We start from the raw sequence: 72,089 nt of genomic DNA on the forward strand, positions 1-72,089 counted from the left end.
GGACAAAAGTCAAAAAGACTAATAAGTAAAGCTAAAGGAAGGAAAAAGCAGCATTTCATTGGCTAGCAGGTTTTGAGAATAAATTTGTATTCAGCACAGTCCCGCGTGGCTTGCTGAATACTAAACATACGGAGAATGATATTAACACAGATCCCACTTCCCCCTATATGTTAACCAAATAACCTAAAAAATGGAAAGTTATAACTGAAATACTAAAGCCATAACAATGTGTGAAGCAAACAAGCATCCCATTTTTAAAAGAAACTTGTGATTTTTAGGAAGGATGAAAGCTGTCCTAACACTGCAATCTGAAGGGGCTGGAACCTGCCCCAGGTGTGGCTTACTCCTTTCCATGTTAAACAAAACCTGAAAAAAATTGCTTAAAATAAATAGATCATCTTTTCTCCTCACACTTATTTTATCTACCCTGTTTCACTATGTTTGCAAATGGGTTCACTTTTATTCAAAGATAAGATGCATTTCATGTCGGTTCCAGACATTATGAACAAAGCAAGAAGCATTTCTTAGCAATCCTATATTTTCTGTTCACCAAATAAATGTTTTCCTATTCTTTTATTTGTCAAAGAGGAAGTGTTTTCAGGAAAACTGGGTGTAAACTTGGATGGTCCAATTGACATCGATCTAAGACTTTGGTCTGGAAGACTGCACTGAGAATTTGGAAAGATTCATACAATTCAAACCCAAACAAGGGGATTCTGACTCCTCACAAATCTGTTCCACTAGAGGACATTTGTCATTTGTTATTCAGATACAATTTGAAACCATGTCTTTGTGTTCACTGAGTTGTCTAAGATAAGGTGAATGGTTTATTTGTTGTGGCTTTATAATGAATATTGTTGCCACAATAATCATGAGGAATCCATTACTGGGTAATACTTTTCTATTAGTAGTAAGGCACTTCAAATTAATTTTTTAAAAATAAATTTCTTAGCAAATAATGCAAATATTTGTTCCACCTTTTCATTCCCTATAAATAAAAAAGCAATTTGATTGGTAAGTCAAATATCAGTGCTAGGATATGAGACTTTTCTCGTTGGGGAAAAGAATAGTAACTTGGATAATTAGACTTGAATTTTACCCTGGCCTGGTCCCTTATTAGCTGTGTGAACTGGACCATCACACTTCCCTTCTATGTGCCTCAGTTTCCTTTTCTGTACAGCACCCGCCTCTTAGGGCATTTGTGAGGAGTGAATAAAATCACACTTGTATAAGGCTCCAGTTGTTAATGTGCGAGGTGAATCCTGCCCATCAATATGGTTTGCCTCTCTTATACAAAGTTTAAAGTTTTTTAAATTTGTTGATAATAGTTAAAAATTAGATAATTCAGATTTTTGCCAGTTTGTTTTTAAATCTAAGCACTGCAAAAGTTACAACTGGCTGGAACTGAGTGTTGGCTTAGACACATTCATACCACCATCTTTTGTGTTCACCCATAGTGCCTAATAGATGTTTCCCCATTATTATATATATATATATATATTATATATCATACAATATTATAATAATATAATTATATTTTATATATATATATATATATATATATATATATATATATATATATATACACATGCATACACACACACATACACACACATATATTTATTGGCTACCCTAGTGACATCCTATTAAAGAAAAATTTTTCAGACAAGGAGATCTCGAGCACAACAGGAAAGCAGTGACTATTCCAAAACAGGAGAGGAAAGAGATGTGTACCCAGATGACAGAATGTTCATACAAGTCACTGGACAGTGAAACACAGATACTGGTTTATTTCATAGAGCTGTAAAACCATCTCTTTTACAATTGGTGTGGAGTACATTTTTAGGACATGTGTGATTTGAACCATTCACAGACATGAATTAGCTGTTCATCAGAAAAAAAATAAGTAATCTGTGTCAGACATAATAAGTAAATTGATCTGTGGCTAGTAATTAGTAATAGCAAGCAACAAGGATTTATTCCTTATACAGTGAGTGAGCATGTATGCTGCAAACAGTGTTAAGTACAATTCAGCTAACAAAAACATGGGATCCTGATTCTTCTCAACCAGCTATGAAAACTTTCTCCACATTGTGAATTAAATATGTAAGCATAGTTTGATTACTTCTCAATTCAGACATAAATGCATTTTTCAACATCTTCTATCACCCCAGAGATCTATATTTCTTTTTTTTTCATATTTTCATTAAAGTATAAAATTATACAGAAAAGTGCACAGGTAAGTGTCCAATTCATTGAATTTTCACAAACTGAACACACCTATGATCAAAAGCCAGGAGAGTTGTCCTGAATGTCTGCTACCTCTGTGTTCCCTCTGGACACTACCTGCCCACCCATTGCAAGGGTAACAGCTCTCATGACTTTAAATACTTTTGCTTGCTTTTGAGCCTCATTTAAATAGAATCATCAGATCTTTTCAATCTCTACTTTCTCTCACATATCATCATATTTATAAGATTCAACCATATTTTCAAGTATAGCTGTGAACCCTCTATTCACATCTCTGACTAGGATTTCATTGTGTAAAACTGCCACAATTTATTTATGCATCTACTGTTCGTGGCCATTTGGGTAGTTTCCAGTATAAGAGCTGTTATCAGTAGTGTGTCTAGGAATATTATTGTACATCGTTTTTGGCGCACACATGAATGCGTATCCGCTGAGCTTTCCCAATTATTCCTACCATCCACTCTAAGAGATTCGCCATATGCAGAGTTCAGCAGAACTCCTGGATGCCATCACAAGGGCTGTCCTCATTTTATCCTCTCTGAGGTAGAGGCTCCTCTGGGTTTCAAGTGTTCTTAAATTGCTGCTCTTCTGACCCCCTGCCTTCCTGGAGCATCTTCATTGTCCTCCTCTCTGTCATCTGACTACTCTCTCATCTGACTGTTTGCTGGTTCTGTTGTTCCGATGACATTTCTTGGGTCCGATCCCTCCTGTTTTTCCCTTCCCTTCTTGTCTTTCCTGTCCTTGTTTGCCATCTTGGTCTGAAGCACTCCTATGCAGCCAATGATCCTAACATAGTTCTTTAGACTTTGCCATGTTAAAAAAACACTTGCCCATTAAAATAAGTAGGAAGATTGTAGAGCAGAGAAACAAAGAGCACAGGCCCTGAAGCCAGACTTTCTGGGGGGATAATTCTGGTTACCATTTACCAGCTGTGGAATAGTGGGGAAATTTGCTCAGTGCCTCACTTTTCATATTGTTACAGTTTGAGAACTTCTATCCAATGATGCTTGTAATAAACTTATCTCTCTCTCTCTCTCTCTCTTTTTTTCTAAACTACTTTTATTCTTCTTGGCCCTATCTTGTGCTTCTGATGGTTTCATGTCAATAACTCTTTGTGTATTTTGCTTGCCCAGTCCTGTGTTCACCTCATTTCTCTTTACATGCGTATCTCAATTAGCATTATCTTGCATAGTGATTAATCTTTATAAAGCTTGTTAACCAGAACAGCATCTGTCTTATGAACCCGTACGCGCGAGTCTCAGTTTAAGGCACAATGGCTGCATTCCTTTCCTGTTGTTGCTCTGACCAATTGCCTCACATGCAATGGCTTAAAACTACATAAGTGTATTATCCTATAGTTCTGGAGGTAAGAAGTACAAAATAGTCTTGTGGACCTAAAATCAAGGGGTCAGCATTCGATCTGGAAACTCTTGGAAAGAATCTGTTTCCTTGTCTTTTTCAGATTCTAGAGGCATCCTGAATTTCTTGGCTTGTGGCCCCATCCTCCACCTTCAAAGCTCATCACCCCAACCTCTACTTCTGTCCTCTCTTTGATCTTAATCTTCTTGACTCCCTCTTAGACAGAACCCCTGATTAGATAGGCCCATCTGGATAATCCAGGGTAATTTCCCATCTTAAAATCCTTAATTTAGTCACATCCACAAGGTCCTTTTTGCCACACAGGCTAACATAGGTTTGGGGCTCTAGGATGTGGACATCTTTGGGAGGCCATTATTCAGTCTACCACAATGGTCAAACCATTTGTTTCAACTACCTAAGGTAGTTTTTGTTACTTTCTTTCCCTCAGGGAAGCCTTACATTCACAGAAAATGATTTGCTTTCCAAAGGAATGAAAAACAAAAAACAGAGTATTATCCCAGTGACTAATGTGCTTGCTAGATATTAAAATTTAACTTTGTTATACTCTGGCAGGTAAATATCAGGAGAATGTGGGTTATGCTCTGTGTCTGGCTGTGCCTACACTTGAATAATACCACCTAATCTCCAGATAATAAAGACATCAATCAATGAGCATGTAATTACATATATAATAAATTCAGCATGCGGAAATTCCTCTACATAAGGATTACATCACAGTGGCTCTAATAGCCTTTATTCATTTAGCTCAAACAAATCCTCAGGGCTAAATGAGATGGGCCTGTGTCTTTTTGCTTTAACCTATTTACTATATATAGTCCTACCTCTTAGGAACATTTTTTAGGAAATGTGACTGCCCTAGGAGACCCAGAATGGGATAATCTCCACACATTTCCCATTTGTGACATATATTCATCTTTATATTTTAGAGCATCTTTTGGCTGAGGTATCAAAAAAGAGAAATATAATTAACTCCTTCCTAAATTTATCTCTGCTTCAGCTAAGACTAAGCTTCTGCTTCATTCCTACTATTCAGTAAAGCTCCAGAAGATTCCTTAGAGCATTGATCTGACCCAGCACTAGGTGTATATCTGGTGGCCTTCAGAGAATTTAGTATCATACATAAAGGGTCTAGCAAGTTATTAAAATATAGACTGTGGACACAGAATCGCCTCTTGCTCATTTATCCTCTTTGGGGCATATTTGTTGCCCAAAAGAAAACTTTTTTCTGAATTTGTGGAGACACATTTTTTTTTTTTTAATTTCACGTTCTTATATATATGGAAGCCAATTGCATCGAGTATGATGCGACATTTTGGATAATAAACTGGTTCTGAGCATGGGGTTTGGACATGCATTTAGGATAGAATAGAATAGCAGGAAATGGATGTATTGGGAAAGGCGTGGGCCTTGTTCATGACAGGGACTGCCATTCTGACCCATGATTTACATGTGAAGCAAGTCCAAGGAGGTCATAGCAACAATTTTTTGAAGTCAAAAATGACTTTTTAGGGGCATCTGGGTGGCTCAGTTAAGCATCTGACTTCGGCTCAGGTCATGATCTCGCCGTTTGTGGGTTTGAGTCCCGATCAGACTCTGGTCTGACAGCTCAGAGCCTGCAGCTTGCTTTGGAGAGAGATGATCCCTCTCTCTCTGCCCCTCCCCCGCTTGCATTCTGTCTCTCTCTCAGAGATAAATAAACATTAAAAAAAATTTTTTTGAAGGCATTTAAAACTAACACATGAAGGGAAGCAGCAAAATACCTCTTTGCACCAATCCTTTTCTCTCATCCACGTGCAAAGAGCTAAATAGAGACTTTAACAATTACTAAGATAATTCAGTTGCAAAACTTGATAATCAAACATGTTTTAAAGAATCAAACTTACATATACATAGAATATATTTGGTGCCTGCCAGAGGTGGGGTATGGGGTGAGTGAAGGGGGTCAAAAGGTATAAACTTCCAGCTGTAACACAAATGATGGGATGAAACGTACAGCATGGTGACTTTAGTTAGCAAAACTGCTGGGTATGTTTGAAAGTTACTAAGAGCAGATAACTAAAAGTTATCAACACAAGAAAAATAGTTTGTAACTGTATGTGGTCATGGATATTAATCAGACTTCCTGTGCTGATTATTTCACAGCATATGTAAATATTGATCTATGTTGGACACCTGAAATTAATATGTCAATTATATCTCAATTAAAAATAATAGCAAGGGAGGTTTTGATTTTTTTTCTGACCTTTTCTATTCAAAAAAATTGTCCTCAGGTTTGAGGTCTGGGCAGTACTGTAAGAAGAATGATATGGGATACTTGTTAAAAATGCAGATTCCTGGCTCATGACACACATATACATCTGGAGGCAGGTTTGGGGAATCCTCAGTTGTCCTGATATAAATTGACGTTTGACACTTCCTGATTTAGGGAAAGGTATAGGATTGTAAAGGTAGAGAAGTGAGTTTGAATTTTTTAAAATTAAATGACAATTTCCTCATTTGTAGTTTCAATGAAATATTTGTGACACTCCTACGGCAAACACACTCGTTAAGTAATGGTATTGTTTCCATGTTAGACAAAATTTTCAATGGCCACAATTTGTGTCAGCACCAAAAATTGCTTTCCCACTTTGAAATGGTCTCACTAATTATGAACATATCAAATCAATCTGCTTGTGTCTACTGAATGTGCACCCTATAGGAGGTATGTGATAACCACTGTGGGAATTATAAAAAAAGATAATTTTAACTGCCCTTTGTTGTAATTCATTATTGCCAATACAGTACTACCAACAATGCTAATAATGATATTAATAATGATATCTATTTGCCTGTGGGCTAATCATTTGCTATCTTTGTCTTATTTAGTTCTTACAAACCCAAAGGTAGGTACTATCAACATCAACACTTAATGAAGAAATTAAATCTAAAGGATTGTAACTAAACTTGTAAATGTCACATAAGTGGTAATTCATGGAGCTGGTATTTATTTATTTTTATTTTTTATATTTTAATTTATGTTTTCATGGAGCTGATATTTAAATCCAAGTATGTCTAATTCTAGATTCCACAATCTTAACCAGGGTGTTATATTATTTCCAGATAAATGTCCACTTTAGGGATTGCCTGAGACATACTAAGGCTCTCTCCTTGACTGAGGCAGTCTTAGGAACAGAGTCCTGGGGGTCAAACAACGAGTACTCTAAGCAGCCTGAGGCCACGAACTTTGGAACCTAGAACCACATATTTGATAGTCATAAGGCCAAATCTATAGCTATGATTACATTGTAATCAATCAAGTTGAAATCTTGGGGAAAGGGTGAAAAAACAGCAAAAAATGAGAACAGATGTCAGAAGGATAAAAATAAATATCAGAGAGGGAGTAAAAGGTGAGGACTGGATTGGAGCTCAGGACTCAGGTCAAAGACTGTGGTCTGGGAGCAACCATGGAAAAGAATGTAGAGGACTCGCACTGGGCTAGACTGTGTGCCCTTCCCCGTGCCCCCCAACTGGGAAATCTTGAACTTCAGAGTTATTACAGGAGGATGTTTCCATCCGGGTGGTTACTGATTCTCACTCTGCTTGCCTGGGTGGGGGATGGGAAAAGAGAGAGATTTTGAAAACCCTGATGATTATCTTTAGAGTTAAACTGTATCTTTCCTTCTCATTGAAAACCTTCCTTCTTTTATGATGATCCACAAAGCATTGATGTCTGCAGTTTGGAGGGCTGTCTGTATAACTGGTATTAGGAACAAGCCAGTTTGGAGCATTTTTATTAAGTATAGCATGAAGGTGGAGAAGCTATTTTTCTGTACAGAAGTGATTGAACTGTGCGGGAAAACAGAGCCCAGTTCAATCAGGCAGTGTTTGAAAAGTGAAGGCAATTAGCAAACTGGCCATTGTTCACACTACTAACAAATGTGTTTGTTATTCAGGACACTATCCAGAGATGAAAGTTAAAATAGCTTTGTGGCTTTTTCAGGGAAAATGCTAAGCTGTTAGAAATGAGAGCTAACTGTTCTGGGCATGGAGTCTGCTTCAAGAGCTTGGTTCAAGGCACACCTTAGATCATTGGCAAGCGTCAGGTTGATCTGAAAAGAAAAAAAATTACCTGAAATGAAGAGGGATAAAATTAGTTTTTCCTGGGTTGTATAAATAGGTCAAAACAGGCAAAAAGGATGTAATATTGTGAAGGCACATATCCACGTGAAGAAAAGTAAAGATGTATGGAGCAAATACCCAATAACCCATTCTAAATTACTTGCCACTTTTGTATAAAGAGTTAGGAATTTGTCTCCACTATCTTAAATTTGTATGCAAACAGGTAGAAAATCCAATAATGGATCAACAACAACCGCAACGACCACAACAACAACATTGAACTTAAAAAGGGGAATTCATCTATTTTGTTCTCTCTCCACGCCCCACCCCCCCACTTCTCCCCAACTGTTTTGCATCTCACTGACTCTTGATTTAGATTTCTTTGACTCCAGGAAGGCTTCTGGACACTTTAAGCATAGATAGGTTCTTTCCTCATTTATAATTCATAGAAATATGAATGTATGTTTGAGTAGACGTATTACAGAATATGCATTATTATATACTATTATTTTATGTAAGTATCAGTTGGGCTTATCTCCCACTAGACTATGTGGGGCCAGGTGGCCTCTGGGGTTCTGTCAGTGAGTTTGGGTCTGTTTGTTGACTGTTACACTTTTTAATACCCTGTACAGAACCCAGAACTTAAGAGATGTTCCAGAAATATCTGGCGAATACCAGAATGAAACCAGATTATCTCCCTCTTTTATCAACAGAAGAAAATACGATTAAGAAGTCAGGTGCTTTGTCTGAAGACAGCAGGAAAGACAGAAAAAATAAAGGAATGTACATAGACATTCTTAGGAAAGAGTAAAAGAGGAACGACTCGAAAGAAAAGGTGTTGGTGCAATGAACTCTCTCCAACTTCTATTGCCCATTCTATGAAACTGGCCAGTGTACTCACTGGCATTCGCTGCCTCCAGTTCTGCCACCCCACATGTTACCCTGGCTCTAGGGAACAGTCTCCAGGGAGGCTCTGTCCTCACTGAGCCAGCCATTCTTCGACAAGAAGGGGCTGTGAGAGAAACTTTCCAGGGCTCCTCAGGCTGCTGACATCTGAGACACAGGTTGCCATCCAGCAATGCTATTCCCCTCCTGGAGCTCTGGGGTTTAAAAATGTGTTCTACATTTCAGGCAGGTTGGCTTGAAGTTACGTTTAAATATATCCACACTAATGTCTAAAAATAGCATTCATCTAAAGCTGGACAATATTGGAATGAGTGAAAAGAAGTAGAAACATGAAAGTCAAGAGCAAATAATGTCTTGAGGACATCAAATTATAGAACTGGTATCTGGGCCTCGGCTTTCCTGTTTGGCCGTGTGACTTTATCTAGGAATTGACATTCACATTTAGTTTTACAGGGTGTTGAAACCATTACAGCTTTCTTCTCTCTTTTTAGAATCTACCGCCAGTGAATTAGGTGACTAGAAAACTTGGTCTCTCTGTTAGAGAAAAAATGTAAATTGTTGGCTCTGTGGCAGTTTTTAAAACTGTCCACAGAGTATTTTGACTCTTGTCTCATTGAGAATCAGTATCTGTGTTCCCTCTCCTTCACTCTGGCAGGCTGTGGCTGCCCCCGCCAATGAAGCAGGGTTTCTCAACCTTGACACCATTCGCATTTGGGGTGACAGCTTCTTTACTCTTGGGGGCTATCGTAACAGACAGGATCATGCACTGCAGAATGTTTGGCGGCAGCTGGGGCTTGAGGCACCAGATGCCTCTGGTCTTGTCCCCTACCACTCCCAACTTGTACAAACCAAAACGTCCTGTGGGGGGCAAAATTACCCCTGACTGAGAGCCACTGCAATAGGGTATAGTGGAAATGAGGTTACAGGATGTCTAAAGATAGATCGTAAAAGGCCACTCAGCATTCTGGTTCTCTTGGGACACTTGTTCTGGGAGAAACCAATTGCTATGGAAACCTAACTGCCCTGAAACTGCCATGCTGGAGAGGCAATATTCTGGGGGACCATTCCAGCTGAGCCCAGGTGATAGTCTCCCCTGAGTCCTAGCCAAACTGGTAACCCACAAACCCTGCGAAATGACGAAATTGTTGTTTTACCCCACTATGGGAAGGGCAGTGCATTAATACAGCAATGGCAATTGAAAGAGAGTTATGGGGAAAAGGAGAAGAACACATAGTCAACTGCAGAGCCAGATTTGACTTGCATCACATGTGTAGCTTATCAAATGAGGAACAGATACACAAGTACCCACAGACTCGGATTCTGCGCCCTCGGTTATGTGGGTGTGTACTTGTGGTATGCTGAGAAAATAAAAATTGGCATCCGAAACTTGTTCTATTCCCCTTTTTTCCCTCTCTCAAGAGAAAATATTTTAAAGATGTAAGAGTTAAAGAAAACATCTGGTTTATGGGAAAATCATAAGAACATGTTCTCCCCTCCCCCACTTCCTACTACTCCCTCAGTGGAGCATTAGCAGATTCTCAGACCTTAGCAACAAAATCAATAACAACAGGCTAACATAATTACACTGTAGAGGGCAGATTGTGTCGGCTATTACTTTATTAAGAAAGAACAACATGTGTGAAAGAACAGCATCCTGCAAGGACGGAAGACTCGAGAGAATGCAGGAAAGAGGGCAAGGCGGTTCACAAATATGCTGAATTGAAAGAATCAGGATCACACCCTGAAATAGCAGGAAAATGAATGTTTGCTTTCTCTGGCTTATTATTTGCTTAGTGATACTTCAGCGTTTCTAAAAGATAAATGCCTTGGCTGTTGTTCTATCAGTCTCTCTGCTTTATTTAATTTTACAAAGAGGAATGCTCAGATGTTAAAATATTTGTTCTCTTTTCACTTAGGATTTGCTTCATTTTCTACTCAAAATGGAATGACCCTCCGAGGTAAGATTTCAAGCACGGAGATTACTTCGTGTTCATCTGGCGCTGTGATAAGTTCCTGGCATATTTTCACTATTTTACAAAACACCCCTGGGAGGTGTTTTGAAACGAAATGATTCGTCCCCTTTCTCCTTGCTCGAGAAGGTCAAGATAAAATATTTAGAACCTCAAACCTTCCATACTAGCCCATTTTCCCTTCCGTTTTTTTCAACACTGAAGGTGAAGAAGCAATTCACATTGGGAGTGGACTGGTCATTTGCCCGTTTGCCCTCAAACCCTTTCCCTTGCTTTCCCCTGCTTTCCCCTGCTTTCCCCGCTGCTGTAGGGGCTGCACCCACCGCGCCGCCTCTCCTGGACTCCTCTGCCACCTGCTTCCACTCCACTCAGCCACCAGGAGACACGGGGAGGACTGAGGTGGGGGGAGAAGGGAGACACAGCCATCCCTGCATGGTCCCAATCTCTCCAGACAACTCTAGTCTTGGAAGAGCTTTTAATCTAGCTCTGCTACAACATCTCCTCTGACTGTCCTTCCAGGCCTGGGGCAGGGAGTAGCTGATAGGTCCAGTATTAAATTTCATCTGCAGGACAACATGGCATAGCTTCTGTGTTTTTCTCCCTGGGCTCACTAATACCGGGAGAATCTCATTCCAAATGAAGCCCGGCTTGAGACGTAGATATTATATGTTGTGTTTTGAGAGAATGTAAAAAAAACAAGAAAAGCTTTGTGGGTTTTTAAAACTGTTTATTCATTTACTTGGAGAGAGAGAAGGAGAGAGAGCTTGAGCAGTGGAGGAGCAGAGAGAGGGAGAGGGAGAGAGAGAATCCCAAGCAGGCTCCTCACTCAGTGGCTCAGTGTGGAGCCTGACTTGGGTCTCCATCGCATGAACTGTGAGATCACGACCTGAGCCTAAATCAAAAGTCTCTTGCTTAACCAATTGAGCCACCCAGGGGCCCCAAGAAAACCTTTGTATTATCTCTTGGAGTTTATTCATTGAGTTTACAATTTAGGTCAGAATGCTTTTTAGAGTAACATAAATTAAAATTCTAGAGAAAGCCGAACTAATGCACAGTGACAGAGAAAAGATCAGTGGTTGTTGTGACCCAGGGATAGGACAGATGAACAGCAACGTGCAGGCTGGGAACTTCTTCGCACGATAGAGATATTCCAAATCATGATTTTTGTGATGGCTCCATAGGTGTGTATATTAGTCAAAATTCATCAAGCTGTACACATAGAATGGGGCATTTTATTGTGTGCAAATTATACTGGGGCGAGTAGCAACCAATATTCCCCAAATCTTGTCTGCATCATTTATTTCTACGGTCCTTTCTCCATTTATTATTAATTTGGACACTCCTGTGAGGAAGAGCTGTGTCTTCTCCCATATTTATTTATTTGTTTCATTATCTGTCTACCATTACGGACTCGTGGATGTTTATTCACGGATTAAAATCCAGATTTGTTCCTAAAATTTTGTTGTCAATATTTTCCCAGTTGGGGCCATTAAGGCCTCCTTCAAGTGGGCTCCTGGGTGCTATTATCAAGAACCCACCGACTTTCTGAGCATATTGGCACCACACGATGTCACTGGGTCACTTGATACTTACAATGCTCCACCCCTAGGATTAATCACTCTTGAAGGAGCTCTGGTTCTTTTTATTTGAATGTAGTGTTTAGAGCCGGTATCTGGGTGTTAGGTACTCTCATTGTTACTGGGGAGTCATTGCTCTGACCTTCGGGCAGACAGAGCTAGATTTTTTATGTATGTATACCTAATCCATATGTACATATTATATATTATGAATCTATATGAACATACATTAAAAATCTATATGGACGTACATTAATACTGCTATCTCTGATTCTAAGTGTATACCATGAGGTTTATTTTTTTTAATTTTTTTTTAAAATTTATTTATTTTTGAGAGATAGAGCACAAACAGGGGAGGAACAGAGAGAAAGGGAGACACAGAATCCAAAGCAAGTTCCAGGCTCTGAGCTGTCAGCACAGAGCCCAATGCAGGGCTCGAACTCACAAACCGTGAGATCATGACCTGAGCCAAAGTCAGATGCTTAACTGACTTGAGCCACCCATGCACCCCCCGTAGGGTTTATTTTAGCTCCTCTTTTTCCTTATTTATAAATTCTTTTTCTGACATTAAGAAACGCTGGCTCTCATTATGTATGATCTATTCACTTTTTTTTCCCACTATAATCATGAAGTAATTTCAGAATTGCTAGACATTACCGCTGTTTAAAAACAAAAGCAAAAACTTAGTTCCTGACTAGGTTATAATTTTTATGTACAGTTATTTTTGTCTTTAGCCTTACAGTATCATCAAGGTATAGGTTTCCATAGCTACTTTGGATGGTTCTTTTCTTCCCATGCGCTTAGGTGTGGGTATGTTATTTGTTTGTAATATAGTCAGGTTCATTTGCTGGTGTTTGCACTCCACTCTGAGTTACCCACATGTCCTGATTGCTTTTAATTATTTGTTTAATTTGGGGGTATGTAAAGGATATATGAAACATTACTATGGTTTTAAGAGTCTAAGTTCTACCAAAAGTTATGTTCAAGGAAGCGTAACTCCTTCAACCCTGATACCCTATTCCGTCATCTCTTTATTCCCAAACTTTTCACATAAACTCCTCTCGCTAACCATTTTCTTAGTCTCCAGTTTATCTTCCCAAAATTCCTTCAGAAATGTAGCAAACAGAAAATCACTGCTAGACAAATGAGGAGATACGGGTGTATTATCTTACACGCCTTTCTTACATAAAGTGTTAACATACTGCAGACAATTTTTGAAGGTTTAGCATTTTTTTCTCTTGAAGCTATGTCTTGGAAATCCCTTGCTATTAGTTCAAAGAGATTTCCCTCGTCTTTAAATTTTTTTCATACCCGCATAATGTTCCATCAGGTTATGCCTGGAATTTTTTATTGACCTTGAGCTGCTGTAAAACTTATTAGAGCTGGATACTTTTGTATTCATATATATATATATATATATATATATATATATATATATATATATATATCTGTAAGCTTTGTACTGAGATTGCAATGAAGTTCCTTGGAAACAGTCTGATCTTTTAGAGTCTGGCTCTCAAGTTTTGTTGGGCAGGAAGATGAAAGGCACTAGTGGGGCAAGACCCATTGGCCATCTACCCAAAGCCCCAGGAATCAGGAACGTTTCTACTCTGGCGGGTGGGAAATGGCATAGTTTCTAGACCTGTGTGAGTGCTGGGAACTACTACCTCTAATTCTTTGTGTGACTCTTTCCTGGCTTCTGGTAGTTTCCTCGCATGCACTGAGCAGTATTCTATTATATACCCTGCATAAATCCTATGTTCTCTCTTTATGCAGTTGTCTCCACTCCAGTAGGCTATCCAGTAAATTCTGTCTGCCATGGTTCTTCTGGATGTCTAACTCTGTCTCCTTAACTCAGGGAGTCCTTTCCCTGGGTTCCCTGCAACCTGCCCTGTCTCTTCAGTACAGCCTGGAAACGCTCTTCTGACGACAGTAAGATGAAGCCATTATGACTCATCTCATTTTCTTCTGTCTCTCGGGGATCACCGCCCTTCTTTATCTGATTTCAAATATCTTGAACACTTTTGTTTTATGTACTTTGTCCTTTTAAAAAAAAAATTGTTTCGGGAGGAAGGATAAATCTGGTCTGTCTCATTCTGCTAAAAGTGGATGTCTTTGCTGTTGTAAATAAAATTTATTTCTCAATTTCAATCTCCACTTGTTCACTGCTAATGTATAAAAGCACAGTAGGTTTTTGTGAGTTGACTATTTATTTTGCAAAATAGCGAAATAGTTATAGTAGCTTCCTTTTGGTAGATCATATTCGGGCTTTTTCTATGATCATGTTGTCAGTGAATAAAGACAGTTTTACTTCATCCTTTTATTTATTTTTGTCGCCTTATCTATGATCTGTAGCACAATGATGAATAGAAATGGAAAGTGGATATCCTTGCCTTGTTCTTGATCTTAGGAATAAAGCATTCAGGATTTCACCTTCAAGGATGATGCTATCTGTAGTTTCTTTGTTAGATCTTATCAGGTTGAGCTTCTAATTGTAGTTTTTTTTTTCTGAGTTTTTATCATGAATGGGGGATGAATTTTGCTAAATACTTCTTAGTCCTCTTTGAAGATAATCATGAGTCTTCTTTCTTTTTCTGTTAATTTGGTGATTTACACTAATTGAAAGTTTTATAATAGCTTTATTGAGATATAATTCACACACCATTAAAGTTCATCATTTTTAAGTATACAATTCAGTGATTTTTAGTGTATTCATTAGGTTTTGCAACCATTACCAATATCTAATTTCAGAACATTTTCTATTAATTGATTTTTGAATGTTAATCCAATTTTGCATTCCTGACAAAAATTCACTTGGCCATGATGCATTATCCTATTTATAAATGGATTCAATTTGTTAATATTTTCTTAGGGATATTTGAATTTATGTTCTTGAGGGACATTAGTCTGGCTTTCTTTTCTTTTAATGTATTTCCTGGATATGGTATCTGAGCTATTCTGACCTTGTAAAATGAGTTTGGATATGTTTTTTCCTCCTATTTTCTGGAGGAGTTTGTATGGAATTTATACAATTTTCTCTTAACACTTTGATAGAATTCACCAGTGAAGTAAATCATCAGACCCTGGAATTTCTTTGTGGGAACACTTTAATTACAAATTCCATTTCTTTAACAGATATGAAGCTATTCACATATTCTATTTTTTCTTGTGACAGTTGTGATTATTTGTACGGCTGGAGGAATTTGTAATTTTTCCATTTAGGTTGTCAAATATATTGTCACTGAATAATTCCCAATTGCCTTAGTTATTTGATGTTGTGTTTCTTAAAATGTCCTCAAACTTAGGGGCTGAAAGCAGCAAAAAATATATTTTTATACTGCTAACAGTGTCTGTGATCCAGGAATTCAGGAGTGGCTTGATTGGTCCTGGTTCAGAGTTTTTCATCAGCTTGTGGTTAGAAGTCCCTCATGCTGCAGTTAACCGAGAGTATGACTGGGGTCAGCGGATCTCTTTCAACATAGCCCAACCACATGACCCTCAAGTTGGTGCTGGGTTTTGGTGGCCCAAGGGTGGGGGAGGTCTCAGTTTCCCCAACACGGCAGGCTTTTCTTAATGAGGTCTAAGAGACTAAGGTGGAGGCTCCAATGCTTTCCTGATCTAGCCTTAGAGGTCAAACCCTGTTACCTCCACAGTCTGCTAGTTGTCACACAGGTGAGCCGCGATCGACTATTTTGTTGTCTTTTCCAAAAGAGTGTTAGACTTTGTTCTCAAAGGAAGTTAAGTGACTTCAGAATCAGTTTGATCCTTCTGAAGCTTGTTTTCAAGTTTTGTAATGTTGCTATAGTGAGTCTAAGGTTGTGGCTAACGGGTAGTAGCTATGAGCCACATGCGGCTATTTAAATTTGTTAATACGGGGCACCTGGGTGGCTCAGTCGGTTAAGCATCCAACTTCAGCTCAGGTCATGATCTCACAGCTCGTGAGTTCAAGCCCCAAGCTGGGCTCTGTGCTGACAGTTCGGAGCCTGGAGCCTGCTTCGGATTCTGTGTCTCCCTCTCTCTCTCTGCCCCAACCCACTCGCATTCTGTCTCTCTCTCTCTCTCAAAAATAAACGTTAAAAAAATAAATTAAATAAATAAATAAATAAATAAATAAATAAATTTGTTAATACTAAATATGATTAAAAGTTAATTTCCTTAGTCACACGAGCCACATTTTGAGTAGTATTCAAGGAGCCACCAGTGTCTTTTGGCAAGTGCTTTGAGCAACACAAATGCAACCCATTTCCATAAATGTAGCAAGTTCTACAGGACAGAGCTGGCCTCAAGTAGCCTTTACTCTAGGACTGGTTTAGTCCTATTACTATACCATTTACTCTATATGAATGCTCCGGCTTCACTAAGGACCCTCCCCACTGGTTTCCCAGAATTGCAGACTTCTGCCAGCTCTGTGAGATCTCCAGAGAAGCGTCAGTTTCCAGATCTCCAATCATTTTTGCCCAGCCTCATAGATTTTCACCCTATATTATGTGGCTTAGAACTCAGCAACGCATTCAAGACCCTTATGTAGACCTGTGGAGCTATTTCGCTGCATGGCTTCCTCCTTTCCGTTCTGCTCTGCAGATTCCAGCTGCCCCAGCCTCCCCCCTCTCATCTGCGTTTCCTTAGCTCAGTCCAAATGCTGTAATATACTTGGATTGCCCTCCCTGCACGGTGGTCTGGAATATGCCACGAGGCAGAGAGCTGTGGTAATTCTAGGGCTCCCATCATTAGTTTCTTTGTCTCAAGGAGAATGTCCTGCTTTTTCCGGTAGCCCAATGTTTAAAAGATGTTACATGTATTTTTTCCAGTTTTCTAGTTTTTATGGTGGTAGTCTGGTTCTACTTGTTCCATAAGGGCTGGCAGCAAGTTCGTTCCCTTCCCTTTGAAGATATATATAGATATGTGTGTGTGTGTGTGTGTGTGTGTGTGTGTGTATAATTTTACTCTATTACTTGGCATGTTGACATAATTATCCCTGATCTACTTCTCAACTCTCATGATTGTTACTATATAAAAACACTGCTTCATAAAAATACGCTGTTTTGTGACAATTGTTTTGGTTTTATTGGGGTAGAGGTGCTTTCATTTTGTGTATGATTTTGTTGTTGTTGTTTATTTAAGTTTTTGAATTTAGCAAACCCGCCAAACATGCCAACCTATGCCAAAACCCAATAAATATGAAGAAAAGGTCAGTGAAAACTTTCACCTTTATCTGTTCTTTCATTTACTCAGTCACCAACCCTCAAACAGGTAACTATTCTTATTAGTTACTAGTGTATCTTCTTAGAAATACTTTTTGCTTATTCAAGGCAATACAAATATAGGGTCATATTTTTCTTTTCTTTTTTAAATTTTTTTTAAAAATTAAAAGAATTTTATGTTTATGTATTTTTGAGGGAGAGAGACAAAGACAGAGCACAAGCAGGGGAGGGGTAGAGAGAGGGAGACACAGAATCTGAAGCAGGCTCCAGGCTCTGAGCTGTCAGCACAGAGCCCAACACGGGGCTTGAACTTATGAACTATGAGATCATGGCCTGAGCTGAAGTTGGGCGCTCAACCAACTGAGCCACCCAGGTGTCCCATATTTTTCTTGTTTAAATAGAATATCTTAAAGATCTTTCTGTAACAGACAATAATATGGAATGAGAGGCAGAAGCATTAAAATGTTCAGAAAAACCTACTTTTTAGTAATTTTTCTCCTAAGTTATCAAGTAATCCCTAAATGGGGAAAAAAATGGAATTTTAAAACTTGAAAGATTGTCATAGATTGAGAAAATAACATCTTTTATTTTATTTTATTTTTTTAATATTTATTTATTTTTGAGACAGAGACAGAGCATGAATGGGGGAGGGGCAGAGAGAGAGGGAGACACAGAATCGGAAGCAGGCTCCAGGCTCTGAGCCATCAGCCCAGAGCCCGACACTGGGCTCGAACTCTCAGACTGCGAGATCGTGACCTGAGCTGAAGTCAGACGCTTAACCGACTGAGCCACCCAGGTGCCCCAAGAAAATAACATTTTTTAAACCCAAAAGACTATGATAAATTTGCAAATAGAATATGGCTTCTCCATTCCTCACACCTGTGTCCTGGTCAAGATGGTGGTGCTTCTGAATCATAAGAACATTCGGTAACCAAACCAGTAATAGAGGCGATTCACGCCCTAGCAACTGTATACTCTACTTTCTTCCAGATATATATTTCAGAAGTTCAATGTGTGGCAATGCCACACATCATTGCAAGTTAAAATTAGGGCAAAAGGAGAGAGGTAGAACATAAAATTGGCATTCAGATGTAGGTGGAGATAAGATGAAAAATGCACTCTGGGGTCATAAATCTGGCTTTGCGTATTCTGAAAACCACATTTAAACTTTTTTTTTTTTTTTTTTTTTTTAGCTCCTTAGGGTAAAGACAGACAACTGCCCAGGGAAAGGATAGCTGATTTTGGAACAAGGCTCTGACGGGGACTTTTCCTCAGGGTGCTTCATAAAGAAGACACTGGGAGGTCGCGCTCAACTTCGTTGGCAGCAGGTATCCTAAATCCACTCCTGTGGCCTTAGCAGGCATGGCTGCCCAGTGACCAGCCTGTGTTTAATCACCAGCCTGCTGAGGTGATTTAATTTGTATCTTGTATTTTTTATTTTATTTGTTTGCTTTCTGCTGAGTTCTGACCAGGCAGCGATCCATGTAACAAAAAGATGATAACATTATGAGAAGAGAACACGTGTAGAATGTTAGCGGCCACTCAACAAGAGCTGGAGATTTCTAAAAGACAGGGTGAGAATACGTGATGTTTAGAAACCACAAATGGGACCCCTCTTCAGGTGGAAGCATATTTCCAATCAATCTGAACTATGTGCTGTTGCATGGGAATAGACTTTTGAGAAGTATGGGATGAGGTGATGAAGAAAATTTACTGTGCTTAGGGAAGGCAAATGATTGGTAAAGTATCTTATCTAGGGTAGTTAAAATACATACACACACCATACTTTGATGAATTCAGCCTAGGCACAGGGGCATAATTGACATACCAGAGTCAACAAGGTCAAGAGTAGAATAGGGGAATCAATTGTGGCATATTCATACAATGGCATACAGCCACGTGCCATAATATGAGTTAATCTCACAAACATGTTGAGACCAAGAAAGAAGCCAGACATAAAGGACTATAGATTTGTGAATTCCATTTATATGGAGTTCCAAACTAAGTAAAACTTAACAAGAGTATTAGAAACTAGGATCATGGTTAACTTTGGGGAGAAGGGTGGGTGTTTTGACTGATAAAAGACATAAGCACTATTTCTGGGGGTGTCAGTAATATTCTCTCTCTACATCTTAGTGATGGTAACATTGGCATTTGCTCTGAGAAGTTCATTGTGTGATTCATTGAACTTCACAATTACGTTCTATGTACTTTTCTATATGTGTGTTTTATTAAAAAACCAGCAAGAAAACTTTATTTAAAATTTTTAATAGTGAAAAATATTTTAAAGCTCAGTTTTTAAAATCAAAACAGGTTTATTTTTAAAATTAAAAGTGTATACAATTATCCTACAGACAATGGAAAGCAATGTTAACTATTTAACTAGAATTTTGGGGAACGTTCTGCAAACACTCCCTTCACCTAAATATATATGTATACAATGAATAGAATGTCAACTATAAGTAGTTTCTGGCTATTAATGGAACGACTTCAGGTTAACTGTATAACTTAGTGTATTTTTTTAGTGTTATAATGGGGAACTAAATGTGTTTCAGAGAGTAAAACACTGAAAGATTCATTCGGGACCCTTGGTGAATGAAGGGGTTTTACTTTGTGTTCAGTTCTATATCTCCAGTTCTCAGAACAATGTTTACGACATAATAGGTGCCAGGTAAATAGCTGTTGAAAAAGAGTAAATGTGTATTTGAGTATTTTGCTCTCTGAGAGGAGAAGATGGTGACCGTACTAGGGTGTGGCTGACAATCTTACTTCATGTCTATTAAATGCAGTGTTGCAATTGTAAATAAGTCTTAGCCTACTGGACATTTTTGTCATTCTCGTTGCCTTGGGAACAGAGATGAGGCAGAAGAAAACAACACTGGCCAAAGGCAAGGGTGTGGAACAGCCTGGCTCTGTGTGGGGAAGAGTGAGTAAGGAATTCCTTTTGGCTGAAGGGTCAGGGCTGGGGGGAAGGGAGGGAGTTAAGGATGGAAAATGGTAGAAATCATAAAGTTAGGATAAGGCCACTGTGTGACATTCAACATCAAATGATAGCTCCGCCCTTTTCATTTGAGCTCACACATGCCTGCATGCCATCATTCCGGCCCCTAATGCCACAGTGAAGGCCAATGAGATGAACGGGCCCCATGGTAGTTTATGTTCAATTTTCCTGAAACCTGCAAAGCTTTTTCTAGAATGTATCTGGGTGTCTAGAGAACATCAAGATAACTGGGAGAAAAAGGATCTGATTGCTGCTGTGTGGTACTAAATGCTCGATTCACTCTTTCATTCATTCAAAATGGGTCTACTTTTCAATGAGTAAATGTCTGAAGGTTGCAGGCATCTCCAAGACTCAGTCTTAGCTCTGGCCATCGCTCAAAACCACAAGACTTTTGGGGCACCTGGGTGGCTCAGTTGGTTAAGCATCAAACTTCGGCTCAGGTCATGATCTCATGGCTCGTAGGTTCGAGCCCCGTGTCAGGCTCTGTGCTGACAGCTCAGCCTGGAGCCTGCTTCTGATTCTGTGTCTCCCTCTCTCTCTTTGCCCCTCCCTCGCCTACGCTCTGTCTCTGTCTCTCTCTCTCAAAAATGAATAAACGTTAAAATATAACAAACAAACAAAAAAACTGCAAGACTTTTGAATCAGCCTGGTGGTATTCTAACTGGTTTGGCAAGGTCTTCTCTTATGTGTCTTAACAACTATCAGAAATAACGCGTAACCACAAGAGTGCCTCCTGGAATGCCTTGATTTCATGCATCGTAATAAAATGAATCATATGCGCTTAAGGAAAGGATTTAAAAAATGTAAAGCAAGCAGTACAAGCCTAAATGACGCTGCCACCATTGAGCAGTGCTGAATACGCAATTACCTGCTAAACAATAGGTATTAACAAATCAGGCCGAATGCTCGTGAGAAAACGGTCCTCTAATTAAATAAAAGGAGAATCCGAGTTTCTTGTTGCAGGGATTGTTGGTGGGATTAAAGGATTGTTCTGGAGCCCAGTGCACAGAATGAGAGACCTGGCGGCCTGCCTCAGAGCTCTGCAGCCCCCACCTGCTGAGACGCCCCAAACCCTGAGACCAACTTGGTTTCACTAAGTGGGAGGATTAAGACAGATCTTGACCATCGCCCCCCCTTTGGTGAGGCTCTCATCATCTGGGCCACTGCGTGGCACAGTCTGAGCACTATACAAGAGTGCTGGGCAGGGGTCTGGGGATGGGGCAGGAGTCTGGTCCACAGGCTGGTGCCGAGCTGTGTGCCTTGGGGCAGGGCTGTCTGCCAAAGTAGTACCTTATTCGAATTCACTTAAGGATGCTCTGAATCCACAGGGTCTACCCATCTCTCATACTTGTTCTCTGGGGTTAGGGACTCTCCGGCTCTACACCAGGCCCAGCTTCACAGATTCTCATACCCAGTGCTGGACCTTCTGAACTGATGACCTACATCATCCCTCGTAGCATGAGCCCAGCACCCATCACTGGTTATCTCCTGTCCTCAGCACCCTGCTTCTCCTGCTTTTGGAACCTATCAGACTGTAAAGGTTCTGCCTAGTCTCAAGGTCCCCCGGACACATTTCCAGTTGATTCTGTGTACTGACCCCATTTAGGCTGGATGTTAGGTTTCCTATAGGTACAGGGGAGTGCCATAATGTATACGTTTAACATAAACCCCAACTCTTACAGGTCAGCAAAGAAAAAGAAAAAGAAAATGAGGAAAACAGCTCATTTTTCACTTGTCATTTCACGGAATGAGTATAAGACCCAGGGTAAGCATACATCCCATAGTGAGAATATATTGTTTAACTGAGTATGATTCTGCTTTTCATTTTTTACGTTTTTAAAGTTTATTTATTTTGAGAGAGAGAACGCACATGAAAGGGGAAGGGGCAGAGAGAAAGAGGGAGAAAGAATCTCAAGCAGGATCTGCGCTGAGCCGGACACAAGGCTCAATCTCACGACCATGCTGAGATCATGACCTGAGAGGAAATCAAGAGTCGGACACTTAACCAACTGAAACACCTAGATGCCCCTAATTGTGCTTTTTTAAATAATATGCATATTTTTACATAACCCATCCCCTAAATGCAAGCCAATTGTCCACTCTGGAATTCAACTAAAGAATGATTTTTTTTTTTCAGTGCTTAGAATTAAAGGGCTGGGGGTGGAAGGCATCTATTGAATTTAGACGAGATCGGGCGCGTTCAGGGTGGTATGGCCGTAGACACATCTGTTGAATTTATACCATACTAGAAGCTATGGGAAGTCTTGGATATTCTCTAATGTTATTTTGACTATCCATGATTTTTGCCTTATTGCTTAGAGCCTACCCTGCAGTATAAAATATGAATCTGTTGCAAATATTTTTAGGTTTTTACTTACGTATTCTCCCAAAGGCTCATATGAAAGCCTCGCCTCTGACACTCTTGGCATGATGTGGGAAAGAATGATGCTTCTCCCATTCTCCAATCAGGGTCCTCCTGTTCCCAGTGGTTTGTGCGATAAAGCTTCACTCAGCAGGATGCAGAATGTGTATAGAATCCTTGTAAAACACCAGGAAATGTTTTCCTCAAAACGCTTTATTTGGGCTCAAGATTGTGGCCTTGTCTGAAATCCTGCAGCTGGAATGGGTCAGAAGCCTGGTGAGCTGGGACTGCAGTAAACCACAGAGGGGCAATTAAGACACAGAAGCAGAAAGACAAGAGTTGAGTCCAGCAGGCAAGCCATGCACAACAGTCAACTGAAAGAAAAATCAAGCTTAGCCTAAAGTACTCTGGACTCAAATAAAAGACCAGCCATAGAAGATTAGAGCTGGATTAAGTTCAGTGAATCAAATTAACAATAAATTAAGTTTAATAATTGAGTACCTTCTGTATACCAAGCACTCGTCTAGCCTTCAAAAATTCATAGACAAGCAGCCTTATCCTACTTTGTCATTTTAGAAATAAGGACACTAAAGCCCAAGGTGGCCAAAACGTATTCAGTTATACATGAGACACCAATGTATAATTGAAGGCAAAGGCTTTGCTTCCTAGAAAGATTTTGTTTTGGGGGACGTGGGTGGCTCCATCGTTTAAGCATCCGACTTCAGCCCAGGTCACGATCTCACAGTTTGTGAGTTCAAGCCCCATGTCAGCTCTGTGCGGACATCTTGGAGCCTGGAGCCTGCTTCGGATTCTGTGTCTCCCTCTCTCTCTCTCCCCCTTCCCCGCTCATGCTCTGTCTCTCTCTCTCTCTCTCTCAAAAATAAATACACATTTTAAAAGCTTTTTGTTTTTTAAACAAAGATGTTGTTTTATTTCTACATGGAAACCTCTTTTTACATTTCTTCAGTTCGTTTTCATCCAGTGTTCTCTGTTACCACCATTTTTTTTTTTTTAAAGACTTCTTTACTGTTATTTTTTTAGAGCAGTTTTGGGTTCACAGCATAATGGGGAGGAAAGCATAGAGAGTTCCTATCTACTCCCTCCCCACCCACAGGCACCTCTACCTCCCCCACCACAGTGGCACTTTTGTTATAATTGATGGACCTCCATTGACACATCATTATCACCCAAAGTCCAGAGTTTACATGGAGATTCCCTCTTGGTGTTGTACATTCTATGGGTTTGGACAAATGTACCATGGCATCTATCCACCATTATACTGTCGTGCAAATTTTTTTCACTACCCTAAAACTCCTCTGTGCTCTGCCTATTCATCGCTCCCTCCTCCCTAACCCCTGGAAACCACTGATCTTCTCTCTCTCTCTCTCTCTCTCTCCCTCTTTTTAAGAGAGAGAAGGGGTGGGGAGAGGCAGAGAACGAGGGAGAGAGAATCCTAAGCAGGCTCCACGATGTCAGTGCAGAGCCCAACTCAGGGTTCGATCTGATGACCGTGAGATCATGACCTGAGCCGAAACCCAGAGGCAGACGCTTAACTGACTGAGCCACTCGTGTGCTCCAACCACCGGTCTTTTTATTGTCTCTGGAGTTTTGCCTTTTCCAGAATGTCACGACTATAATTTTCTTTAAATTATGAAATAATAAGATAAGCTGCTTTCAGTGTATTCAAGTGACAGAATTCCTCCTCCAGTTCACACAGGAATACGGCTTTCGTGCATCTTTAGAGCAGAACTGAATAAATAATGATGTGCGTGTCGTGGCCAAAAACGGCAGAGTAATCACAGAGCATGTATGTGTGCTCTGTTCCATGCTGCCTCATACCGAAGTACTTTTAAAAACACTGTTTCTTAGAGCCAGTATTGAGAACATTTTATCATATACACAGAGTGTGGTCAAGTGGCTGTTTCAAAGAGACCCCTGACCATGCCCAGTCAGTCCTATCAGAAAGGAAGAAGCCCAACGCTCTTAAAGCGCATAAATAAATCAAGCCCCAGCTTCATAGTCCAAGGTCCTCTAAGACTCCTGAGGAATATGCACATTTAGACAGATCGCAAGAACACGTGGTTGTCCCAAACTAGCTTCTGAGAGGCAGACTGTGCAGAGGAGGCCTCCCGGAGCCCAGGCCCTGCAGAGGCTTGGCTTGGGGGCACATACCCTGGGAGAGGCTTGCATGACTCCAGCCACTCATGCTCTCCAGCTGCCATGAGAGGTCAGGCTCGTCTCGGGAAGGGGAGCCAAGAATAGTTAGATGCCGTTCCACTGGGAGCCCAGGTCCCCAGAGAGGGCTATTCTGGGAGGGAATGCATAGTTTACAGCATCCAGGTCATGGGGGCTGGAGCGCTAGTTGATCATACCCCCAGTGCCAGGGCAGGGGCTGCGTCCTGTGTGTTCAACTACCCTTAGCATCTCCTCCAGCATCTAGTCCACAATAGGCTTGCAGTGGATGCCTTCTGAGTAAATAAACAGCATTTTAGCTAATCCCCGAATACCAGATATCCTCTAAATGCTCAAAATCTTTCTTTGTCTGGAGTTCTTAATATAGTCAGTCACAGAGACTGCTTCTGTGTTCTAGCTGTCAGCAAAATTGGTCCTATTATTACTGTGGCTGTGTATCATTTCACCTGGCACAGAGCTGGCACACTGTGGACCTTTAATTCAGCTCAGATAACAACTGCAGGAAGCAGTGTGCCTGCTAATGTGTACGGAAGGACGTGCTCAGGGCGGTGGCTTCTCCATGTGTGCGCTTTTTTTTTCCAAGTAGGATTTTTAAATTCAAAACATATGTCTTGAATTAGAAACTTAATAAATAACATTACTTCTCTTTCTTTCTCGGTCATCTGTAAGAATAATGCCCTGAGATTATTTTCTTCTGGAATAGTTACCGTATTGCTATTTGGGTTAAACCCATATAAGTTATTTTGTCCTTTTTGTAGGTGATTCAATAAATAGATCATGGGACATTAACCATGGAGAGCTCTTTGGATTGCACATGGGAGTGCAATTACATTCACAATTATGAGAACATAAGTAGGCGTGTGTAAATTGTAGTAGCTTTTACCATAATTTTTGAGCAATTACAGCCCTATTGCATTTTGCTGAGAATGTTTCATTTTGCTTCTTGATTCAGATACACTAAATGGGCTTCCTTAGACCAGAGATTGGCAAACCGTTTCTGAAAGGCCTGGTGGTAAATATTTTATGGTTTGCAGGCCATGTGGTCTCTGTTGCTTGAGAGCAGACGTAGATAATCCATAATGAATAGCTGTGGCTGTGTTCCAATAAAACTTTATTTATGGTCACTGATATTGGGATTTCATATAATTTGCATGTGTCATGAAATATCATTCTTCCTTTGACTTTTTTTTTTAACCATTTAAAAGCTGTCAAGTCATTTTTAGCTCATGGACTATACACAAACAAATGGCAGGGCACATTGGGCCTATTGGCCATAGTTGGTTGACGCCCGCCTTAGACTCTCTCAACATCACTATCCAATGCCTCTCATTCACTCGCTTTTCCTCAGTGGCTGACTGATTCCATTCAGATCTGTCCATGGTGAGTTCTACCACCTGGGGCCAAGCACCTACTTGCACTGCCCTTGGCTACTACTGTAGAGCTAGCCTCACCAGTCACACACCTGGAACTCTTGTCTCCTCCTCCCATTTTTAGAATAGGGTTAAAAAACCTGCACTTCAGAGAATAAATCTGGCATGATAGAAGCCATGGAAGGGACCAGATCATATAACTCAGAAGCATAGAGAGGTTAACTTCCAATGGGACAAACTTGGACCAGTGGGACCCAGTAGGTGGGAAAGAGCCAATCCCTCTCTTTCTTCCACCTGTGATAACACAGTTTCTTATACAAATTGACCTGTGACATCTCACAGGGCTGAGGGTTTGCACCTGCCAAGGTCAGTGCTATGCCCAGCGACATGATACATCTCCTAGCAGCTGATTCCTGTGATTTCCTCTCTCACTTTCCTCTTTCTGTACTCTTGTTGCCCTAGGTTTGCACCTGTCAAATAAAGCGTCAGCACTTAATCCTTGCCTCAGGCTCTAATCTCTAGGGAACACAGCTAAGACATTCTTAAGAATATATATAAACATTTACTAAAAGTTTCCCAGTCAAAAAGAAAAATGTCTACCAGTGTGTTCAAAATACATGGTAAGGATTGCAAATTAAGCAAGGGCCAGGTAGCTAACATAAATGCACTAGACAGTCAGGGGTGGTGGTAAACTGGAGACCCACGTTTCATATAAAGAGGGGAAATAAAATTTGGCTTTGGTCATGACAATGCCACACAGGAAAGAGGGCTCAGTAGTCTCAGATCTTTCTATTTTTCAAGACTAACTGTCAGGCATTTTTGTGTGAATTTTCCTTATTTTTATTTTATTGTTTTAAGTTAATTTATTTATTTTGAGAGAGGGGGAGGAGAGAATGTGAGAGAGGGAGGGGCAGAGAGAGAGAAAGAGAGAGAGAATCCCAAGCAGGCTCCTTGCTGTCAGCACAGAGCCTGATGCAGGGCTGGAACTCATGAACCATGAGATCCTGACCTGAGCTGAAACCAAGAGTTGAGTACTAAACTGACTGAGCCACCCAGGTGCCCCATTTTTTCTTATTTTTAAATGTTGGAAACTGATTTTAAAACTATTAGTTCCAGGTAGGGTTAAGCATATCTATCTGTGGGTTGGAACTGGTTTGGGTAACCTCTAGTGGATAATCTAGGGAGGGAGATTGGAAGGATTATAAAATGTAGAAGCAGCCATCAAGGAGAATTGGGAGGGTGTCACTGAGTAAAAGGTGTGTCCCAGTAGGTGACTTTTTGCTTGTCAGCTCCCCAGACAAATGAACAAAGCGCCCAAGTATTCACATTTTGGGGCTCTGTCCTGTTTCTTGAGCCGTAAGGACTTGACCTCTGATTTTTGGAAAGAGCATGTACTAGCAGTCCTGGGATGGTATTTATGATATGGATTAAGACAGGAAATGACTGTTGACATCATCTCTTTTCAGCCTCATGCCCAGTGTTTGCCTCTTCTTGGTGACATCCCCAGAAAGGAGGAGCCTGACTTCCTTGAAGACCGCTGCTCAAAACCTCTCAAAGCATTTTATTTCATGTTTACATTTTTTGGGATATCAATACTATATTCAGAATACACTTATTTCCTCTACCTTTAACTCTTTCACTTTATAATTCATCCCCAGGCAATTCATTTCAAATTTGCCCTATTCTATGTAGGAGCTCTTTATATTGAAAACAGTTATTCTGTCTCATAAAATCTCTCTTCTTTAGGTTGAAACCATTCAGCTTTTTCAGCCATTCTTCCCGAGGCACTATTTTAAGTCTTTTCACTATTTTGGTAATCTTCACTGAACATTCTGCTGATTGCCTGAATCTTTTAGGACCTAGAACCATAAATGGAATAAATATTATAGAAGGGACCTGATTAATTTACAGTAAAATTAAATGATAAATTTCCACATACAGGATACTAAATCTTTATTAATTTAGTCTAACCCTACATTTGTTTTTCAGGCCTTCATGCTGCTGTTACCTGTTGTACCCAATAGCACAGGAATTAATTGCTTGTATTGTTTTAAATTTGTACATTATTTAAATTTTGCTTCAGACTAGCTCTGTTTTATATTTTGAGTCATATTTTTCCTCTGTTCTGCTTTCATCATCTGTTTTTATTTTATTTTATTTTGTTTTGTTTTGTTTTGTTTTGTTTTGTTTTATTTTGTTATGTTATTTTATTTTATTGTACTTATTTTGCAAGCTCCCTCAAAGACTTTTGGAAATGAAATGGAGTATAAACAAGTAACATATGAAACACTGTAGCCAATCATTCTTATTTCTCAAAGTTACAGAGAGCAATGTTATTTTCTTCAAGCCAGCCTGGATTAAAGGTTCACATTTCAGTATTCCTGTGGCACCCTATCAATTCATATTTATTTACAGAAATGAGTCCCATGGAGATGTTTGCTAGTGAACATGTTGTTTTTCTAACTTTCTGTGTGTGTATATACACTCATATGTGTGTTTATAAATATATAGAGGTCTATACATATTAAATGAACATGCATTCCTTGCAACATTATCTAATCCAGAATTCTCAAGGTTTTCAGCTGTCAGTTTCATTGCTTTAGAATAGAGTTTATTGCCATCTGCTCCTGTCCCATTCTTCAACTCTGTAATTATGTTTTCATGAGTTAATTTTATCCGAAAGCTCAAGGGCTCCATTTTGCCTTATATCAAATCATCTGGTAAATAACCAGGTCAAGCCCAGCACCAAGAACACTGGTAAATTCTCTTCTGGAATTTAGATGGTGTCGGGCAGAGTCTGACCAGAGAAGAAGAACCACTAGGAGTGATATAGAATAAACTGTCTTTTTACAGAAATTTAACCATTCACAGTTATGGGAGGAGGTTAAGAGGTTACTGGAAGCTGTTGTTTCTAACACTGCGGCCGGAGTCTGAAGCCAGTGAGGCGGGCAGTCAAGAAGGAAAGACAGACGTGAAGCAGGAGAGGGGGAAAAAAGACAAACAAATGCAAGAGGATGAGTTGGAATCTCCAACGACAAACTGAAGGGCCCAGCAGCCTGTGTCTCGAGCCTCCAGCTTCAATGATGTGAACAACCCACCGGAGAAACCTGCGCTTCCTCGCAGTGCTAAGCACGCATTGGCTTGGGAGCTGGGAAGCTAAAAGGGGCTGTGTTTGGGGACCTGAAGGGCCCGTGTGCCTGGCTTCTGCCCAAACCCACTTGTATATGTGCTGACCTTCAGAGCTTTAAAAGAATATGGTTTATGCTTAATTTCCAAATGCCACTATATGTATTTCTTGTGGCCCATGCTAACATGGAATTATGCAATGGAAACAATCCTGATAAACACAGTTCCTGCTCAGTTCAATTGACACAGCATCAATGTGCCACATAGATTATCCACCCAAGCCCATTTCTCCCTAGAGACAGTCTGAATTAAGAGTCTTAGAGTTTTGTCTTATTTATTTATTTTTTCCCCATCCTAAATCCTTGTCAGGTTCTTCTGGCCCAATTCCCAGCTGTGTCCTGGGGAGGACAGGCATGGTGGCTTCTTCCTGAGCACCGCAGTCCCAAGTTCAGAAAGAGATCATGTTGCGGAGGATGGGAGAAAGCCCTGGCGGGATCACAGCCTTTCCCAGATTGGGTTGTTTCTGCCCCCCCTTGCGGTTGGGGCTGCCGCCTGGTTCTCATGGCAGTTCCCAAGTAAACAGCCCTTACTTCCTGGCTTTCTCTACTCAGGGTGGCAGGGGGATGTGTCCACCTCTGTAGCAGCCTTCCTGTGTTGACAACACTGTTTGTTCTTCCCGTCTCCCCAGGGAGAAGCTGCCTTATCTTTTCTGTGCAACATATTTGGGAAAAACACATTTTTCTCTCTTAAAGGAATTGATTATTGTTTCTTAAGACTAAAAAGAAAAGCCTTTCTGGATCCAAACACTGACTTAAAAAGATAACCTAAATTCCACTTACAGAGCAAGAGAAAAATTTGTACTAGTGGTGACTGGTGGTACATTTTGGATCATTCTGTGCACTTAAATTATACTGTGTGTGTGTGTGTGTGTGTGTGTGTGTGTGTGTGAGAGAGAGAGAGAGAGAGAGAGAGAGAGAGAGAGAGAGAGAGAATCTGAAATATTTTTCAAACACAAGACCTACAGTTTTTGGTTTAAATAAACTGGGAATTTGTAGGTGTTCGTTGAGGTGTTTGTAACGATAACCTTTGTGAGACAGAAGTTTAAAAAATATATTTAATATAAACATATGTTAAAATATGTACATTTGCAATTACAAGAAAATTCATCACTACCTTTGTGTTTCAACTGTTTTTTTTTTTTTTCAGGTGGATTCCCATCTTTCATTTATTACAGAGAGCTACAGGAATTTCCTCTCCACAATAGGATTCTATGTACAGGACTATTGGTCTGTTTTCCTTCCTTGATGTTTTCTGTGAGGTTAATTAAGGCTACAAATTTGGGAAGAGGGTGGAGTTGCCTCTGTGTCTTTCATTGATTAGAATAATACATTGTTCCCTTCAAAATATTGCATTGTCCAGTGAAGCTATGTGTACATTTTCACTTTTGAGACAAGTTTGCTGAACTACAATAAGTTACCTGCGTGTGTGTGTGTGTGTGTGTGTGTGTTCAGTGTCTTATTGTCCAAGAAAAAAAAATATTTTCTGGTCTCAATATTAATTAAATAGGCACAGTTAACATTATTTGTTGTGCTGAAAGCATTAGGCTCTATTTGGAATCAGAGATGAGTCCTCAAGAATTCCCTAAATTAGCTGGGGAGATGGTCAATGCAATTAACCACAGTACCAAGCAGAAAGAACTAAGTGATGCAAGTAGGGACAGAAACAATGCGTTTTGGGAATTTAGAGAAAGGAGGAATGATTTCTCTGATTTTAGGTGCTGGAGCTTTATTAAGGTCAAGGTGAATTGAGCTCAGCCTTGAAAATAAGTAGAAAGGAGATAGGAGATGGATAAACTGATTTAAAGGAACGCATAGCATTGGCTGGACCAAGACCTCTTGTTTCATTTTCTTATAGATATTTCTTCATCATCTTTTTCTTGTTTTGGAACATGTTGGAACACTGCTTAGGGGTGTTTTTTTTTTTTAATTTTTTTTTCAACGTTTTTTATTTAATTTTGGGACAGAGAGAGACAGAGCATGAACGGGGGAGGGGCAGAGAGAGAGGGAGACACAGAATCGGAAGCAGGCTCCAGGCTCTGAGCCATCAGCCCAGAGCCTGACGCGGGGCTCGAACTCACGGACCGCGAGATCGTGACCTGGCTGAAGTCGGACGCTTAACCGACTGCGCCACCCAGGCGCCCCTTAGGGGTGTTTTTTTAAGCCAAGCTATAGTTCAGAGCAAAGATTCAGGTAATGAGCAGGATGTAATATTGAGAGCTAACGAACATTGAATACCTACCTACTCTTTGCCAAGCACTTGGCACGGACTTTTTAACCCCTGCCATCAACCTGCAAGTGAGGCTATTTGAGGCTTTGATGGATCAGGTAACTTTCAAAAGACATGGTCAGCAGGTGATGGGACAAGGATTCAAATCCTGGCCGTCTAAATCTGGAGACTGAACTCTTCAATACACTAAAATGCTGCCTTAACAGAGAACTTGATAGCCTACGATTCTAACGCAGGTGGATCTGAAATTTGCACTGGCCCAGCCTTGACTGCTCATTTTTGTCACCTAGCAGACTCATGTCCTGGGTGTGGCTGTGTACTAGAGTGAGTCACCATCCTTTCTCCTTCCATGCTCCACATTATCCCTGGAGCCCTTTTCTCCCCCTCTTGCTACCGTGCAGTAAGAACTTGATTCTTCTCCCAGCTCTTACCCTCAAAGCCACCTGCTTTTTTTTTTTCTGACTCACATTAGGACTCACTTGAGATTAATATCTCAGTGATTTTTATTTCGAGTTTTATTTTCCAGCTAATAGACATAGAATAGAAACATACAACTTCAACGAGCCAGAAATCCTCATCATAATAAACATTCGTTACGTTGTATCTGAGAATGATGTCTTCAGGATACACTGTAATCCCAGAAAGATCTTCTAAGATGTTTTTTCAAAATAACATAACCTGCCTTTATAAACCTGTGTTTTTTAAAGGGTTAAATGAAACTGGCCAAGGCCTTAATTATTAATTTCCTAGGACGTGACATTCATTCATTTGATTTTATGCCCTGGATCCTGGGTACATTAAGAAAAAAGTATGAGACTAGCATAAAGCAATCTGATTCTCTGCTCATCATTAAGCTAACATCTTCAAGATATGATCAGAACATAGGTCAGTCTTACTACAAACAAAGCCTCTGTTCCCCCCCCCCCCACCACCACCCTAAACTGTAAACATCTTACTTTGAGAGGACCACACACTGTACTTTTCAAAATTTCAGGCAGGAACAGGAGTTTTTTTTCTGTTGAGAAAGACCTCTGTTGATGAGCCTCAGATGATCCAACTCCATGTAAACGTAAGGGACTGAGGCTTGAATACTTGTCTTTACAAAAGAGCCCTGGCTACATGGCCTAGACACCTGGCCATATATTTCACTTCCTTTGGCGTAAGCTGTCCACTTTTCTTGCAGGTGGAAAATTACTAGTATTAATACAGTCTTGGCCCAGTTAATGAGGTGTACTTGAGCCCTCCCAGTGGGAGCAGGGCCTAATTGCATTTGCAAGCAGCCACCTGCAGGCATAAGTTGTCAGTTCAGAGCTGCACATGGAGCTTCCAATGCTGTTCAGTTGTCCCTATGGACACGCAGTTTGGTTCAGAATGCTGAATGTGTGTAGGGGTGTGTGTGAGCATTCGCTTTGTATGTGCAAGAAGGGGCGTGTGGAGGAGCAGGCAAAGACCAGCGGAGAAAGGTAATTGTCTTTGATGTACAATTTAACCTACTCAAAAAATCCAAGCCTTTTGAAAATACCTCTTTAAAAACATCGCAAGGGGCGCCTGGGTGGCGCAGTCGGTTAAGCGTCCGACTTCAGCCAGGTCACGATCTCGTGGTCCGTGAGTTCGAGCCCCGCGTCAGGCTCTGGGCTGATGGCTCGGAGCCTGGAGCCTGTTTCTGATTCTGTGTCTCCCTCTTTCTCTGCCCCTCCCCCGTTCATGCTCTGTCTCTCTCTGTCCCAAAAATAAATTAAAAACGTTGAAAAAAAAAATTAAAAAAAAAAAAAACATCGCAAATGTTTGCTTCCACTGAGGAAGCACTGATGACCACTCCAGGGACCACCTCTTCCTTAGAGAAGTTCAGAACCAAGTTATTTACCCAAGGATTGCCATTGACCCCATACGGAACCGGACTTCTGGGGACTGGTCTAGGCCATGTGCCCGCCTGCTTAGTTTCTTGGGAAGTCTTTCAAAATGAAGCGCGTTTAGTAAATATAATGTGAGAATAAATAAAGAAAATGGTGAGATCTTTCCTTTATTTGGGTATTTTCCTGTGCTCTACCATTTAAAAGGAATTTGCCCCAATTTAAAAAAAAAAAAAAAAAAGCAAACTTGATTTTATTTTTATAGACTGGATTGTAATACTAACCAGAGATTTTAGTATGAGTTTTGGTAAAACATCTTGGGAAAGATCAAAACCGGAATTAAGTTGAACAAGGGTAAAATCGTGGTGACTCAATCAGCTGAACATGTTAGAAGTGGTCTGTAACACTAGGATGGAAACTCATCTCCTGTCGGAATTGATGTCCTTCTAAATAATAAAAAAAAAATATTGTCTAGCAATTCGAAATTGGCAGGAGAGGTCATTTATTACAATGCAGGAAAAAAGAGAGAGCCTGTTTCAGTGCCAATTTTTTCTCCCTTTACCCTTGACTTCATCTCTTGGTCTACCTTTTAAAAACTTTTCTCTAACAGTTTCCTCCTCCTGCTTTCAGTAGCATGGGAGTCACGTGGAGCTGTGATGATGGCACTAAGAAAAATCCGGAATTAAAAAAACTCACCTGGATCTAATGAACTACACTGCCACCTGCTAGGCTGTGACATTGGGAAAAATACTCAACCTCTCTGGTGTCGATTTCATCATGATAAAATGGGAATAATGATCAATCTAATGTCATGAAGTTGTTGGGAGAATTCAGTGATTCGAATTATATAGGGCAATTAGCTACTGTAACACCTGCCCCATTGGAACTGCTTAGTACGGGACAAGAATTACCGTTACTACTTTCAAGAGACCAAATGAATATTTTCTTCCTTAATAAAATGGTAACCTCTAAGCTATCCAGAGGTTTTAGTCAGGGAAGAGATATGTGTTATGTCATTTGTAATTTTTTATCACAGTATCATTACCTGTCTATTCAGCATATAATATGTGTATGTATACGTATACTTATGTGCACCTGTATATGTATGTGTGTGTATTGTTATTGCTGCGATGCTTGTACCCGCCAACCCCAAATTCAATTCTTTGGGGAAATCCTAACCCCAAAGATGATGATATTTGTAGGCAAAGCCTGTTGGGTGATTAGGTCATGAGTGGGGAACCCTCACAAATGGGATTAGTGCTAAAGAGACCCCACAGAGTTCCCTAGCCTCTTGAATCTTCCAGGATACTACAAGAAGTCTACAACACAGAAGCCGGCTTTTTGACCTCCGACTTCCAGCCTCCAAAACTGTGAGCAATACAGTTGTTGTTTATAAGCTGCCCGGTCTGTGGTATTGTTATATACATCGCATATTTCTATAGCAGCCTGAATGGACTCACATATATGCATATGCGGATAGGTACTTAGGTAGCTAGCTAGCTAGCTAGTCAGACAGGTAGATAGATATCCATGTAACTAACACTCCGATCAAGATATGGAATATTGCCATCACCCCAAAACGTCCCTGTGTATTTCTTTCCAGTCTGTCATCCTCTCCTCTGGAGTCAAACCCTATTCTGACTTTTATCCCTGTGAACCAGTTTGTCTGTTCTTGAACTTCCATAGAGATGGACTCATACAGAAAACACTTTTTGCTTTTGGCTTTTTTAGTTCTATGTAGTGTTTTTGAGATTCGTCCATGTTGTTGCAGGCATTAGTCATCTGTTTTTTTTCATTCCTGGACTATTCCATTGTGTGAATATAACACGTTGTCTCTTGTTCATGGGCATTTGCGTTATTTCCAGTGTTGTTTGTAATTTGAAGTGCTTCAGTTGAAATGGCATGGTATATATACTTTTGCATTAGATGACTTTATTCTACATCTTAGGATATGTCACATTTTATAGGCCTTTCCAAGCTTAAATGAATAGGGTATAAGAATCCATTAAACCTAGATTGTATGCTTCAGAATGGAACTTTAGATTCTAAAGGAAAGATAGATGATAGATAGATAGATAGATAGATAGATAGACAGAGGTGTAGATAGATTCCAAAATAGCCCATTTACAGTTGTAGATTCCTAGGTTTTTTGTTTGCCTGACTCCTGCCAGTGAAATATTGTTACATTTATCCTAAGGGGATCTTGCTGTCAGACCACTTAGGACAGTGGGCTGATGCTTTTTGAGTTTACTCATTAGTTTATAAACTGTTACACCTGTTTGATAATAAATGTTTATATGTGTGAAAGAATTGGTTCTTAGACTTGTTTCCATTGCAACCTGGTCACGATAGTTGGGAAAGAGGCCAATGGCCCTCCTGTGTCACCAACAATTGGAAGTTCCTGATACTGCCCCCCAAAAAGCATGATGGTTTTGAATGGCTTAATACAAAACAATATATTTTAGGAAATTTAACTGTAAAACAGAATCATTATAAAGCAAATTGCCATGTTGTTTTTCATTGAACTAACCATCTTTCCAATGGCACCAGGTGAGGGTTTTTGTTTAGTAAGAGTTTAGAGTTTATACAAACTAATGTACCTTAGACATTAATTTCCCATTTCCAAGTCAAAAGAAGTTATGGTCAATGTGGACCAAGGGAGGCTCACATTTGGCTGATGCCCTTGTAAATATGACCTTTTAGGCCTCAGATTCCTCACCTACCACCGTGGTCCTGTTTCTTCATTGCCTGCCAAGGACTGTCTTGGGGATTATTTTGATCCTACTATTATGTTTAGAACCATGCCTTTACACGGTTTTCTGGTTTTTGTCTGTCTGTTTGCTGGATATTTTGCTTGCTTATTTTTATTTGTTTTGCCCTCCTTTTTTTTTTTTTTTTTGATACTTCAATACCAAATGGGACTGTTGGTTGAATTATATGCCTTTACCCATCTTATCATTACCTTTCCTTCAAATGAAAGTTTGCCATTCACATGCTCTTACTTCCTAATGATCTCATTCGCAAAAAAAAAACAAAAAAAAACCCACAAAAAAAAACCCACAAAAAAAAAACAAAAAACTGAAACTTGGAATCTGAGGCACAGATTTTTCTCTGACTCAGTTTCCTGTGTTCTGAAAGAAACTCCTTTTTCCTAAGTGAGTTGTCATTCTTCCTTTGTTAAGACTTAAGTGGTGTTAAGGTAAATTCTCATGTTATCCTCTAATGCCAATTTGAGCCTTTAAAAATATTGGAAGCACTCCCACCAATGAATTATGTTCCCACAATTTCCTAGCATCATTCGTTGCTCTCATTTCACAGATGCAAACACAAAAACACATCCTTTTGCACATAACAATCATAAATACTTTCCCAAGGTCAAGAATATTTGTGTCAGGAAAGCCTTATTTTACCAAAGAACAGGATGTCCTGATAAATTCAATATTCTGAGAATTATCATATGTACCTATCAAGGTTCCCATTGTGAAACCTTCTACTCTCTTCGCTGAGAAAGGGATAAACCCTTGGTCCGTCCTCATTACCTTCCAAGGGATCCAAGTTTTAACTCAAGGGTTCACAAATTATGAAAGACAAATATTTATATCACAAGGGAAAAGAAGGAAGCTTTGATGATTGAGCATTTTTAAGGTTATCCCGATATATTAATCCTGGTACTATTTTTGCTTTGACTCTAATTTTATTTTGTTTGGTTTTGAGAGTTTTTTTTTTTTTTTGCTTTTGACTTTCATCTTGATGTTTATTTTTGTCAGCTCTAGAATTTGTTTTTCACTGTTGGCTGGACTCCTGTGCTAGTCAGTTTTTGGTTGCTTTTATTTTTGTTACTTCTTTTGGTGGTTGGCAAGGCATAACTCCTTACCTCAGCCAAAAGCTGATCCTGACCCAAAGGATTGATCACTGGAGTCTAGGTCACTTTGTTATCATATCTCATGCATTTACTTAAGAGTGCTCTTACTTTAGGGGCGCCTGGGTGGCTTAGTCAGTTAAGTGTCCGACTTCAGCTCAGGTCATGATCTCATGGTTCGTGGGTTCGAGCCCTGCGTCAGGCTCCATGCTCAGAGCCTGCAGCCTGCTTCAGATTCTGTCTCCAGCCCTCTCTGCCACTCCCCTGCTTGTGCTCTCTCTGTCTCTCTGTGTTTGAAATAAAAATAAACATTAAAGGAATAATAAAACAAAAGAGTGCTATTACTTTGTGAGAAGTTAATGGGTGTTTTGCAAACAAACAAACAAAAACGATGCCAGCTGTTTTTTGCTTTAATAATCTAAATATATATCAACTATGAGAAAAAGAGAGCACACATAAATAGCTGTTATTACTCACAATAACTTACCTTTCAAAATGATAAGAAAACCAGGACATTGCAAGTAGGTAATGTGATGGTGATATTATTCGGACAAGATTGCCTGACAAAGTGTGGATTTTCCCTAATGTGGAATCAGGCTTAGATAACTGATCTGTCCCTCCCAAGAGTGACTTGTTAGTGACTCTTAGAAGACACTAGCATGGAAAGGTTGGACCCCAGGGACTTTGGAGTCAAACGTATTCACCCAAGTTTTTCGTCCAGCTGTGATATCCTGAGAGTATTCCTTACATGTTTGAGATTTGGTTATTTCTCTTGTAAACGAGGATCCAAAATCCATCTCACAACATAGTTGTAAAGACCTAATAGCCTAATGTATACACACATGCATACAGCAGATAAAATGGAGTAAAATTGGTGGCTCTGATTATCCTGATAATGATCATAAGGCAGAATTTATAGGAAAAAAAAAACATATCTGCTAAGAGGCTGAGAAATTTATAACTTGTAACTCACGTGAGTTCAATTTTATTTAGAAGCTTTGTTGTGCAAACATTAAAGGGTAGAGGCAATCAAATCCAGTGTGTAACTTTTACATGAGGCAGGTTATGATGACCCAAGGTTCCCATCTCACAGGATGAGTGTATCTGCATCCAGGACCACACAGGTGGAGACACAGAGAAGGGGCATTCTTGATTTCAGTGAGCATTGACAGCGTTTCCTTTCCGATCTCTCTGCACCCCTGTGCCAGGACACATTCTTGCATTCGTGAAGACCTTCAGTCTAGGTCTAGGCACACTCTGCTGGTCTTTGATAAGCTCTCTCACTAAAATAGTGCTACATTCCTTTTCTGATCTATTTTGGGAAAGTACACCTCTCTTTACACTTACGTGCTTAATAGTTGGGAGACTCAAGATGGCAATTAGGTTTCTTATTGAATAATAAGAAAAAGTGCAGTGACTAAGGAGGGTGTGAGAAGGTTCTCACATCACATCCCCTTAAGTGGGAAGGGAGGAGCATGGCTGATAAGTGATGGGTGGGTGAAGGGCTGGCTGGGCAGGGTTCAGGGTGATGGCTGAATGCAGAACATTTGTTGACACTGCTTTAGATCCTACACTACAGCCTGGGCCTTTTGCATGTCTGATAATTATTTGCCTAAACCCTTTTCTTATGAAAGTGGGAGGCAGAATATGCGCTATCATCTTTCGTTTTGGGGGCCTCCATCTTCCCTCTCGGCTTACCCCTTGTCAACTTTCTTCGTACTTCCAGATGCAAGCCAACTTCCAGAAGCCGATTCACTGAATGCCCAAGTCAAATGCATTCAGTGTGACCGATCCACAAAACTTCCATTTTCTAAAGCTATTTTTGATGGACTACTTTTCATTTTTGCCTTCGTAACGGTGGGCTAAGACATCTTCAATATGTTTCTGCCCTGCTTTCTGCTGCTACTAGCTGGAGAATGAGAGAGACAGAGACAGAGACATGGAGACGGGAGACATAAGGAAGATATTTCACCTGGGTAATTATTGAATATGAAAATGGCTATGCATATATCATTATGCACGAGGAGATTATATTGGTAGGGATTCTTCACATACTCAAAAAAGATACACATTCTGGAATATTTTCTTGAATATCAGGAACGATTACCATTGTCTGCTTGTATGAGTAAGGATATATTCTTGAAAAATATATTCATAGGAATGCTTCATATTTGAGAATATAGTCTGATAATATGTCCCTCTTACATCTGCAGTGTTTCTCTTCTGCCCCGTGCCTTCCCTTTCCCAGTTCTCATTCCTCCCCTGTTTCTTTGGGTTCTTCCTCTCTTTGCCCTTTGGCTCCAGCGAGAGCAGTGGTGACTGTGACAAAAACAAGTTAAGCATTCCTTAAAATGCTGTAACGAGGACAAAAACAAAACCCATGAGCCACGGCTAAATAGTTGAAAAGTCTAAGTAAATTCGATGTATCAGCCATTTGGCGAATTCTCTTTTCTACTAACTGGCTTTAGGCGAATTGTCCACTCAGCAAATGGACTTCTACTGACTTCATCCAGATGCTGGGTTTTGTGAAAAGAGGTCGCCTGGTGAACACATGGAGCTTGGAAGAGGTCAGTTTTTTTTTTGTTTTTGCTTTTTTTTAACATAAATTGCCATGGGAATGTACAGTAAAATGTAGTTCTGTCTAAGCAATAGTGGCATGGCTTAGCTGATCCCCGGCCTGGATATGTAGGTGCTCTAGTCATGTCCAGCGCTGATGATTGAACGTGACTTAGTATCTCTGTGTTCACTGGGAACCTCATCAATTTTATCGAATTCAGGAAATAAGGAGAATGAGCACGGCAAAGTTTCTGTGATGTGTATAACCAAAACTACTTTAAATATAATTGGCAACACGGGGCACCTGGGTGGCTTAGTTGGTTAAGTGTCCGACTCTTGTTTTCAGCTCAGGTCATGATCTCCTGGTTCATGGGATCAAGCTCCAAGTCCAGCTCTCTGCCGACAGTGCTTGGGATTCTCTCTCTCCTCCCCCTGCCCCTCTACGGCTCACACTTGCACTCCTACTCTCTTGATAAATAAATAAACTGTTTAAAAAAAATGGCAACAAAGATTACTAAAGTGCCTAATTACTTTATTTGGCATAATTTAAAAATACGAAGCTTCAAATGATTTTTGTTTGGTGGTCCTTGTTGAAATGCCAATGCTATAGCTCAACTTCCAAGAGTCATCATGGTAACTCTAGGAAGAAAAAACTTTTATTATTCCCCGTTTGCAAGGGAGAACTGAACTCAGCGAATTTGATCTGATCACAATCTTTTTGCCAGTAACTAGGGATTCAGAATCTGAACAAAGTAGCATTACTCAACCTAGACCAGCACTCTCCAATAAAAATAGAATACGAGCCACATATGTAATTTTACATTTAAAAAGTAAAAAGAGGGGCGCCTGGGTGGCTCAGTCCGTTAGGCGTCCGACTTCGGCTCAGGTCATGATCTCGCAGTCTGTGTGTTTGAGCCCCGCGTGGGGCTCTGTGCTGACAGCTGGGAGCCTGGAGCCTGCTGCGGATTCTGTGTCTCCCTCTCTGCCCCTCCCCCACTTGTGCTCTGTCTCTCTCTATCAAAAATAAATAAAGTATAAAAAATAAATTTAAAAAAGTAAAAAAGAAATAAGTGAAATTAATTTAATTTTAATAGCATACCTTATTTAATCCAGTATAACCAAAATGCTATAAAAATATTAATGAGATATTTTGTATTCTTTTTTTCATACTAACTCTTTGAAATCCCCTGTGGATTGTACATTTACTGCACAGTACGGGTCAATTCAGAGTAGCCACATTTCAAGTATACTGGATAGTGCAAGTTGTTTCTCAGAGCGTTCCATGGACCAGCAGCTTAGCTATTACCTACAAGCTTGTTAGAAATACAGGCTCTCAGGCTTACCCCATTTCTACTGAATCGGAATCTTCATTTTAAAGAGATGCGGAGGTCATGTGCACATTGGAGTTTGACAAGAACAGCTCACGAGACGGTGCCTTTCACCATTTTGCTGCTGGTGGTCCAAGGCGCTCATTGCTACCTCACTGCACAAATGGGTATTGAATATCTACTACCTGGCAACTGTTTGCAAGGTAACATTGATGACAGTGTGTTACACTGTGAAAAGTGCTTTGGCTTAGGAATAACTGGATCACTGGCTGTAACATCTTATGATTATGCACAACTTTTTGACCACAACAAACCTTAATGTCTGCATCTGTAACATGGAGATGACATTGACATCAGTTGCCTATTAAATATCATTCTTCTCTTCTTTGGCTACAGGCTCTCAATTTTTTTAAGCCAGCACACGGTCTCCAGGAATACATGTGTTTCTCAGTGTCCTTGTAACTAAGTTCTCACCAATAAGATGTTAGCCTAAGTGTTCCTTCCTAACTTCTGAAAAAGGTTCTTTAAAGTTTCTGACACAGTTGAGAATTGTATCCACTTCTTCTTTTCTCTTTCGTTCTGGAACAAGAACGTAATAGCTGGAGCTCCAGCAGCCATACTGAACCCTGGGATGGTCTGGAGGCTGGAAGTCACACACCAGGATGGTAAAGTAGAAAGATAGAATGCTCCCAGATCCTGGCATCCGCACAGTGGAGCATCCGTACAAGCCTAATTGCCTTCTTTGTACTTCTTTTCTGTGTTGCACAGGTAAAATAAGTTACTATATGTATATAGCCTTAGTAAGCGGTAAATAAATGTCTTACAGACACGAGAGACATGGTACTGGCCCTCAAGGAGCTCAAAACAGAGGGTGGACAATAAAGTAAATAAAAATTTACAATAAATGTTTATCTGGCATGCTGTGAACTATTTCTTGCCCTGGACATGTAAATGTAAATGCATATCTAGTGACCTACTAAAATTTATAATAGTTTAATGTTGTCGCTGATGCCAAACATATCTGTGTCTAGGTAAGCGTCCTTCCTCGAATTAATAATGAGATATTGCCAGTAGCAATGATGCATCTTAGTTAAATCTGTCTCTATTGAATTGCTTTAAAGTTTTTATGTGGTATCTGCTACCTTAGCAACATTGCAAAGATTACAAGACTCTGGAATCACATACTCTGGATTGCTCCTGGTCATCTATGAGGAAATAGATCTATATTTTATGATCAGTTGCCATAGAACAAGGAAACAGAGCCTTTATTTAGGTGTACTTATCATCCGTTGTTTGTTTGAGGTTGAAGGATATACTTGGGAGAGAATGGACACTTGGATTTATGGAAACCTTAGAAAAAGTTTTTAGGTCACGAAGAAACCTCGTAGTAAGCTCATCCAACCATGTTACAATATAGGTGAGGAAATTGCAATCCACAGATGGAAAAGGGCTTATGTGTGTTCATGGCAAGCTGCTTATAAGGAGCAGAGCTGGCACCAGAGCGCAGCATCCCTGCTTCCTAGTGCAACGTGCCTTCTAGAGCACTAGTCCATGTGCACATACGTACAAATGTTGCTGTGTACATATATGTGGTGGCCGATGACTTTTATACACGGGCAGTGCATTACAGCTTAACAAAGTGCTTTTACAAACATGGTCACAGGGGTTCTGAGAAGTAGAAATTCTTTTCCTATTCTACAGATAAGGAAACTGAGATACAAAAACTTAAGTCACTGCGAAAGGCCATCACACACTGTGGCAGACCTGGCCTTGCAAGGGGCTCTCCGATGTTAAGAGAATAAAGCCCTGAGTATTTTGCAGCACATAGCATGGTTTTTGAAGACATCTCCAAAATCATCAAATTTTGGGTTTTGTATATACACATGGATCATCATACTGCCTAATTTTCTCTCATTATGACTCACATAAGACAGTTACTAAAAGAACTCTTAGAGTATATCCTGGGATAGAAAACAGGATCTGTCTACTCCATCAAGTCTCAGAAATATTAGGAGAGGATACATATATGTATTTCAGGGGTAAAAGTTTGTAGTTTTAGAATATATATTCAAAATATATGAAAAAACATCCAAAATGTTTTTATGATATGAAACTCAAAATAACATAAAACCTTGGTTTGCGAGCATAGCTTGTTCCAGAAACATGCTTGTAATTCAAAGCACTCGTATGTCAAAGTGAGTTTCCCCATACGAAATAATGGAAATTCAGACAATTCATTCCACAGCCCAAAAGTATTCATATAAAAATGATTACAATACTGTAATACAATACAAAATAATAAAGAAAATACAAAATATAAAGACAAATTAACATGCACTTACCTTTGAAAACCTTTATGGCTAGTGTGAGAGGGCAAGACAGAGGAGGGTTATTGAGTAGGACGGCTTTCACTATCACCAAGGGAATCAGCACTGTCTATTGGCTCAATGGAATCTTTTTCTTTTCATGCAAACAGGAAACTATCCAATGATACTTGCCTTTGCCTCCTTTTGAGGATTTCGCAGAAATGTGACATTGGATTGAGGATCACCCGCAATCCCACAGTGAGAAACAGAGAACCATTGGCTCAGTTGGGATCATGCAATGTTCGGCATCACCTACTAGTCATATTGCAAGACGTTGCTTGTTTATCAAGTTACAATTTATTAGAAATGTTTGCTCATCTTGTGGAATACTCGCAGAACAAGTTACTCACAATGCAAAGTTTTACTGTACCTTCTTAATGGAGAGTCAGAGAAGATACGATGATTTTGTAACAAGAATATAGTCCCTTTAGGAGGCCAAACCGTAATATTTGAAGAGGGAGGTCTGAGGTTTTCAAATTAGGGAAATAGGCGAAAACAATTGAAGTATCGATCAAGATGTTGCATGGCTTGAAAGATCTAAGTAGCAGCAAAGAACTGAAAGTTCACCTTTCTTCTTCCCAAAGAAACTTCAATATTGACGCTGGCACTTTTGGAGTGGGGGGTAAATGTGTGGAGTTAGACACCTTGAGGGAGGGCCACGCACCGCGTAGTCTGGGTGAATGAATGGTGCCTCCAGGAAGGGTACAGAACCCAGCTGGCACTGTGTAGGGGGCATCCCCAGGCACCTTAGATGTCTCTTTTCAACACACAGACTGAGAACACAAGGAAAGAACAAGGATGGACTTTGTAGCAGGTTTTCATATGTGAGACTTGACTTCTTTCAGTGGTAAAAGGAGAATAATAAAACTTAACCGCTCAAGACTCCTCCAGGTTGCTCTGTAGAGATTAAGGCTTTTAAGAACAGCAAACATCTTCAATGTAGAGGCAAAATCATTCACAGAAATGATGTCACTTGGTCACTGAAAATGAGAAAACAAAAGAGACATTTGTGGTCACTGAAGTGAGGTTAGGTCCTTCGTCCTCTGGGGCGAGTTGTGACACAGAGTTAAAACAAGGAAGTATCGTGGTCACTGTAGCAGACCCTTCATGCTCACCCATATCCCCAGGATCCCTTTTACTCAGCATCCTTCCTCCAGCTTCTGTGTGCCTTTGCTTCCAGTATGGGGGAGGAGGGGCTCCTACAGCTCCCTTCAGAGTTTGCCCCTTAGGCTAATGGTGCCACTTTTCCACTTTGCATGGAAATCTGGAGGTGCTTGGGAGAAGATAATCTCTAGGGAAGACCCCCACGCTAGGACTGACTCCCGCAGTTGTGCAAAAGCCTAACTCTTGTGCCTTGAGGCCAGACAATGGTGAGACGTAAATTGGTCTCCAGAGTTCCTGTAGTCTCAGTTTGACTGGGACTTTGCCTGAAGTCACACTCTCTTTTAGACTCTTCCTTTCCCTGTCCTGTTTCCCCATGCCATTACAGGATTCTCCTGGAAGCTTCCTTGATAAACTGCTAGCACACAAGCTCATGTCTCCAAGGCTGCATCTAGAGAACTGGACTGGACACAAATATCCACTAGGGAGAGGCATGATTAGAATGGACACGTGGGTGATGCGATGACTATGGAATGTTCCCACTTGCTAAGAATCCAGTGTTGGAGATCACTGGATAAATCAATGTCAATTTCAAAATAAAGTCCATTCTGCCACAAAATCTGGATGCTCTTGCAAAATTAGATTCTTTTTTAGGTTACTGGTTTGGGGATTTCTATATAAAGTTATAGGCTAGGGAGAAAAGTTAATTGCTCATGCAGTCCAGATGTCACCTGGAGCCCTGCTGTGCAGGGAAATTAGGTTCAACTTGGCTGAACCCCAAGTCTGAGTCCTGAGAAAGTGAAGTCCAGCCAACCATCTCTGCGTGAGTCAGGCTCCACTTCCATGGGCTTCTCTTCTTTTCCTTCCACCCACATCATTTGCCTCATCCCGCTGATAATTTCAACACTCTCAGTGGCTTTTGAATTATTGGAGAAAATGGAATCATAAGCTTTGTAGAATACCTCAGAAAGAAACACAACCGTAGCAGAACTCCTGCAGGCTAAAAAAAAAAAGAAGGAAAGGAAAAGAAAGGAAAGGAAAGGAAAGGAAAGGAAAGGAAAGGAAAGGAGGAAGGAAGGAAGGAAGGAAGGAAGGAAGGAAGGAAGGAAGGAAGGAAGGAAGGAAGGAAGGAAAATGGAAGGAAGGAAAGAAAGAAAGAAAGAAAGAAAAGAAAGAAAGAAAAAGAGACAACAAAATAGAAAAAGAAAAAGAGAGAAAGGAAAGGAATAGAAAAAAAAGAAAGAAAAGAAAAAGGAAAAGGAAAAGGAAAAGAAAACAAAAAAAAAGTCCTTGAATAGAATCATGACGCAAGAGAGCTAATAGCTCTCAGTGAGAGCAGAGGTGGTATCCATTCATTCTGCACAGAGCTTTGTTTTATCTATGAATATTTGCAAGTTGAAAGTTATTGAGTATACAGATATATTTTAGGTAAAAATAGAAGAATTCCAGACCAAGTGCATGAGTGCATGCTATATGTCATACACACACACACACACACACACACACACACACACACACACACAGATATGAAGGAAATATTCCAAAATGTAAAGGTAGCACTGAGTTTTGAGGTGATGAATGGTTTTAAAAGCTCAGTATTTATTGAGGTACAGTGTAAAGTGTTTAAACTATATAATTTAATTAATTTTTTAAACATGTGTTCCCTATGTCGTCATAGGGACGACAACCTACAGGTTGAGCTACCTGGAAGTCTCCATTGTGTCTCTTTTAGTCAATATAACCCCCTGCATTCCTCTATACCCTTTCTGAGAGAGTTACTCTCTGACTTTTACCATGTAAGGCAATTTTTATCGTCTATATACTTGTAATATTTTCAGGATTTTCTACAGTAAACGTGGGTTGTTTTAATAATTACTACATAGAGCAAAGTGGATAAAAGGATAGCTTTGTCTAACAGTCTAGGTGTCTCATATTAAGGAGGAAAGTGATTTCCAGAATTCCAAAGCACGGGCCGCTAGCAAGGAGGAACATAGGACAGTAGGATATATTTGCCAGTGGGGTAAAGGGAGCAGAAGAGGGTTCACAGCCAGAGGGATCTTGTCGAATGAGGCCTGCGTTTCCACCCCTGTGCTTTTGTTGTGAGGAGAGGCTCTCGGTGCTCATGGTGTCATCACTCTTCCGGACCTTTTGCTTTCGAAGCAGTAAAATGGGATTACAGGTTTCAAGGATCCCGTTCTTACTGACCTACCTCAGACCCATGTATTTCCAGCCTGTCATTATTCAGTTGAAGAGTCTGATGTTCCTGAGGAGAGGCAAATGATTGCCTCTGAAGAGCTTTGCTGGCAGAAAGGAGCACATCACTGCTAGGGTGGTCCACTAATTATCTTCAAGTCTGTGCTGAAGTCTACAGCGGCAAGACTGAGAGAAAACTTCATTACACCTGTAAAGCCCTTCATTTTGGAAGGGGTCTGATGACGGGGAAGTAACCATCCTGCCACAATTGAAAAGCTCTGCTTCAGAGCGCCTTCTCTTGAAGGTTTCAAAGTTGGGAAGAATTTCTGAGACTCTGAGATGAGATTTTTCAAAGAATCGCATTCTGCCAGCCTGCCACCATTTTCAAACTCGGACAGTTCTTAAATAGGAGTTTTTGTGCTGATTCCTGAGGGCATTTTCTATTAAGATTGTTCATTTGTCCCCAAATCTTAGAGGCAGGAGGGGAAAAGTGTATGTTGTGGTACAGCGAGAAAATAAATCATTCATTCAGTAAAGTCCCATGTTAGCACCTTGGCCTGGGAAATTACATGTCCTTAAAATTTTGTGACACCCTTCTTAGCATAATGAAACAATATTTAATAGAATAAACGAGAGATTTGGAGTCAAGCAAGGTCCAATTCAAACCACATGGAAAATTATCTCGGACAAAGTGCGTTTAGTCAAGCACCTAAGCCTAACAGATTTATTATTTTTTTCAGCTGTAAATCAGAAATAATACAATTTTCTCACAAAATTATTGTGGGGATTAAATTTAAAAAAAACAGAAAAAGAATCTAAAGCATCCAATGGAGACTCTAGAAGTGTTGGTTTCATCTCTCTCTGTCTTTAATGAGATATCCTAAGAAAGAGATATTAAGGGAACTAGAAGACTCACAAAGCTGGTAACACATTTTTCATTTAGGCAGAAATAGTTTCAAAAATGATCTTCCAAATTCTCGCTGTACAAACTTGGACAGGTTACTTATCCTCTCCGATCCTTGGTATCCTCATTTGGAAAAGGGGATTGGGATTAACTACTAATTTGTAGGTTAAGAGAATACATAAGATAAACATCTATGAAGTTCTTAGTGCAATGCCTCACACTTAGAGCAAAATCAATAAAAAACAGTTTTGTTATTTAGATTAGACTTTAGCTATTGTTCACACGAGTGGAGAGGGATGCTAATATTTTCATGTTACACTAAATGAAACTTCTTATATATAAATATGATGATTTCTGTAAATATGAGAACGTTTCTTAAGGGTGGTATTAGAACCTGAGCGACAGTACTCAAAACCTCTGCTCAGTGTTTACCCCATTGACTCCTTAGATTTACATTTCCTTCTTAATTTGGCACTGTCTTATTAAGAATCTCTTAATTGGAGGGCGTCTGGGTGTCTCCTTTGGTTGAGCGTCTGACTTTGGCTCAGGTCATGATCTCACAGTTTGGGAGTTTGCGAGTTTGAGCCCTGCATCGGGCTCTGTGCTGACAGCTCGGAGCCTGGAGCCAGCTTCAGATTCTGTGTCTCCCTCTCTCTCTGTCCCTTCTCTGCTTGTGCTCTCTTACTCTCTCAAAAACAATTAAATATTTATTTTTTTTTTAAAAAGAATCTCTTATTTCAGTAAGGACATAGAATTCTTAACATTAGCTGGAAATAATAGATATTCCTATATACAACGGAACTCCTTAGAATTATGTGTACATGTGTAAGTCTGTAACCAGTCCAGTCTCAAGGAGAGGAAACCTCTATTTGTTAAACCATGAAGGGAAATTAAAGGTTCAGTGAGAAGGACAGTGATGACAACATCCAATTCCAAAGGCAAATGCTGTGCCCTTTAATCTTGAAATGCCTTTTTTAAAAGAAGAGTTCATTCCTACATCCATTATCACTCCTTAGAATCCATTTGTCTCGTGGTGACCTATGTAATACATCATATTCTACAATTCATAAAAATACTTCATTCTCTCTTTTGGCACATATCAGTTCGTGATCTGAAAGGATGGATACTTCAATAATATATCTATGCTGATAATTTTGTTTTGTTTTATTTTGTTTTAAGTACACTATTTTTAGAGCAGTTTTAGGCTCATGGCAACATTGAGCAGAAGACATAGCCTGCCCCATTATCGACATTGTGCTATACGGTGATACACTTGTTACAGTCTATGAACCTGCACTGACACATCATTATCACCCACAGTCCGTAGATTACATAAGCGTTCACTCTTGGTGTTATATAAACTGTGGGTTTTGACAAATACATAATGACAGTTTTCCATCCTTGTAGTATCATACAGACCAGTCTCACTAAAAATCCCCTGAGTTCTGCCTATTCATCCTTCCCTCCACTTTAATTCTTGGCAATAACTGTATTTTCACAGGCAACGTAGTTTATCTTCTCTGGAATATCATATGGTTGGAATCACATAGTAAGTAGCCTTTTCAGATTGTTTTTTTTTTTTCACTTAGTAATATGTATTTAAGTTTCTTCCATGTCTTTTCATGCCTTGACAGCTCAGTTCTTTTTAGCTCTGAATAATGTTTCATTGTCTGGACATTCCACAGTTTATCAACTCACCTACTGAGGGATATCTTTGTTGCTTCCAAGTTTGGGCAACTCTGAATAAAGTGCAGGTGCAGGATTTTGTACGGACGCAAGTTCTCAACTCATTTGGGTAAATACTGAGAAGCGAAATTGCTGGATTGTGTAAGAATATTTTTAGTTTTGTGAGGAACCACAACTGTCTTCCAAAGTGTCTTCCAAACCATTTTTTATTCCCACCAGCACTGAATGAGAGTTCTTGTTGCTCCATATCCACACCAGCATTTGTCAGTATTTGTCTAGACTACGTCTTCGTGTAGTGACATATCGGTTCCTAACAGTTTTCCTTTTAATTTGTGTAGTTTTCCATTCATTTTAGAAATATATTCTATTTTGACTATTTTTTTAATTTTATTTTTTATTTTTTAAAATTTACATCCAAATTAGTTAGCATATACTGCAACAATGATTTCAGGAGTAGATTCCTTAGTACCCCTTATCCATTTAGCCCATCCCCCCCACAACCCCTCCAGTAGCCCTCAGTTTGTTCTCCATATTTATGAGTCTCTTCTGTTTTGTCCCCTTCCCTGTTTTTATATTATTTTTGTTTCCCTTCCCTTATGTTCATCTGTTTTGTCTCTTAAAGTCCTCATAGGAGTGAAGTCATATGATTTTTGTCTTTCTCAAACTGACTAATTTCACTTAGCATAATACCCTTCAGTTCCATCCATGTAGTTGCAAATGCCAAGATTTCATTCTTTTTGATTGCTGAGTAATACTCCATTGTATATATATACCACTTCTTCTTTATCCATTCATCTGTCGATGGACATTTGGGCTCTTTCCATACTTTGGCTATTATTGACAGTGCTGCTATAAACATGGAGGTGCATGTGTCCCTTCGAAACAGCAAACCTGTATCCCTTGGATAAATACCTAGTAGTGCAATTGCTGGGTCGTAGGGTAGTTCTATTTTTAGTTTTTTGAGGAACCCCCATACTGTTTTCCAGAGTGGCCACACCAGCTTGCGTTGCCACCAACAATGCAAAAGAGATCCTCTTTCTCCACATCCTCGCCAACATCTGTTGTTGCCTGAGTTGTTAATGTGAGCCATTCTGACAGGTGTGAGGTGGTATCTCATTGTGGTTTTGATTTGTATTTCCCTGATGATGAGTGATGGTGAGCATTTTTTCATGTGTTGGTTGGCCATCTGGATGTCTTCCTTGCAGAAGTGTCTATTCATGTCTTTTGCCCATTTCTTCACTGGATTTTTTGGTTGGGGGGTGTTGAGTTTGGTAAGTTCTTTATAGATTTTAGACACTAACCCTTTATCTGATATGTCATTTGCAAATATCTTCTCCCATTCTGTCGGTTGCCTTTTAGTTTTGCTGATTGTTTCCTTCGCTGTGCAGAAGCTTTTTATTTTGATGAGGTCCCAGTAGTTTATTTTTGCTTTTTTTTCCCTCCCTCCAGAGACGTGTTGAGTAAGAAGTTGCTGTGGCCAAGATCAAAGAGGTTTTTGTCTGCTTTCTCCTTGAGGATTTTGATGGCTTTCTGTCTTACATTGAGGTCTTTGATCCGTTTTGAGTTTATTTTTGTGTATGGTGTAAGAAAGTGGTCCAGGTTCATTCTTCTGCATGTCGCTGTCCAGTTTTCCCAGCACCACTTGCTGAAGAGACTGTCTTTATTCCACTGGATATTCTTTCCTGCTTTGTCAAAGATTAGTTGGCCATACGTTTGTGGGTCCATTTCTGGGTTCTCTATATTCTTCCACTGATCTGAGTGCCTGTTTTTGTGCCAGTACCATACTGTCTTGATGATTACAGCTTTGTAGTACAGTTTGAAGTCTGGGGTTGTGATGCCTCCTGTTTTGGTTTTCTTTCTCAAGATTGCTTTGGCTATTCGGGGTCTTTTCTGGTTCCATACAAATTTTAGGATTATTTGTTCTAGCTCTGTGAAGAATGCTGGTGTTATTTTGATAGGGATTGCATTGAATATGTAAATTGCTTTGGGTAGTATCGACATTTTAACAATATTTGTTCTTCCCATCCAGGAACATGGAATATTTTTCCTTTTTTTGTGTGTGTGTTCTTCAGTTTCTTTCATAAGCTTTCTGTAGTTTTCAGTGTATAGATTTTTTTACCTCTTTGGTTAGATTTAGCCCTAGGTATTTTATGGTTTTGGTACAACTGTAAATGGGACTGATTCCTTGATTTCTCTTTCTGTCACTTCATTGTTGGTGTACAGGAATGCAACCAATTTCTATGCATTGATTTTATATCCTGCAACATTGCTGAATTCATGAATAAGTTCTAGCAGTTTTTGGTGGAATCTTTTGGGTTTTCCATATAGGGTATCATGTCATCTGTGAAGAGTGAAAGTTTGACTTTCTCTGCATCTATTGAGAGGACCATATGGTTCTTGTCCTTTCTTTCATTGATGTGATGAATCACGTTAATTGTTTTGCAAATATTGAACCAGCCCTGCATCCCAGGTATAAATCCTATTTGGTCATGGTGAATAATTTTTTTCATGTGTTGTTGGATCTGGTTGGCTAATATCTTGTTGAGGATTTTTGCATCCATGTTCATCAGGGAAATTGGTCTATAGTTCTCCTTTTTAGTGGGGTCTCTGTCTGGTTTTGGAATCAAGGTAATGCTGGCTTCATAGAAAGATTTCGGAAGTTTTCCTTACGTTTCTATTTTTTGGAACAGCTTCAAGAGAATAGGTGTTAACTTAAATGTTCCTTAAATGTTTGGTAGAATTCCCCCGGAAAGCCATCTGGCCCTGGACTCTTGTTTTTTGGCAGATTTTTGATTACTAATTCTATTTCCTTACTGGTTATGGGTATATTCAAATTTTGTATTTCTTCCTGTTTCAGTTTTGGTAGTGTATGTGTTTCTAGGAATTTGTCCATTTCTTCCAGATTGCCCATTTTATTGGCATATAATTGCTCATAATATTCTCTTATTATTGTTTTTATTTCTGCTGTGTTGGTTGTGATCTCTCCTCTTTCATTCTTGATTTTGTTTTTTGGAGTCCTTTCCTTTTTCTTTTTGATCAAACTTTGCTAGTGGTTTATCAATTTTGTTAATTCTTTCCAAGAACCAGCTTCTGGTTACATTGATCTGTTTTGTTTTTTTGGTTTTGATAGCATTAATTTCTGCTTTAATCTTTATTATTTCCTGTTTTCTGCTGGTTTAGGGTTTTATTTGCTCTTATTTTTCCAGCTCCTTAAGGCATAAGGTTAGGTTGTGTATCTGAGATCTTTCTTCCTTCTTTAGGAAGGCCTGGATTGCTATATACTTACTCTTATGACTGCCTTTGCTGCGTCCCAGAGGTTTTGGGCTGTGGTGTTATCATTTTAATTGACTTCCATATACTTTTTAATTTCCTCTTTAACTGCTTGGTTAGCCCATTCATTCTTTAGTAGGAAGTTCTTCAGTCTCCAAGTATTTGTTACATTTCCAAATTTTTTCTTGTAGTTGATTTCGAGTTTCATAGCATTGTGGTCTGAAAATATGCACGGTATGACCTCGATATTTTTGTACTTACTGAGGGCTGATTTGTGTCCCAGTATGTGGTCTATTCTGCAGAATGTTCCATGTGCACTGGAGAAGAATGGATATTCTGCTGCTTTAGGATGAAATGTTCTGAATATATCTGTTAAGTCCATCTGGTCCAGTGTGTCATTCAAAGCCATTGTTTCCTTGTTGATTTGTTGATTAGATGATCTCTCCATTGCGGTGAGGGGGGTGTTGAAGTCTCCTACTATTATGGTATTACTATCGATGAGTTTCTTTATGTTTGTGACTAATTGATTTATATATTTGGGTGCTCCACATTTGGCACATAAATGTTTACAATTGTTAGGTCTTCTTGGTGGATAGACCCCTTGATTGTGATATAGTTCCCTTCTGCATCTTTTGATACAGTCTATTTTAAAGTCTAGATTGCCTGATATAAGTATGGCTACTTGGGCTTTCTTTTGTTGACCATTAACATGATAGATGGTTCTCCATCCACTTACTTTCAATCTGAAGGTGTCTTTAGGTCTAAAGTGGGTCTCTTGTAAACAGCATATAGATGGAACTTGTTTTCTTATCCATTCTGTTACCCTATGTCTTTTGATTGGAGCACTGAGTCTTTTGATTGGAGCACTGACGTTTAGAGTAAGTACCGAGAGATATGAATTTATTGCCATTATGATGCTTGTCGAGTTGGAGTTTCTGGTAGTGTTCTCTGGTCCTTTCTAATCTTTTTGCTTTTGGCATTTATTTATTTATTTATTTATTTCCTTATTTATGTATTTACTTATTTATTTATTTTTTCATCTTTTCTCCCCTCAGAGAGTCTCCCCTTAAAATTTCTTGCAGGGCTGGTTTAGTGGTCACAAACTCCTTTAATTTTTGTTTCTCTGGGAAACTTTTAGTCTCTCCTTCTATTTTGAATGACAGCCTTGTTGGATAAAGAATTCTTGGCTGCATATTTTTCTGATTCAGCATATTGAATATATCCTGCCACTCCTTTCTGGCCTGTCAATTTCTGTGGATAGGTCTGCTGCAAACCTGATCTGTCTTCCCTTGTAGGTTAAGGACTTTTTTTCCCTTGCTGCTTTCAAGATTCTCTCCTTGCCTGAGTATTTGGTGAATTTGACTATGATATGCCTTATTGATGGTCGGTTTTTGTTGAATCTAATGGGGGTGCTCTGTGATTCCTGGATTTTGATGTCTGTGTCTTTCCCCAGATTAGGGAAGATTTCTGCTATGATTTGCTCACATAACCCTTCTACTCCTATTTCCCTCTCTACCTCTTCTGGGACCCCTATGATTCTGATGTTGTTCCTTTTTAATGAGTCACTGATTTCTCTAGTTCTTAAATTGTGCTCTTTTGCCTTAATCTCCCTCTTTTTTTTCTGCTTCATTATTCTCCATAAGTTTGTCGTCTATATCTCTGATTCTCTGTTCTGTCTCATCCTTCATAGCCACCACAGCATCCATCCATGACTACAGCTCAGTTATAGTATTTTTTATTTCATTTTGACTAGTTCTTACTTCCTTTATCTCTGCAGCAAAGGATTCTAATCTATTTTCGACTCCAGCTAGTATTCTTATTATTGTGATTCTAAATTCTGTTTCAGACATCTTGCTTGTATCTGTGTTGGTTAAATCCCTGGCTGTCGTTTCTTCCTGCTCTTTCTTTTGGGGTGACTTCCTTCGTTTTGTCATTTTGAAGGGAGGAAAGGAATTAATGAGGTTGAAAAATTAAAATTTAAAAAAAATTAAAAATATTAAAATTAAATAATTAAAACACACACACACATGCACACACACACACACACACACAAAATCGAATAAATGATGCTAGATCCTAGGTATGTTTTGGTCTGGTTGTTGAAAGCGGTTTGACAGGTTAGAGAAAAAAAGGGGAGAAGGGAAGGAAATTGTTTGAGAATTTGAAAAAAATGGATACATTGAGGTAGACTAAAATGCGATGATGGGAGTAAAATAGAATTTGAGGAAATGTACACAAAAGTAAAGAATATAGTAGAAAAAAATAAGGAAAAATATTTTTAATAAAAATTAAAAATAAAAATGATTTTTTCTCTTTCTGAATTCAAGAAAAAGTAAAGAAACGAAAAAGAGAAAAAAAGGAAATCATTTGAAAATTTGAAAAAGTGAATACAATGAAGTAGACTAAAATAAAATGATGCAAGTAAAATATAATTTCAAAAAATTTACACAAAAGTAAATACTATAAGAAAAATTAAAGAAAAATATATTTAATAAAAATTGGAAATAAAAATGAATTTTTTCTCTTTCTGTATTCAAGAAAAAGAAGTAAAAAAGAGAAAAAAGAAAGAAAGAAAATTGAATAGATGGACCTGCTAACAGATTGAACAGAACAGATTGAAGTTGCTTCGTTTTCCCCTAGAAGTCAGTCTATGTAGTGCTTTAGAGGCCATAAATTAAGCAGGTGGTGAGACTTGTGTTCTTGAAGAGCAAGGTTGGCGCAGTTGGGCGGGGCTCAGTGTAATGGCTCCGCTCTCCACTAGATGGCGCTGCTGGCCTACTGGGGTGGAGCGTTGCAGCGCTTGTAGGTGCGTATGCGCATCCACCGGAGCGGTTAAAATGGCGTCACCCAGACACCCAGGCTGTTCTCCAGGGTCAGCAATCACGCACCCGTCCTCTGTCTTCAGCTTTCGTCCACTCCCTGCTCTTTCACTCTCCGTGACCAGGTCCCAGGCAGCACCTCTCTCCCGAGTTTGTCTCAGATGCAGCTGTTTTCCCCAGCCCCTTACTTCTGAAGGACTGCGGCTTCGACCCGTTCCGCCCCTCTGCGGGAGGGTCTCACCGAGCAGTGGCCGAATGAGCAAGGGCCGAATGTCGGCCACACCCAGGAACGCTTGCTGGACCCTGCTGCTGTCGGTGCCCTGAGACTGTGGCCAGGTGCCACCCTCCCCAGAAAAAGTTCACGAGACAGTGTAGCAGCAGGGATTATGGAAAATCACAACGCACATCCGGCACCAGGCTTCACCCTTAATGACCTTGTTCCAGCACCAGCGAATGTGGCCGCCTTCCGGGGTCTGCCGGGACCAGGTGGCTTCAACGGTCTCTACCAAATGTCCTTCCAGCAGTGGAGCCGCTTTTCCCTGTGTGGCCCGAGAACCTCCCGGACCCCACTCTGCTCCTGGCCATTCGCCCTTCCCACCAGAGCACCGCCAGGTATGGAGCCGCGGAGTTGCAGCCTTTGCGCTCCCCTTGTTTAGTCTTAATAGAATTAAACCCTCTGCTTTCTTTCTCCCTTTTTAGTTTAGTCCCTGCAGCTGTTTCCAATTTTCCACTTTCTCTCCAGCTCTTTTTGGGGGGAGGGGTGCTTTCCCCGTATTCCACACTCTCCCCGCTGTGTCCAACTTCTCTCCACCCGCAAAAGTACCTCCCTTCCAGCTTCAGCTTCTGGTTCCCCAAGTTCACCTCGCCGCACCGCATACCTGCTGAATTCGGTGGTTCAGGTTGTGCAGATTGTTGTGTGAATCCTCCGACCAGTTTTCTAGGTGTGCAGGATGGTTTAGTGTTGGTCTGGCTGTATTTCATGGACGCGAGACCCACAAAAAACCTCCATGCTCTTCCGCCATCTTGCACTCCCTATTCTATTTTGACTTTAATGATATTTTCTCTTTCATTTTGGGGGCTTTTTTTCATTAAGGACACCAATTAGGTTTTTGGTGGACACCTTTATCCACTGTGATATCTCTTTTCTGTAGTTATATTAATATATGAGTATTTTTTTCTCTGTATCTTATATTCTGCACGTTAGCATTTTCTTCTCGTCAGCAGTTTGGTTGCCATCCATGTTAATTTATTTATGTTTGTCTAAAAATGTATATCTAATTTTTTTATAACTGTAAAATTTTGTCCTCGATTTTTTTCTTTAACACTGAAATCTCCATCTTAATCTCATCTTGTTCATTTTTCTTTCTCTGAATTTTTATCTTATCTTTGAACCCTTATTTCTTAAATTCATGGTCTCATTTAGTTTATTTATAGTCTGAAGCACTTCTAGGAACTTTTGCTTTCTTATGAAGGCTTCTATTTTCACCTTTCAACAGAGTCTTCATCTATTTTTGCCATGCTATAGGTCTCGTCCTCATTATTTTACTGCCCACGCTTGGAGAGATGCATTATGGCCCCCTCTCTTTTTTATGTCTCTTTTATACTGGAAACACTTAACTAAGCAGTAGTGTCTGAATTTAAAACGGTGGGAGGATTCTCAATGACTCCCTTTCCAATCCAGTTGAAAACTGTTTTTATTTTTTTAGAATTTAAAACTTAAAGGTCTTGTTTATTTAGCCAGAGGGGTAGAATAGAGTGGGAAACATTGGGATGTTGGAGCCTGCTCATACCAGCAATGAGAATAGGTTATTAAATATTCAGTATTTTTTGTGAGACAGCTGTTAAGAAACATGGCCATTATGAAAAATTAAATTATATTAGTTTACATATAAATATCTTACATTATATAAAAAAAAAGGTAACACATCCTCAAAACTCATCTTTCCTGATGACTTTATTTACTACCATCCATGCTATTGAGGTTATTTAGGACAGTTTTTTGCATTTCATGACATCACATTCGTTGCTTGAAATTGGCCATGATCAGTTTTTCCATCGTGGAAATTGGCAAATGCTACAGATCAGGCCCTGACTTATTGTTTTGTTGATGATCTAGACTCAATGAAGTGATGGAAAGAATGTTAATAATGCAGGTAAGATTTCAATGTGTTGTGTCTTTTACCATTACATTGTGATTAGCAAGATAATTGAGAAAATATTTTTTGGTTTGTTCTGGTTTGTTCTAGTTTGGTTTCAGGAGTAGAATTTAGTGATTCGTCACATACATACAACACCCAGTACTCATCATACCATGTGCCTTCCTTGATACCCATTACCCATTTAGCCAATCCCCTAACCACTTCCCTCCAGCAACCTTCAGTTTGCTGTCTGTAGTTAAGAGTCTCTTATGGTTTGCCTCCCTCTCTGTTTTCAGTATTTGGAAACTACTATCCTATTCAGAAAGAAGTTGTTTGCTTTACTTACAAATGATGAATATCCTTGTGGCTTCACTTTATTTGTATTTAATAAAATAAAGAAAAATATCAATGAACATTCATGTGGGAACTATACCTGTTTATTAATTGCAACCATAGTTTAGTCATGGGTACAAGAGTTCAGCAAAGTTCAACGAAAACATATTATGAGAACCAACTGACTCTATGGAATGTGTGGCATAATCTATTATTACTTGTAAAATCATAATTGTAAATTTATCATTTTTAACTTCATGAGTGTCTCTTCCCCCTGCTGCCTGCTCCCCTGAAAATCTTATTGTGGTTGTCTCTTCCCTCCTCCCTCTTCCTCCTCCTCCTCCTCCTCCTCCTCCTCCTCCTTAGCCTCCTCCTTAGCCTCCTCCTTCTCCTTCCTCTCATCTTTCTTCCCTTTCTCCTTCTTGCCACCTCTTTGTCTAAACCTCTATATACTGCTGGAGACAATTAGATTGGGAAGTAATAATCCTTTTGTCTTTCTATTTTCCTATCTTTCTTCTAAAATTAAAACCTTGAAGTCTTGTTCTTAGCTCTGCTTGGACTGAGAGGTGGTCAGGGTGGAGTTTTCATGGAAATTGTTACTTCTTCTGGAACTGACTACAGTAACTGTCCTTCTACCCCTTTCCAAGTTGGATATGTGTTTTAAGTTTTGTGTGTTTCTGTGTGTGTGAGTGTGGATGTGTGTGTCAGGAGAGAAGGGTAGGGTATGTTTACCTTCTTCTTACATTGGCCCTTGCGTGTCTTCTGTGGAAGGTAGGTTTGGAATCGCTTGGATGCTTGCCAAGCCCAGTATATTAGCTTTCTATTACCAAATAACAAATTACTACAAACTTAGTGCCTCACGACAATGTACATATTTCATCTCTTACAATGTCCATGGGCCAGGACCCAGGGCTTTGCTGGATCCTCGGATCACCTCTGATGCACTTGGAAAAAGTTGTTCATTTTATTGATCGATTGGCAGCTTTAATTTCTTTGTGGTTGTATGACTGAGTTCCTTCTTCTTTTTACTAGCTCCCAACCAGGGACCACTCTTAGCAACCAGAAGCCATGCTCAGGTCCTTGCCCCCAAACCCTGTAGGTGGTTTACAAGACGGTTGTTCATTTTCTTCAAGACCCCTTCTTCCACTTGATCGAATCAGGTCAATCCAGGATACCCTCTCTTTTGATTAACTTCAAGTCAACTGGTTAGTAACCTAATCACAGGTGTGATATTCCCTCATATTTACAGGTTCTACCCACACTTAACAGGGGTGGGGTCATTATATAACTCATGTACGTACATAACGGGTTGGGAATTGTGGGTGTGGAGTTGTTTATAATCCTGCCTACCATACTCAGACTCGCTGATTGTTAATACTCTCAAAGTTTCTTACTGGCAACCAACTTATTCTATATTCTTATGATTGCTACTAGTTTATTATAGCTGCGTTTTTTGTTTGCTTGCTTGCTTTTTCCTCTTGGGAAGGAAAAGAAAAAAAAAGAAAGGAAAAGGAAGATTTTGAGGTTTGGCTTTACTGTGCTATTTTAATCTTGAATAAATAACTGCTTCTATTTATTATTTGCTATATTTTAATGTTCCAAATAGTTTTTGCATATAATGGAATAATATTTATGCAAAACCTCCTAACAGATATTTTATAATCCCTCTTACTTCCTTCTGCACCCCTTCATAAATTGACATCTAAGTCATGAATACTATCATGTGAAGAAAGGAAAAGAGGGCTAACCCTAGAATAAAGAATTCCAAGGGAGGTATGATGTAGGGAGCGTTCCCAGAGAGAAAGAGCAAATAGCACCTTTTCAGAAGGGAGGAGTAAAGAGATTTGGAAGGATAAAATGAAATAAAGATAAAGCCTGAGACTCAGTAACAGAGTGTTCCCTGCCATAGGCTCCAGATACATTGAGAAGTAAACCAAGGGCAAGATGGGCAGTGGCTGAGAGGGTGTCCATGGTGAGAAGTGAGCTGACTGCTGAGTTCCTGGCAGTCTGTACAATAAGAAATAGCTGAACAGGTACCAAGGCAGCGATGTGAGGAAACCAAGTCTTTACTGTGCCAAGAGGCCAACCCATGAGTTGCAGCATCCATGAACACTTCAGAAGTGAATGCAAGGAAGGCAGAGCCCGATGCCTAGAGAACAGGCACAAGGAGCTACACTTCACCTGTGGGTCAACAGACGCCATGGGGAATGGCAGCATGGAGACGGGAGATTCCCTGAGGCTATGTGAACTCTCCCTGTGTCTAGATGCCATCTTTGGAAGAAGGTGGGAGAGGAAGAGGACTTTCAGAAAGAAATGCAAACCTTGTCTTACCTTAACCCTAAATGAGATTGCTTATAATAGGAGAAACTTCATCAGCTGTGATTAGAAAGTATGCCATTATTTCTGCCATCATTGGAAAGAAGAATGGCAAAAATGTTTGTATTTGTTACAGAGACAGGGAATCTAAATTCCATGTACATTCTAGGTTGTATCGCACTAAACTGTGACCATACTCTTCATGCATTATCTCACTTAACCATTCCAGAAACTCCATTACTAGTCTCATTTTAGAGGAGATTATACTGAAATGAAAGGAATCTTGATAATTTGGGCCACATCAAAAAGCTAGTAAGTCAGAGATGTGAAATACTGTTCGACCCCAAAGCGGCCTAACTTAATCATCTTGATTTGTAACACAGGATGCATATTGTTTCAGCAACAATTTGAGTGACATCACTGTGGGCTTCAGTTCTGGATTCAGTACATTCACTTCTCATTTGGACTCACAGATACTCACAAAATATATTAATAGTTAAAGTTTAAAGGAGAATATTGAACTGCCAGATGGTTATCTTTATATCTTTGTCCACATCAGGACTTGGTTATTGGCTCTGCTTGAAGAGAAAAAAGTCAGGCTGCATTAAAGATGCTTTCTTCAGAATCCTTCTAACTGCTCAAAGTGGTACTACACGTCTCTTTTAGTGTTTCCACAGTGCTTGGTTCCAGATAGTTTCTTCTACCTAGACCTATCACTGCAAGAACACAAGCCCAAGGAGACAGAATTGGGGTCACATTTAGTCTACTTCCATTTGCCACCTTCAGCACAGACAACATTCATCTTAGGATCCAGTGGTGGTCCTGGATTGCAAATTTCTGATGGCCCAAACTCCTGTAGACTCTAGATCCTGAAGGGCTGAAACTCTCTTGGCCTTGCTTAACTATCCTGCCTTCAATTACCTCATTTCTGTGTGTTTTTCATGCTCCGTTCTATGTCATTCTTTTTGTTCCTTCTCTGAATGTCATTTTACCCATAGGCAAAGGGTTTGATTTACTAGACTGAATCATGGTTATGTATATGCTAACTGCTGCCTTTTAAATTTGGTGGGAATGAGTGGAAAAAGATTCTGATGTTTTCTGAACTGCACCCAAATACAAAATAGAAATCCCAAATGTTCTGGGAAAATATACTTTCTTATGTCTGAAAATTTAGCCATCTCCCAATGGAAACTCTTTAGGGATGCATCAGTATTTGGCTCTGACCTAGATATTTGGACAAAATGTTTAGCCTTGGCCTCAACATTGGCCTTTGAAAGATTCAGGCTGAAGACTCGCGCAATTTCATACCTTTTTTGGTATCCTTAACCATGTGATAGAGCCATGTGATGACACAAGTTACCATCATCCATAAAACAACATAACCAGAGCAATAAAATGATCAAGGGATTGCATTCTAATTCATTGTTCATATATGGATATTCACTTTCAAATATAAGTACATATTTTAGATGTAACTTGAGGTGAAAAATCTTATGTGCTTTACATAAGATAAAACAGCAGTCACTTGCACGTAAATGTACATTTATTATTCTAACCGTAAAATGCTATAATAATTAATAATGATCTTGTAAATTGTTAGTATTGTATGCTAAACATTATTAAGACATTTTAAGTAATTAGACGAGTGGAAAGTGATTGGCAGAAAATACTAACACTATGAAGGAGTATGTTAGCTACCTAACTTAGAAGAGTGTTATATTCTTTTCAGATCAAACTATATTTATGAAAGTTAAATAACAATGCGAGGCAGAAAAATAAAGTTTAAGTTAAATCATGCTTCTAAACCTTATAGGATTATTTGGTGTATTCATATTCACAACATTAAACAAGATAGTTTTTAAGAATTGTATTTAGTTTTCATTTATTGAATTATACTTAAGCCCTAACTCAGGCAAGAAAAAGTCCTATTGAGGAATTGTTCCCATTTTGTGAGAATGAGTCAAAAGAAGAATGTCAACTTATCCAACTTTTTATAGAATGGAAAATCAGAAAAATGTCATGCAATTGTCATTGCCAACGGAACAAACACGAAAGCTCTGAATGATTCAGGCATCACATGCATTCAACTTTTTCACACTCTCAGCTGTGTATTTGGAAAGTAATTATAGCAATGTGTAATAGAACAGATTTACTGGCTGTGAGCAGAAAGATAGTAGCTGTTTTCCTTTCTCTTTGAGCCATAGAAAAGCTCCGTGACATAGTAGAAATGCTGAAACTTCTTGTCTGCACTTCTACAAAATGTTCAAACAAGATGGAATAGCAACTATGGAGTGTTTAAAACAAAAATGCTTGTGGGGCGCCTGGGTGGCTCAGTTGGTTAAGTGTCTGACTTCAGCTCAGGTCACGATCTCACGGCTGGCGAGTTCAGGCCGTGACAGGCTCTGTGCTAACAGCTCAGACCCTTGAACCTGCTTTGAATTCTGTCTCCCCGTCTCTCTCTCTGCCCCTCCCCTGTTTGTGCACTGTCTCTCCCTCTGTCTCTAGAGACAGATGGTGAGTGGGGGAGAGGCAGAGAGAGAGGGAGACAGAATCCAAAGCAGGCTCCACGTTCTGAGCTGTCAGCACGAACCGGACAGGGGGACTCGAACTCAGGAAAAGCGAGATCATGATCTGAGCCGAACTCGGATGCTTGACTGACTGAGCCACCCACGAGCCCCTAAAACATTAAAAAATATTTTAAAACAAAAATGCTTGAAATAAAGGAAATCTTAATGCTGAACTTTGCAAAGAAGAAAAGCAAATGAACAACAGATGAGTGCTTAAGGGAACAGGTTATTTATTGGACTTTTAAAGAATAAAACCAATTCATGTTTCTAGAGAGTGAAAGCACTTCTTACGTGTATCATACAAGAATAAAGAATAATCATTTCATTATTCTATCCTAGGAAAGGTGCATGGATTGAGGGCAACTTCATAGAGAACCAGAGTAGTGAGTCCCAAGCAACGTGCCAAGATTTATGCCAGCCACTACCTCCATGAAACTTAAGCAATTTCCAGCAACACTTCATTTCTCTCTTCTCAACAAAGCTGTCCCTGATGATCTGTATTGACCTGTTCAATTAGTTATTCAGCATAAGAGCAAACACATTTCTGACTGAGTGACAGGATCCACCAATTATGTTAACTTGTGAGGAAAGGACACTGGGAATTTGTGAAGTACACACTAGTGTTATTTGCATAAACAAGTTATTACCATAAAAAATGTTTCTGTAAGTGTTCAAAAATGCCCCGTGTCTCTTTCTTCCCCAAGAAGCTGCACAAGACAACAGAGAGCCCAAGGAAAGTCAGTTACCTGAAGTTTTCATTTTGAGTGTAAGGAAAAGGAATTCTTCATCTTGAAAAGCCTGAGGTTTAGCAAATTTCAATTGGTTCTAATTGAACCCTTCCCTTCCAAAATGATCAAGAACAAAAGAGTAAGGAGAGGGATGTCCACAGGAATCTATGGCGAAACATGTCCGAGTTTGAATTACCAGATATCTGGGCTTGCAATCCTAACTCTTGTATTTCAATGCTGTGTGACCTTAAAAATTTCTGAGCTTCCGTTTCCTCTTCTATAAAATGGGAATAGTATTCTATTTCTAAAAAATAGAATCTACTGTGTAAGATCATTAGGAGGGTTAAATAAACTAATCTTTATAAAATGCTTGCCAGTTAGCTATCTTTGCATGACCAACATCCCAACACTCACCGAATAAAATGAAAACTAATTCTCATTTCTCTTGAGACTGTGGGCCGCTCGATCTTGCTGCTGCCTGTATCAGTTTGGTTGATGCCAATTGGTTCACACACATTTCTGTCATCAGGTGGAGGCTGGCTGGTCTAGATGGCCTCATTCACCAGCCAGGAGATTTACCAGATGTTGGCTGGCTGTTAATGTGATTCAGTTAAGTGGGCCACATACCTCTCATCTTCCAGATTGTTGACTCAGGCGTGTTCTCATAGCAGAGACAGAAGTTTAAGAGATTACGTGCATAGGGGCCCCTGGGTGGCTCAGTCGGTTGAGCATCCGGCTTCTGCTCAGATCATGATCTCTCGGTTTGTGGGTTTGAGCCCCGTGTGGGGCTCTGTGCTGACCACCCAGAGCCTGGAGGCTGCTTCAGATTCTGTCTCCCTCTCTCTCTCTGCCCACCACCCCCCCCCCCACAATCTGTCTCTCTATCCTTCAAAAATAAACATTAATTGTTTTTTAAAAAGAGATAACGTGCATATACTCAGGGCTTCTTGAGACCTATGCTTGAAAGTGGTATGTTACTTACACCATATTCTGTCCATCAAAGCAAAGCCTATGACCAAACCCAATATCAGCGGGGAAGGGCATTCTGCCTCCAAGACAGGAACTACAAAGTCATGTGGCAAAAGTCATGGAAACCATGGGTATGTAGAGGTGTGAATAATTGTGATTATTTATGCAACATGGCACAATGGTTGGCACATGGTAAGCTTTCAGTAAGAGATGACTCATACTTTGTGCAGTAGATTAGAGAGGGTAGGGAGAGAGGGTAGGGAGAGAGGGTAGGGAGAGAGGGAGGTAATCTATGAGGGTGGGATGCTGGCTTAAGAATGAGGGTGCAGCTGAGAAACCATAATGGTGCTCTGGTCTTTGGAAGCAATCCTGAGCTCTCGGGGTGTGCTGGACACCAGCTCCCCCCGTATCTTTACCTTATCAAAGTAATCAAATAGGATGTTTATATCATTTTTTTCAACTACAGGGCACTGTTCAAATATTAAGAAATCCTCAAATTCTGACTCTGCAGCTGAGCAGAAAATGAATAATCCTATATTCCCCAAAGAGCCTCCTTTGTCACAATGGCAAAGTGATTCATCCACCCAAGGTCACTGGTAAATTGAAATCTAAGCCAGGACTTTAAGGGAGTTACTATCTCACAGCTAAGTGTTTTGACAAGGTGGGATGAGCCAGGTTAATAGAAAAAGCCACTTATAAAGGGGATATTCTTTATCCACACACTTTGCTGGAAACCTTAGCATGAAGATTGATAGCAAGTTGGAAAAATTGCAGGGGAAAAGGGAAAGGCATTACTGAACGTAAGAAGTATAATTTGGTTTTAAAACACCTCATGAGATATCAACGGGACCTACTGAAAGGGCCAGAGGGCACTGTAGTGGAACGGAGCAAATGGAAGAGTTATTTTAGGAGAAGGGAAACAGGGACCAAAATTTGGGTTAAGAAAATTCATTATAAACATGTCACTCATTACAAATGAGAAACATTGCAATCTTCTACCAGCCAAGCCCCAAGCAGGTGTATATCAGCTTCACACACACACAGACCAAAGGCGCATGCACAGATCTTTTATTTATTATTCCTATTTTTTTAATGCCAAACAGATCCCTCCTTCTCTCTTTGGGATATCCCTTGAAGGTTTGTTTTATGGACCCTTATATTTCTCCCCACAATTATTTTATATTTAAGGAGGCATAGAAGAGGCCATGTTGTTAATATTGTTGTGCAACTACCTCTTACAACCTCCTCACCTCCTTCTGAAAGGGGTCTAAGGAAACTAGGTGGTCCCCTTGCGATTCTCTACCACTTGTGGCCTCCGATCGTTTATTGGACTGCAGATCGCCAGAAATAATACAGATCTACCCCTTGTACCAGTCTCCATCAAGCAGCATGAGATTTCCAGGATCCTCAGTGCATGTGGCATGCTCAGGCCTAAATGCTCAGGACTCTGTAGGGTGGGGGAGCATCTCAGCTCCTGGCCTCCAGCATTCTCTACCACCTTCCAGGTCTTACTTTCTCCTTACCTATCACCATGTGTCTTCATATTTTACGAACTTTGATTTACTAAGTCATCTGTTTGATGTGTTTATTTTGTCTCCCTGGTAGAATGTAAGTCCTAATAGCTAAGATAGTGTATGGCTAATAGGAGGCATTGATAAATATTTCTTAAACTAGTAAATGTCGACCCATGCCTGTGTAAATTTAGAGTTTGGGTGAAAAAGACCTAGGAGGTACACTATTATATTAATATGAACATATTGCATAATTATGAATGCTGGTAGAATTATAATGGGTATAGACTCAGATAGAAGTGGGTTTCAATCCCGATAATGAGATGTAAAGGTGATTTGTGTCACTTCTGGAGGAAGCATATTATAGACTATTATAGCATATTATGGCATATTATAGCATAGGGAATGTCTATTATAGACATTATAGAATATTATAGCATAGGAAATGCTGTAATACTCTTCTGTCCGTGCATGGTGGTCAAAATACCTTCTGCCAGCTTGGTTCCTTGAGCTACTAAAGAAGACAATGACCCCGGTAACCTACAGTGAACATGAAACATAAACAAGAAATAAACAAGGGTCATGTTAAGCCATTGAGATGTGGGAATTGCTTTTTACTGAAGCATAACCTGGCCTACTCTGACTGATACACAGTGTGGCTTCAGAAGTTTCTATGAAGATATTGATGCTATACAACAGAAATAATAAGGCTACCCCCACAAAACTATAATCAAATTAAATAATATGTATAAAGCACTTATTATGACCATTTGTTTCACAGTATGTGCTCAATAAAGTGTAAAAAGATAACAACTACATACGGCAGAGATCAAATATCCGTAACCTGTCACCAAGTTTTCCAGCCTTCTGAAATCACATTTGCGTTCAATATCCAAGGAAAATCGTTCCAATCTTTATACTGTGGCACTTCATACTATCGAATTTTATACAGTGAATGCAGAAGGCAATGCCTTCCCCAGTATTCTTTCAGGAAAATAAGAACGGGAGAGATTGGACGATGATTGCATTGTTTTGGTTGCTACCATCATTGCTCTCTTCAAAGTAATTTCCAGCTTTGCGTTTGCTTTGGTCCCCTCTGCTCACGTCCTCTTTGATTTACCAGCTGTCCCATCTCAGTGAGGTCCATTTCACTCCAATACATGGATGATGCCTTCTCTTCTTCACTGGCCCAGCTGCTAAAATCAATGCCCTCAAATGGTTAAAGTGCTTGGTCCTTTAACCAAGCAAACAAGATGCATCTTGTTGTGTCTATTGCAAATCTTGCAATAACATTAAGTGCATGACAAGCATTCAGCAATTTCTTCTTGGTTCCTTATTTGTGTGCTGCATTTTTTTTTTACATCAGTCAAGGGTTAGCACTTTTTTTTTTTTTTTTCAATCAAGGACCAGATATTAAATATTTTGGTCCCTGTCACAACCATTCGGCTGCTGTTGTGGTGTGAAAGTGGCCACAGACGTTATGTAAACAAATGAGCATGGCCGTGTGCCAATAAAACTGTATTAAGAATAAAGACAGCTACTGGATTTGGTTCTCAGGTTGCTGACTGCTGATTTAAGTTATTCCAATTGCCTCCATCCTACCAGAGAACATGTACATTTGAGACATTTCCAGAGACATTTTCTTCAACTTCCCTCTGTTTTTGTTTATTTAACAACTTTAGTGGCCATCTGCCGTACCCTCGGCTCTGTGCAACTTTCTGACCTATGAGTCAAGTAACCCACAGTCCTGCCTTCTGGGGTCTCTTCATCCATGGGGAGGACCGAGATGGAAATACAGATAACAATTCAACTTGGTATGAGAAGCTGTATAATAAACACTTTTTTCTCAAATCGCAGGAACCTGGATATTGTTCTGGAGAGAGTTTATTCCACTCTTCCAACCTCCCGGAAACACTAACACACATCAGGCTGCTGATCTCACAAGTATGTTCTCTGTCACAGGAATTTGAGGAAGCCATCATTTCCATCTTAAGCAGAAACTGAGACTTTTTTCTTTTTCCTTGTAATTACTGGTTGCTTCTGACCTTAGAAAAACAAGAAGTGAAAGGAATCAAGAAACACTTCCAAACAGAATTCCTTTCAGTGCTCAGAGCCTCTGTTTAAGCGACAAAAACCTAGGGATGAAAGTGTCTGTCTGAACTCGTGTCTGTGCCTATGAGGTTGAAGCAGACCGGTGGCGGCCCCAAGTGACCCATGCTGCCATCACAATATTACCTTATTAGAGAGTCGAACCTAAAAAATTTATGAACATAGAATACTTTTTTAAAGCACTCATTCCTTCACTTGCCATTTGCAGAAACCATAGTAAGCGTTTCATAAGGGTGAAGAAAGTGCGTACTGTTCTTTACTCATAGGGATGCTCTGATAACCCTAGAAAATGTGGAGTAAGCTGAGAAGCGAACAAGATCTGGAGCCCCGCCAGCCCTTGGTGCTGCTTCCTGATGGCTGCACCAGATGTCTGAATCGACCTCAGCAGAAGGGCCAGGTGTTCTTTTAAATTTGAAATTGCAAGCAGAAACATAAGACCTTTTTTTGTCTTCTTTGAAGGGAAGGGAATTAAGAAGGAAGGCGTTTAGAGGATAAAAAAGCCGTGGTCATTGACCTGACTTGGTTGGAGGCTTCTCAGCCAAATCTCTGATAGAATACCATTTCCCTTTCCTACTCGGAGATAGCGGGGGCCTTATGGTCTCAGACCTCTGCCCTCTCTTCCTGACCACAGAGAAGTTCTCAGCCGATCAAAGAGGACAAATGCTCCAAGGAGACAGCTTTGCTTCCCTGACTGGAGGACACACACACCTCCCCGGGGGATTTCCTCTGGACTTTCTCTAGTGGCATGACAGCATCTTAAAAAATGTCTGGACTTAAAAAGGCAAAAAGTCAACATTCGGGCTATGTTAAGGAGGAGAGAAGACAGGCTGGTCAAAATTATATCCACTAGACATGCAGTCAGTGAGCTAGCGGGCTCTTCATAAGCCAACAAACATAAAAAAAAAAACACCACACACACAAAAAAACAGGACATGATGGTCTCCACTGGCCGGATTAGAAAAAAGGACACTGCAAAAAGATTTTCCAAAGGTAGCTTTGAGTGGGTCTACTCTCCTTCCAATAGACTGTTCTGCCTGTTAAATAAATCCTTCAGAGGATCAGGTATTCTAAGTTTTTTATTTTAATGGCCCTTAGCCAGAGACATTCTTGTGGCCCCGATGAATGTTCTGTAGCTAAAATACTTCAGGGATTGGCAAAAAGCCTGCAATGTACACCTCCCGGAAGTGTTACTTCATCATGCACTTGCCTGGACTGCAAGCCTGCTTCTCTAAAGAATTTCTGTAACCTTATTGCATTCACCTCCAAGAAGACACGATCAGCAGGGAGGAGACGTGCAGAACGGCTGCTTCGTGCCTCAGACTCCAGACCTCAGAATGAAGTCACTGAAGAAGTTAACATTAGCCTTGGCCCTAGATTTCTCGTTCTCTAGATCAGCACAGTGCCCTTAACTGCCCCCATCCTCATGCATAGGCTTGTCCTCAAACACCACACGTAGAGCCTTCTGTCTGTATCTCACGTGCTGCCTCAAGACCCACCTGTCATTTGTTATTTGTCCCGTACTCTTGTCTGGGTTTTAGAATCATTCTTGCCTTCAGTCCGTTTCAGTTCAGACATGACCTTTTAGAATCTATCTCCCTTGCCTTGGCTGTCCATCGGCAGGGTTGTAGAAATGAGTTTTTCTTTTCTCCACAAGCCACACAGGAGAGCGGCTCTTTCTGCGTGTTGGAGCAGACTGTGGTACTGGGGAGACAGTATTTGCTTTGGAAAGAGGTGATGGCTATCTTCTACCATGCCAGTTCCTGATAGTCTTTCTTTCCTGAAGAAGGACTAGGTCACTGGTTTGGGTGATTACAACAGGACAGAGCTGAACATGGGGTCCTGAGGCCCAGGAGAGGAGAGTAGAATCCTATCTGTGGTTCGATGCTGGCATGGCTGAGAGAACCATTTCAAGTCAGAAACTTGAGAAAAACAAAAGAGAGTAGAGCCGTGGGGAGATCAAACAGAAATAGAGGAGGGTACACACCTGAGGAGTGTCTACGGCTTTATTGGCAGGGAAAACCCAGGGCAGTGGTGCATAGGATTCCTTTGGATTAGGAGTTGGAAAGTATAGTTTGTGTCTATGGAGGCGAAGAGCCAGGACAAACCTAGACCGCTCACAATTAGAGCCTGTTTCTATTCTCAGATACAAAATTAGCTAATTTGTCATTTATTTGCTTTTCTCCCAGCCATGTGATGGCCAATTATCACCCATTTTGTATGACTGGGTGATAATTTGAACATAAATTTAGGGAGGCCCAACGAAAGGAGTTAAGAGTATTCTAGTTATTGGAGCCAACTTGGCACCCCTAATGCCTCCCTCTCCACTCATGGGTTAGTCTCTGTTCCAAGATGACTTTCAAAAGTTTACTTTACCTCTCTAAGCCTCAGTTTTATCTTCTGTAATATGCAGATGGAAATGTGTATGTTGCAAGGTTGTTTAAGGTTGAGCGATAGAATGAGTACAAAGCACTGAGCCCAGTGATGGATGCAAAGTACGTAGCGTTCAATACTCCAGCTCTGGGGACTTGTTCTGGCTTCTGCTTCTTATCCTCACATCCTGAGCTGACAGCTCTGCTCCAATGCCTCAGGTTCTGTTAATTTGAACTTAGTTTCTGGGTCAGCCTAGACCTCGACTGTACTCTGTGCCTCCATCTGTCCTATGTCTGGCTTATCCTTAACTTCCCAGGAGTACTCATTCAGCTCTATATTTAGAACTCCCTGGACACAATTTTACCTGTTTATGGCTTCATCGCCCAGATCCTACACAGATGTGGCATCTTGGGGATGCACAATAGCTGGGTTGGGTATGGTCTGGTAGGGCAGCATGACAGCTTTGGCTATGGGTGACACAGAATGAGCCAAATGAAAATGCTCATTGCACAGGCTTGTGAGTAAGATGACAGTCCGAAAGCTGGATGGTCAATTCTGAAAGCACAGAGTTCCTGCCAGAACCTCTTAGGAAGATAGATCATGAGGTATGTGCACTATATACCAGTTTTTCTGATGCTGCTTGGGATTTCTTGATTTTTTAATATACTTCCCTCAGTAAAGGGAAGAGGCTGAAGCCTCTCTTGGACATGGAAAGCACTGGGTTTGTAAATTGGGTAACAGATCTGTGCTCTTGCATTAAACCTTTAGGCTAGCTCCTAGGCCATATGCATGTCAGCATGGTGGTGGCAACGGCATCTCATTTTGGTTAATAGTAATCAATAATCTTGTCAAATGCAGGGTGGGATTCTTATTTTTAAGATAGCATATTGTGGGAGGCTAAAAAATGTGTTCTTGAGTTTTCAGCTTCTAATCCTTGAAATCTGTAAATGTTACCTTATACAGAAAAAGGGTGTTTGCAGCTGGGATTCAGTTAATGATCTTGAGAAAGGGAGAGTATTCTGGATTATCTCGGTGGACTCTAAATGTAATCACAAATATCTATATAAGAGAGGGAAGGAGATTATTACTATAGACAGAACAGGAGTAAGTGGTGGGACCTTGGAAGCAGGGATGTGGCCCTAGGCCAAGCCGTGCTGGCAGCCCCCAGAAGCTGGAAGAGGCAAGATATGAATTCCCCTTCAGAACTTTAGGAAGGAGTGGAGCTCTCCAGACACCTTGAATTCGACCCAGTGGTAGTGATTTTGGACCTCTGGCTTCTGAAACTGTGAAAGAATAAGTTTCTGTTTTAAGCCACTAAATTTGTGGTAATCTGTTCCAACAACCAAAGAAAACCAATGCACATGCTATTTCTCGACTTACGACACACGTAAAGCCT

General features: G+C 40.0%; 2 long non-coding RNA genes across 2 annotated transcripts; both read left to right on the top strand.

Annotated features, from left to right (window-relative positions):
• The first annotated feature begins 10,192 nt into the window (after positions 1-10,192).
• Positions 10,193-22,560, top strand: LOC131511703 (uncharacterized). The gene is made up of 4 exons (XR_009261680.1): positions 10,193-10,592; positions 13,958-14,113; positions 18,576-21,522; positions 22,066-22,560. It is a non-coding gene; the product is annotated as an uncharacterized LOC131511703 (long non-coding RNA).
• A 1,044-nt stretch (positions 22,561-23,604) lies between these two features.
• LOC131511704 (uncharacterized) lies at positions 23,605-35,880 on the top strand. The gene is made up of 2 exons (XR_009261681.1): positions 23,605-30,720; positions 34,204-35,880. It is a non-coding gene; the product is annotated as an uncharacterized LOC131511704 (long non-coding RNA).
• Positions 35,881-72,089: the final 36,209 nt, after the last annotated feature.

This window comes from Neofelis nebulosa, chromosome 5 (genome assembly GCF_028018385.1).
Source record: "Neofelis nebulosa isolate mNeoNeb1 chromosome 5, mNeoNeb1.pri, whole genome shotgun sequence".
Classification (NCBI taxonomy): domain Eukaryota; kingdom Metazoa; phylum Chordata; class Mammalia; order Carnivora; family Felidae; genus Neofelis; species Neofelis nebulosa.